Here is a 71,301-nt window from a genome sequence, read left to right as displayed (position 1 = left end):
TTATTACCCTAACCTCCTCCCATGGATAATTCATCACCCTTACCTTCCAACCACATTCTCTTTCTGTCTTACTCAGCCTTGATTCCTCACATCTGCACGTCCTTTCACGGTCATAATGACACACTGCTCAAGTTGAATTAATTACTTTGTAAAACCCATTCCAGTTTTCACTCTTTAAGGAATAGGTTGTCATTTTGGAGGATACCCACCTTTGCGGCCCTGGTGAGAGTTAGCAACTTAGCTTAGAGGACCAATGCCGCTCTTCTGTCTGTCATTCAGACTTGAAGCTAGAGTCTAGAGTCTTAGCTTAACTTAGCATAAAGATCAATAATAGCTGGCCTGGTTTTCTCCAAAGATAAATATACTCTGAGTGTGTTTCTAGTCAAGACACTTTCATCTGTTACCACGTGGAAGGTCAAAGATTCATGAGAAATTTTCAGTTGAGTCACCAGCATGCTCACTTTTAACTCAGGGAAATAGTGAAGAAACTTAAAGCCATGCAATAATTATTTGTTTTTATTTCAGTATGAACATACACAAGCCTAACCTCTTCACAAAATATACTGGGTCAGAAAACCCACCAGATAATGAAGTCGAAGCATCCCAGTGCAATTAAATATCTCTTCTGACTATCAACTACAATACAAATATTGTGAGGTCAAATAATCCCACCACCAGCTTGTGTGTGTGTGTGTGTGTGTGTGTGTGTGTGTGTGTGTGTGTGTGTGTGTGTGTGTGTTGTATTTTGTTTTCTTTTTTTAATATGTTTAACAAATACTTAGCTAACCATGGTTAGGACCCCTGTCAGTCACGTGACCAGGCGGAGTCTCTGGTTTGTACCAGCTGCTTCCTCACCTTTGCTGTGCCGGTTTTATAGTGACAAGAATGTAAATCATGCACTTAAAAAAATGTTGTCCTGTGTTGTCCTTTAAGCAACACCTCTTTACTCTCCTGCGTGTTGGATGCACCTTGTATTTCATTGTATATTTATTCGTGCGCTTTTCAAAGTTTGTAACCTTGAAAACACGCTTTCTTTGGCGAGGGGAGGGAGGCTTTTATATTTTTGTGTTAGACATGTTGCTGACAAGTATGTTGCACGCCCTCTCACCTGCATGTGATCTTGATGGAAATCTCTGGTTTTTTGTTCACGCATACGCGCGCACACACTTTGCACTTCCCGACTTTGAAAACTGCCAATAGAGCAACAGCAGGCTGTTTCAGCACTCTGGACAGTTCCTCCACAGAGACCCGCGGGGATGTTTGAACCGGAGGCTCTCCTCAGCAACACCACCACTCCCACCCAAGTAAGACTGGGGACACCAAGGCTGAGTCCAGCACTGAGATTTGCCACTTCCAGATCCTGATTGTGTGTGCGCGCACGCACAGATGACTCCACTGGAGTCACACAACCCTTCCCCCACATACGCATATCATCCACCCAGAGCTATTCTATCTGTATGGAAATTTGGGCTCCACAGCTGGAATCCCACAAAGCACTGTCATCTACTAATAGTTATTATCGCTTTGGCCTGCTCCCTCACAAAAACCCTGCAATACAAGCACATCGCATCTTTATGGTAATGCCCTACAATAACAGCCCCAAGCTATGGTGCATAGACCTTTGTTATCATTACGATAATTCCCATTCTCACTTGACTCCTCATTACACTATTGAAACTGCTCGGGGTTGGATATAGACAAATTCCTGTATCTTCCTTTATTACACTGTAGCATACAGTGATAGTGCACAGAACTTAGGGTCCCTAAATACTCAAGCAGTCCCTATAATGGCAATTTAAGAGTTGTTCTTATGAATTAGCAGCAGAGAGATCTGTTTGCTATAGCATTAAGGCGCTTTTGAACTTGGTTCTTGTTGGGGATGAACAGCGTGGAGTTTAAATGCAGATTGGATTATGTTTGACAAAACTCTGTTTATTTTTATTATACTGTAGAAAAGAAATAGCAAAATTATTTTGAGGTCCTTTTTTCTTTGTCAACTGCTTTCTTCAAGGTCAATTTTACTTCACACATTAAAAAAACTTCTATGGTCTTCTATGGTTAAAAATGAATTAATGCATATTAGGTTGTTTCCAATGTAATTTAACACATATTTGCTACAGTGTTAATATCTAGAATATATTAGTATATTACTGTCTTTTTGTCAGCATTATTTTTCGGTACTGGTGGTAAATATAGCTTTACATATCTGATCTCAAAGTTAAGTTAAATGCTGCTACGACCGTTTGATTTCTTTGTGTATTTTTTATTTTTCTTCCTTGGATTTTTCTATTTCATTTTATTTTATTACTTTTTTGTCCAGCGTCGACCAAAATCTTCATTCGCTGCCATCAGGATCGTGAACTCTGTGCTCTGAACTCTGCATCTTCAATCATGAAGCTCATTGCCTTTAGTGACTGCTTTAGCTGCATGCTCGATCTAATTATATTACACATATTAGTATGGGCAAAATGCATCTTTGAATCAGTGTGATGTTTGCTCTCTGATGGGTGCAGAGTTCATCATGAGAAAAAAAGGATTTGAATTTGCCAGGTTTCTCTCTCTCTCTCTCTCTCTCTCTCTCTCTCTCTCTCTCTCTCTCTCTCTCTCTTGGCCTGTTTTTTCCAAAACAGACGAGTCTGTGATTTACGACACACGCCTTCTACGATGCGCTTCAGGTCAGCTCTATATTGCAAGCAAGGCTCAGAGAGATATGGCAGCTTGTGTCCTTGCATCTCTCCATGAATGCCCGCACAAGGCCTCTGGATTGCACAAAAAAGTAATTGCGGAGTGATGGGCACAGCTTGTCCCGTGCAGCCTGTGTCCCACACTTGAAGGCTCTCCTCGGAGCACCCTCATTGTCACATAGCCTTTTAGCACCTTTGTTCCTTCCTTCCCTCAGGACCTCACAGCTCACCATTGGCAGATGAGTCCCTGTCTGTGACAAAAGGGTCCCTGCGCTCAGCCTCATTTGATGCTGTGATGAACTCCCCCCCCCCCCCCCCCCCCCCCCCCTCACTCACACTCAGCACACACACACTGCACACCTCCTCCTGCGAGAAGAAATGTTCCGTTTAGCGGTGGAGGATGTGGGGGTCAGGACCCAGGGGTGGGCTTTTAGGAGACAAATAAACATCAGAGCAGGAGAGGGGTGATGACTTGTTTACACATTAGCGAGCATTTAGCAAGTCTCACTGTTTTCAGCGCGTCTCTCCGGTGGCCTCTCAAACAGCTGATCTTTCTCTTTTGTTGTCCTTCCAGCTCACGATCAACACCGGTGGAATCATGTTGAACAGTCTCAACTTGATCTTGATGCGTACCTGATCAGTCCTGGATCACGTGTCTTTTATCCATGAATTACTGCGCATCGCCCTCTCAGAGAGAGCAAAACCGGGAAGATCCAGAATAATTAGCCTGCAGCACTTTTGCCAGTGATTGTCATCAAACAGTCTCTTGCACATTTTGCGCTGCTCTTACCCTTCCAGTGTTTTTTTTTAACCTAATCAGGCAAACACACACATACACGCATTTGAACACACTAACTCACAAACTGCATCTTTCTAATACCATCTAATGAGGTGATGACCAACCACTTGTTATAATTGCTTCAGTCTCCTTTTAATTTTCAAGCTTATTAATCATATGTAGAGTTATTTAAGAATGCATAAATTAATCTTAGATTAAAAAGCCTATCAAAGCTTCAAAACAATTAAAGAGTAAGGTAAGATTTCCCCTGGGCTGGCACTTTTATTTTAATAGAGTGTTCAGGTGATTATCATACTTTGATGCAGCACTGTGATTAATGCAGACACACTTTTAAACGAGCTGTTCTGGCTTGCACACATAAAAAGGTAGAATAAGCACGAACCTGACGATGACCTCACTGACTTTTTTTTTTTTTTTTTTTGGAGGGTGGGCTACTTTTCCCATTTCCTCGCCTGTAGGTGTGGTTGAAAATCGCTTTTTACACACCACTTCCTGAGGAGAGGGAGTCCTGCGAAATAAGTCTGTAGCATTAACAGGAGGTCGTTGTCAGTCTTTTGAATACTTGAAAGCATGCTCATTTGGAGTGGTTCAGTCTGTCAACACAACTTTTGATTCATCTGAATGTAACACCGGCTGTTAACGGGGTTTACTCTGCTGCTTCAGTGATCAACGGATATTGCCATTCAATCTGAATCTGGTTACTCATTTGAGATGAACAACACCATCGCATTCTCCTTTTTAGCAAAAATAAAAGAATATTTTTTTATCATACAATGTGGACATTAATCCCATTAATTTGCATTCGGCGAATATAAATGTTTCTACTTCCACATTTAACGCTGACTGGACAGAAATCTGCATTAAATTCATAATTCTGATATCAGTAATATGCATTTTTATTAGCATTTTGCAACTGTTTTATTATTATTATTATTATTATTATTATTATTATTATTATCATTATTATTATTATTATTATTATTATTATTATTATTATTATTATTCGCGTGGTATCACATGGTACACCTCTCAGAATAAGTGAACAATTACAGATACGTTGTTATTACCGCTCTGCCCCACTGGGGTCGATGGGGCCAACGGGATCGTGTCCTGTTACCTTCATTAATATTACATGACTGCCTGTCGCAGCACTTGTGCCAGATGAAAACAATTAATCCAAACCTTTATTGGCTTTTAAAGGGTAAATGTTGGTCGTTTATGGCACGAGGCTTCACAGTTTTCTTCTCGTGGATGCCTTTCTTTCAAAAAAGAGGGAAGGACCCAAGCGAGAGATCACCAAAGTGACCTTATAGAGCAGCTGGTGATTGTCACAGCGCGCGTTTAGGCCGGGGAGCTGGTAAACGGCGTGTCCGTGGGAACACAGCACATGATGAAGGCCTGAGCGCCGTATTCATAGGCGGACGCGCACAACAATGTGTTGGGGGGTCCCTGCTGTTTTTAGTGGAATGCCTGATCCCACTGCAGCCTCCTCCGTGCATAATGCCAAATAACCCTGAGAAGGAGCAAAAAATAATGAAACGCATGTAACCGACACCACATCATGACGGAATTATGATAAAATATTATATATTTTTTTAATTTAAATGTATTTTTATCATATTTAAAATATAAGAAAGCCGATTGCTTTAAAAAACAACAACAACAACAACAACGATTTATTCATTTATTTAATGTATCTTTTCTAAACACTTTACCCAATAAACCTCCAGGCTGCTTTGAGACTAAGCACTCAGATCAGCTCATCTTCATTGGTCATGAATCCATAGTTAATTCAGACTGCCTGCATGTGTGAGTGGGAGTGTCTTGCCATAAGTTTTGCCGTCACTTGATTGCGATCGTTGTAGTGGAGTGGGGGGGCTGTACCACAGTCTGCCTGCCATGTGGACTCTGCTGCTGCTGGTGGCGCAACACAAACCATCCGCACACACTGAGAGGGGAGCAGAGAGGCGGGAGGGAGGCGGTGCTGCACGGACAACTGCGTCCCACTCCTAAAGCAAACATCTTCAAGTCCTCCAGCGCGGAGTTGTCATTGCTCCGACATTCACTTGATCACAGCTTTGTCGTTCACGGCGGAGGGGAGCTGCGCGAGCGTCTGAGGTGAGTTTGGGAACAGACTTTGGGCAGCAGATGCACTGAGTGTTTTTGGGGTGTTCCTTATTATTTACGCGCAGTCTCTTTGATATAATCGTGTTCATACACTGAAGAGGTTTAAGATATTAAAGCAAATATAATTCCGTGAACTTTAAGCGTGGAATAGCTTATATGATTTCTCTGCAATGTCCTAAACACGAGTGTCTGCTTTAAAGACTAATTTCTAAAAATAAAGCATCAGCTTCGTGTGTCTTAAATTAAAAACGAAGGCCTGCAAATGACTTGTCCTCGACCTAAAAACGCTGCAGTGAAAGCTAATTATAAAGCTGGAGTTTTGGCGTTCGTTTAACTCACGTGTTCATATCAAACCTTGCTTTTCTTTTTTTTTTCCCTGCAGCTTCTAGGCCTCCAAGGATGGACTCGATACCTGCGGGGCGAGACTCCACTTCCTCGCCAAACTCCAAACAAGAACTTTCCTACCCGAGCACTAACTTGAAGCCCAACCAGGTCGGAGAGACTGTGCTGTACGGAATACCGATCGTGTCTTTGGTAATAGACGGCCAGGAGAGACTGTGCCTCGCACAAATATCCAACACCTTATTGAAGAATTATAGCTATAACGAGATACACAACAGGCGTGTCGCGCTGGGGATCACTTGCGTCCAATGCACCCCTGTCCAGCTGGAGATCCTGCGGAGAGCAGGGGCGATGCCCATCTCCTCCAGGCGCTGCGGGATGATCACTAAACGCGAGGCAGAGAGACTTTGTAAGTCCTTCCTAGGAGCTCACTCGCCCCCCAAACTTCCAGAGAATTTTGCCTTTGATGTGTCCCACGAGTGCGCCTGGGGGAGTCGAGGCAGCTTCATCCCGGCCAGATACAACAGCTCCAGGGCCAAGTGCATTAAGTGCTCCTATTGCAACATGTACTTCTCCCCGAATAAATTCATATTTCACTCCCACCGCACGCCGGAGTCCAAGTACACGCAGCCAGACGCAGCTAATTTCAATTCTTGGCGGCGGCATCTAAAACTAACAGATAAAGGCAGTGCCATGGAGATTTTACACGCGTGGGAAGACGTGAAGGCCATGTTCAACGGGGGGAGTCGCAAGAGGACGCTGCCAGGCAGTGGGTCCGGGTCTAGCTCTCCTTTGAAATCACACGAGCCCAGCCGTCCACAAAGCTCCCCGGAGATCCCCGCAAAGATCCTAAGCTGCGAGGGCAGCCGGGGTGCTATGACGAGCACGCGCAGCTACCCGGTCATCCCGGTGCCCAGCAAGGGCTTCGGGATAATGCAAAAGATCCCACCGCCCCTCTTCCCTCACCCATACGGGTTCCCGGCTTTCGGCCTGTGTCAGAAGAAAGAAGACGGCATGATGGGCGAGCAAAGCAAAGGCGGCCTCCCGGGTGTGCTGTGGCCTGCCACCAAGGACAGCGCCTACCACTCCTTCCCCATGTTCTGGCCCGCGGCCGGCGCGCTGCCCATGCCCCCATATCCCCAAACCCAGCACAAGCCCCCTCCAGAGCTGCTGTGTCCGCCCAGGCAGACTGACATGGACATGTCCGAGCACAGTGACCGCAGCACCAACACATCGAAAGACAGCGCGGTCGATAATGACCGATGCTCCAGCACTCAGTCTCTGCGCAACGAAGAAGACAAGTCAGGGGACGAGGGGAGGCCGGCGGAGGGGGTGCCGCTCCAGCCCCGGAAAATCAGCTACGTGTCGGCGTTCAGACCTGTCATCAAAGACGCTGACTGCATCGCCAAGCTGTACGGCAACAGAAGCGCGTACAACGGCTGTCGCACCGGTTACTTATCGCCCGACTTTTTAAGCGAGAGCTCGAGCTACCGCTCTGTGTCCCCGTGCGTAGACAGTGAGGGCGAGCCAGACGTGGACGTGGAGACAAACAAAACGCAGGACGAGGAAGAGGAGGAGGGCTCCCGGCCTCTGTCTTCGGTGTGTCCTCGGACTCCCCTAGCTTTGACACACACCGTTTCACCACACGATTCTGACTCTAAAGGCCTGCAGGAGAGCAGCCTGGTCGATTCCCAGAAAACGAGCCTGCACGTGGCCCAGTCCTCTGAAAGAGAACTGCAGACCAAGCAGTTATCAGAGAGCCACATAGCTGCACCTTTCACCGAAGTGAGTGACTTCAAACACGGGCGATAATTCAGAGCTGTAATTTTCCCCTGAAGATCGGGTTCTGTTCTTTTTGCCTGTATGTGTACGTTTCAGCAGAGAAATGTGTGCTTGTGGGGGAATTTCTGTCTATGTTAAAACAGTGTAACACAACAAAAGGCATTTCCACATCACTTAGGAGGGGGAATAAAATCTTTTATCGTTTCTCTAATAAAATATCTATACATTAATTAAAGGTTTTCATTATTCATTTTTTTTATGTTTTACTCCATTACAAATTTTTTTTTTCACCAAACTTCAAAGAAGTGGTAATTCTTTTTCCTTTAGGTTTACACACCAGAGAGGAGTGAGCTGCAACAAAGGAGCAGTCCGTATCAATTCAGAGCTGCGAATTACCCGCCTGGAGTAGGCCTACTTACAACAAACGGTTAGACTTTTATTTTCCTGCCTTTGTTTAAAAAAAAATGAAAAATGAAAAAAAAAGGGAGGGAAAAAATTATATCGACTTATTTTGTCTTAAGATGAGAGTGCAAGTAAAGAAGAGCCGTCTTCCACAGTGGAGGAGATCGAAACGAAATCTTTTAACGAACAAAGCAGCGAGGAGCACCAGCGAGAGCCGGATGAAGGTAAGTTACACCGAGGTCAGAAAAAAGGGATTTCAAACAAAACAAAACAAAAAAGCTCAGTAGATGTGGGACTACATTTTTGCCGAAGAACTTAATTTATATTATGTGTACTCAGGCGAGGACGCGCCACCCAGAGCTCTACCAACACAAAGGGACATACAAAGTCTGGCAAAAGGTAAGCTATCTACTGCTTCTATTATTATTATTATTATTATTATTATTATTATTATTATTATTATTATTATTATTATTATTATTTACATTTGACGTAGCCTACATTATTGAGTTTTTCTCCATCACATACATTTATAAATATAAAAAAAAAGCTCATGAGAGGTTGTAGATTAGCGGGCCTAAATTTTATAAATCAAGCAAAACTTGAGTCAGTTTCAACGTCCTGTCGCTCATCTGCACCTTCAGAGTCTTTGTATTTTCGAGGTGGAGTGACCTTTAATTAAAAAATTAGAAAAACTGAAGTTAAAGTTAATAAGACAACACCTCAGACTTTCCACTTTCATCTTTTGTTACATAAATGTGGGGTTTGGCGGGGGTGTCGTCTGCAGTCCAGGAAGACCTGCTCTGAATTTTCAGTGCAGATGATGATAATGATGTGCTCATCACTGTCATTAAAAATAGCAGAAGTGTCCTACATGGAAGCTGATGGGAAAGCCCTCATCTTTTCTCCTTCAACACCCGGCGTTTTTGTTTGATTTTGATTTGTTTCTTTTTCTGTGTTTATTTATTTGTTTATTTTTGCAGAAGAGCTACAAAAGCAGCTCTTGGAGCAGGTGGAGCTGAGGAAAAAGCTGGAACGTGAATTTCAACATTTAAAAGGTAAGCTAATCTCTGCCACGGTGCATGTAAAGGCAAATGTTCCTCCTCTCTGTGACTGAGGCCAAAACATAAGCCTTAATATATCAAATCCACCTCAGCAGTAGTTCCCATGTGCTGCAGCGGAACTAAATAACTGCTGCTTTTAATCTGATCTACCTTTGCCCCTTTTTCATATTGATATACTGAATATATGTTTTTTTTTTTTAAATATATGTGGACAGCAGAAAAAAAAGGGTAACTTTAAAAAGTCAGTGTTTGATTTTTATGAAACACTAACTGAAAAATATCTATAATAATATAATCATATATAAAACGGTTCCCCATCCACCACAATGAAAAATGTTACAGAACATTCCCATCTGCAGTCCATACATTAAGACCATCTGGATATGACACTAACAGCTTCACACTGGCAATGTAAAGATCATGATTTTGAAAATGAAACTAACCATGTCCTCAAGAAGCAGCTGCATTCAGGTGATTAATCAGGTGAATATCAGGTGAGATATGAGCAAATATTTTTTTTGTAACTTAAAATAATTTTATCCACCTTTTCTTACAAACAAATAAATACCTTTTTTCTGAAACATATTATATAGCAATATGAATATTTGGCAGACTCATATAAAAATTGAGAATTGATGTAATACCCAAAATATGTGCACTGGTTGCAGTACAGGTAAAGATGAATAGAAATTAAGATAAACCTGCAAGAATGGAAACTAAACGATGTCACATACAGGTAGTTAAGTGATGATGAAGGCTTCCATATATAAAACTATTTGTTTTTCAAAATTTTTGGAAAGAAATTAAACCTATATGTGGCCCATTTAGCATATATATATATATATATATATTAAAATTATTATTAAAAATCTAGGGACAAGACAGTAAAACTTGTTAATGTTAACCCTGTAATATCATTAATATTGGAAACTTTTTTTTAAAAAAAATTTTGATACCTAGCATAATCATCCTATTACTATATCTGAAAGTAAGACTGTTATGAATATAAGAGTGGTGAAGAAACATTATCAAACAAAAACCTGAGCAGATGTTATGATGTAACATATTTAAAGGGTATTCCGTTTATATTTCTCCTAATATAAACATGTCCTTGCAAATGCTTTTTTTAACTTTCATCAGTGGCATCAATATTTTAATTATAGGTCGGATTTATTTTCATTTAAATGCTATAAATAAAAAAAATTATTGTCATAAGAAAATGTTTTTGTTTCCAGCTGAAGGCATGCCCGGGTGTTTGCTACCGTTGATGCCCTTGGTTTGTAGCTTTAGCTTGAGAAGAGCGCCCTCTACTGATCAGCTGCCCGACAAGTTTAATACATGCATCTGTTGTGAATGGCATCAGCCTCTTAAAAGCCTTAATTTATAAGAAACTATTGCCTCTCTCTAAACAAACATTCCACTTTGTTTGTTTATGCTGTGGAGGTTACATGATTGTTTAAAATGACAAAGATCAGAGGTGCAAACATTTCCTACATGGTTCTGTCAGTAACTTTGGGGACAGCGGTGGCTAAAATGAAGGGTTTTTTTTTCTGTCTGTGAAATAATTGTGGTTGGTTTACTGACTCAGATCTTTCATTTGCTTCTCAGATAATTTTCAGGATCAAATGAAAAGGGAACTTTCCTACAGGGAGGAGATGGTCCAGCAGCTTCACATAGTCAGAGGTGAGAAAAATAAAGCAAAGGCAGCGCACACAACAGCGTTTCAAGATGTTTCTAACTGTGGGATTTACAGATATTTTATAGCTTATTTTTCATGTAAAATCACCGGCGACAGTCTATGTGCTCAATTAGGTTTATTTTACTGTTTTCATATATAACGGACAAGCCTGATTTTTCACATGATCTCTGTTTTTGGCATCGGGGGTGCAAAGTGGTGAACAGTATCATAACGTAACTTTATATCAACAGATATTAGTGGCCAGCTCTTGCCTCTTGCGTGCACACTTACCCCAGTGAATTGCTCCAGAAAGAGAAGGTCGAAGGGTAATTGTGGATGGACAGGCTATTTGAGTGGATGGTCCACAGCCTCTTTAAACGCTTCCAAACTACTTGTTTTGAGCAACTCCTACTCATATCATGAATCGATCATATCATCATTTAACTGTAAACGTGCAGTTGTGTTTAACTTGTCTTATGTAGGTCTAAATGTTTAAACAGCAGCAGCCTCTGTAATCCCCAGCAGGATGATTTACGCTCACATGCGCGTGCACTATTGATTGTTTGATCTCCTTCTTCATAGAAGCTCACGACGCTTTACACCATTTCTCCTGTAAGATGTTGACTCCTCGCCACTGCACCGGATCCTGCTCCTTCAAATCGCCTCTGCTACCACCGTGAATCAGACACAGGGGCGCGAGGACGCAGCCACAGCTTCTGTTAAAAACCACACCACGGGAGATTTAAAAACCACCACGGACACTCTGAGCCAAGCTGAAAGTAGTCTAAAGTGTAATTACCTGTAATATTTAAAAAAAAAAAAAAAGTTAAAAAAAAAAGTGGATCTCCACCCTCAGCGTTTATGTATCTCGCATACAGTGATTTGTTTTATTGAAATTATCCCATCGATTATTATAATTTGTGGCAAAGTGCAATGACAATGTATGTTTGTTGTAAAGGTGGGTTATTATTTCTTCTTCTTCATTTTTTCCTCCCCCTATCAACAATAGCAGCTTTGATTAGACTGTTCATTGCTCCTTATCCTCTCAGTATTGTAAATAAGTCTACTAATTTTAATGTGTTCTTCCATGCAGGCCAGTAGCTTACCTTGGATGTTATGCACTTTAAACGAGTGGTGGGAATTACAGTAAAAAACAAAGCAAAACAAAATACAAAAAAGCCTCCGCGTTGAAATACAGCATATTTATTTCTGTAGCGGTCAAACTATGCCTATTTGCTGTTGGAAATTTGAAAAACACAGAAATTAGTAGGCTGAATTAGTGCATCTGCGACCTTGTAAGCAGTGACATATCCTATTAAGAATAGTCTATTCCTCCATGTAATATTTGTTTTTGTCGCTAATGAATAAATCATTTTATTTAAAGAAGTGTGATTTATTTCCCCCCATATTTACATTTCTTTTTACCTTTTTGATTCCCACAACTTTTTTCTCTTTTTTTTTCCTGCAAGTAATCAATCAACACAGGATCTCGTGAGCCAGTGGACTCCTAATTTAGCAAAACCCACTTATGTGAGTGCACCTTTCACCTTTGTGAATGAATGAATGAAGCTATATGCTGTAAGCGTTATTTAAATAACTGTTTGTGGAGGGGGAAATAATGCCATATCCATGAGAAAACAGCTTTCTACACGCGGAAAACAAGCAACCCGAGGCTATTTTGAGTGTGGAATATTCGTCTAGGTAATCGACGACTGAGACCTAGATCCAACTTCCCAGAGCCCAAGGAAACAACTTGAAATGATCAGGTGTTTAGTTTATATATATATATATATATATATATATATATATATATATATATATATATATATATATATAAAGTGATAAGACAAGGAAAAAGTGGCGGATTCCCAAGTTAAGATTGCCAATATTAATTACGTCTAAATGACTTAATTATAAGGATCAAATATTTCCATTGTCAGTTGACAAATTAAATAAAAGATTTACAAATTATAGCACGAATAAAGGGAAGGAACACTGCGTCTTAAGCCTAATCGCGACCCTGTTTTATCTTTACGTACTGCAGAGCAAAACGCATCAAGCCAACTAAGATCTGAAGGTGCGCCCTGCTTTTGTTCAAAGTAGTCTGTAATACCTCGGAGACGCCCTGTGGTCGTTTGTGTGCCAGCAGCGCCCCCTGCTGTGCACTGTGGAGAATGAAAACTGACTTTTTATGTTTCTTGAGGATGGCTGTTGCGCCTGCGCAACCAGTGTAACAAGATGGCGGAGAGTGCGGAACTGAAGGTAAAGCGAGTACATACGTTAGCTTGATAAATAAACGTTTCACACACTGAGATTTCAATTTCAGGTGTTAGCGCCGTTGACACTTAACAGTAGACACCCGAAGAGTGTTGTTATGAAGGCATATGATAAGAAAACAGCAGAGCAGAAACGACTAGATAGACAGTTAGCTGACGAGCTAGCTCGGTAGCACTAGCTTTGTTATTGTTGCACACTCTGCGTTAGGCTCTGTCTGTGGTTCACCTGCACTTATATAAGGTCGGATGTGGGCTTTAGCAAGAGATGAAGCTAATATTCCTGTCAGCGTGTGAAACCCACTGGCATTGTAATGTTAGCCTCCTAGCCTTAACAGTAGTTCGCCGTGCGAACCGCAGTGTGTGTTAAAGATGGGCTCTGTCTATTCCCTGGAATCCTAGTGCAGGTTAACTTGGATTGGCTATACTTTTGACATCTAGTCCAACAAATTACAGACACTGTCCACACTCCTGTTTTAGTGTAATCCAACGCGATTTGTTTTCAAACACAAGTTAACACAATGAAAAGTCTTGTTTTGTTTCAGTGAGGTCACACCAGCATCATGCGGGCGGTGTTAGTTAGTTTTTACTTATTAAACCACAGCGGTGTGTCCCCACTTTCTAATTTAATATTGTTAATGGATTATTATTTCACTGTGGATAATTACACTACATGCAAAAGGCTTTCATTTTGATCTTCACTTCAAATGAACTAATATCTGCGATACTCACACGTTGCATTGCCAAAGGTGATCATATCAACTGTACTGTAGCAATCATTGAGGTTGATCAGTAAGTGTTACTTTTGTACAGCATAAAATGCATTTGAGATGAGCTCACTAAAGATTTAAATCTATCTGTAATTTCTAAGAGTACCGCTTTTGAGTTAAGAGTTGGATTTGCGCCATACTGCAGTACACTTCTTTAATCTGGCTTCATCATTATGTAGGGAATGTGTTATAAAGGTGTTTTCATGCGTGATTCTGATTTGCACTGCTGGTGTTGCAGTTAAAAGAACACAGATTCTAACACTAATTAGTCATTTGGTATTTAAAACCACCAAGACTGTCTTTATTAGTGGTATATACTATACTGAGAGAGAGAGCTCTCTGTGATCCCTTATTCTTGAATATGGCAGGCACCACCCTGTTATGGGAGTGTGTTACAGAAAAAAGAAATGCCATTGTAGTCATCTCCAAACTATGTTTTAAGTTTTCTCCGGGGCGATCGTGGCTCAAGAGTTGGGAGTTCGCCTTGTAATCGGAAGGTTGCCGGTTCGAGCCCCGGCTCGGACAGTCTCGGTCGTTGTGTCCTTGGGCAAGACACTTCACCCGTTGCCTACTGGTGGTGGTCAGAGGGCCCGGTGGCGCCAGTGTCCGGCAGCCTCGCCTCTGTCAGTGCGCCCCAGGGTGGCTGTGGCTACAATGTAGCTTGCCATCACCAGTGTGTGAATGGGTGGATGGATGACTGGATATGTAAAGCGCTTTGGGGTCCTTAGGGACTAGTAAAAGCGCTATATAAATACAGGCCATTTACCATTTTCTCAAGCCAGCTTTAATAAGTACATATTATGCAACTTCACAGTATAATTTGCACCTCTAAGGCGTCATGAGAATATTTTCCATTGCTTAAATATTTATCCCGGGTAGGTCACTGATTGATTGTCAGAGGAGATTACCAAAATATTTGCATATGGACTATATGATTGCAGCCTGTCCTTTTAATGCTGACGTTGCTTTATTTGTCTGCAACGCAGTCATCCACAAAGATATTACAGCATGTAGTCAGCACAAGAATATGAGTGGAGGCTTTACAGTAGAATGTAAGATAGTAGAAACTATTTAAAATTGACTTTTATTCTCTCTGTGTCTCAGAGGCTGTCATGCAGGCTAGTGTTGTTGCTTTGCTTCACTGCATTTCACTCTAAAATATTTGTTTTGTTTTTAAACAAACATAAAAGAAACTCACGTCCTGCTAAATCCTTGAAAAAAATAAAACCACCATATAGTTTAATGCAGTCTGTTGCAGCGTTGCCACCTTCATTGTCAAACATTACCAGAGTTAGATTATCTTGGACAATGTCTCAAAAAGTTTCTGTAGTGGATTCCATTATTTTGTACAGCTGACCATGTCCACATCCTGTTTTACCACGAGCAACATGTGCTGATGTGTTATGAATTAAAAGTACAAAGACGTTGCATTTAGAAATGTGCATTTCTGCATCTAACCAAAAGCCTGTCTCTTCCATAGTCATCTCAGAGGGGCTATGTTTACAGACAAATATTAATGACTCAGTGAAAATGTTGTGTGTGGACATTGCAAGATAGCAAAGGATTTAAAAGCATTATTTATTTATTTAAAAATAAGAAGAAGAAGAAGAAGAAGAAATTATTTAACCGTTGTATTTAATTGACAAAATAGTTTTTTGTTTCTTTATGACAGATTAGAAATTTTTGTTTTTAAGTTGTTATAGATCTTCTTTTCCTCACTCTTCATTTTTCACCAGCAAATGGTAATGAGCCTTCGTGTTTCTGAGCTCCAAGTGTTGTTGGGATATGCGGGACGGAATAAGCATGGGCGCAAACATGAACTTTTGACCAAAGCTCTCCACCTACTCAAGGCTGGTTGCAGTCCCGCAGTGCAGATGAAGATCAAAGAGCTCTACAGGCGGCGCTTTCCAACCAAAATGGTTTCGCCAGTGGACCTAGCTCTTCCCGGTGTTCACGCTGCAGCCAGCTTGCCCACTGGCCTTGCCCAACTGGGGTTTGACAGCCACGGTTCCCCATCACCGCTGCTGCCTGTTTCCTTACTCGGGCCTAAGCACGAGCTGAGTCTGCCTCATCTTTCCTCCGCTCTGCACCCTGTACACCCTGATGTCAAGCTCCAGAGATTGTCATTCTACGATGTGCTGGATGAGCTGATAAAGCCAACCAGCCTGGGTGAGTCCACAACTTCCTGTTCAGCTTTGTTTAGTGATAGCACCTCTCCATTGCGTGCATCCCATGAAAGCACCGGGTAAAAGTTCAGCATCTGTTGACCTCAGTCGTTTCTGTAGGTTTCCCCACTGACTCTGTGTTTCTGGTTTCTTTTTCATAGCTTCAGACAACAGTCAGCGGTTCCAGGAAGCATGTTATGCCTTTGCATTAACACCGCAGCAAGTTCAGCAGATCAGCAGCTCCATGTAAGTGAGAAAGCTTCTTGGTACATTCGGCAAGTTAAATAAATGAGAAGGCAAATAACTGTCACTTTTAAAGCTTTATCGCTAATTAACCTTTTATAATTAAATATCGGAGAAAACCGAGTCATTCATGTGTTGTGTGTTAAATATTTCTTCTTTTTGAATTCTTCAGGGACATATCCGGGACCAAATGTGACTTTGCTGTTCAAGTCCAGTTAAGGTATGACTAAGATAGCCTTTTCTTTTGAGCATCTGTTTTAATCGGTGTGATGTGGCGGTGTGAGTAATGGGTCTGTTTTTAGCTGCTCTCCATTTTGAATCAGCCAGAAATAGTAATGTCACATGAACAAAAGTTTAGAGAAAAAAAGAGCAACTGTGCACACATCCAGACTAACTTTTCTTTTAAGTGACAGAACAGAAAAAGGTTTGAAAACTAAGTGGCTACAAGTAATAAGTGAACCCTTAAAACACTGATACACAAGCAACATTTTGATCCTCAAGCGTGCCAAAGAACAAAAAGCCTAAGAGAGCTCATGCAGCTGGAAACTTGTTTCTAAATGTTTTAATCCTGAACAAAAGTTACGACAGTTTTGTTTGTTTTAAGCATGCTGCTAGTGTTTTTCTTTTCAAATTTAAGAAATGAAAGCCTCAACCTGCTAATTATGATTTTAGTTATCGTTAATGATAAGTGACAATGATGAGATCCTGCCATCCATGCTCTTCTGCTTATCGTTATCAGGGTCATGGGGGGGGGGGCTGGAGGGCTGGAGCCCATCCCAGCTACGCAAAGATAAGAATTGAGTTGAATTACATTGAGGTCAAATTTTCAAATGAACAGTGAAGGATACAAGGCATGTTTTTCTCTTGGGGGCTCAGGCTTTTGTTTATATTCACAACGGACATGAGGGATTACAAAAATAATCAAAGAAAAGTACAAGCATATTTGGATGTGGACACATTGTTACCACACTAAACAGTAAAGGGGAAGTTTGCTTTAAAGAACACATAATTTATCCAGTCTAGCCTGTAGGATTTCCCAAGCCAGCATATATATGACAGAGAATACTTAATGACATTAAAAACTGGTGAATGACATCCGTTAAGAAGTGCTCTCCTGTATCATAGATGGAGATGGCTGTACTTGACACAACCGAAAACCTAAAATAAGCAAGAAAGAAAGAAAGCCAGCCTTTTTGTCAAAGTGGTAACTGAACAGAAACAAATTGTGTTTGCCATTTTTTCCTCAACATCTGAACTTATCCTCGATGCAATTTGTTTTCTCTTATTTTCAGATTTTGCTTATCGGAGACAAGCTGTCCCCAGGAGGACCATTTCCCCCCAAATCTGTGCGTGAAGGTGAATGGAAAGCCTTGTAATCTTCCGGTGAGTCCTTGGTGTTTGTTTTGTTTTTGTTTGCTTGTCATAGAGCATTTCCAGTGTTTAATAATGTGACTGTGAGTTATTAAATTTGTTGTGTTCCTTATAGGGATATCTTCCTCCCACCAAAAATGGAGTTGAACCAAAAAGGCCCAGTCGCCCCATTAACATAACGTCTCTTGTCCGGCTGTCTACTACAGTCCCCAACACAATTGTGGTGTCATGGACTTCAGAAATTGGCAGGGTAAACACACTGGATTCTCATTTTTTTATGTTTAAACAAATGGTCTGCGGAGTTGTGAGGAGAACATGAACCATCAGCATGACCTGGTTTGCTTATTATTTCCTCTTTTTTTCAGTGTTTTTCCATGGCTGTGTATTTGGTCAGACAGCAGTCGTCAGCGGTGTTGTTGCAAAGACTACGGGCCAAAGGAATCAGGAACCCTGACCACTCCAGGGCTCTGAGTAAGTCACGATATTAATTGGGAAGTACAAAGAACTGGATCTGCCCCATGATTTGTGAGAATGACATTTAAGAAACAGAAATTTCATACAGTAACTCTGCTACAGTTTTCTAACTGGTCTGACCACAGAGTCGAAACAAAGGTAAAGGTACTTTTCTTTGCATTCCTCATATGTTCTCTGGAAAAGTCCCTCTGTTTGTTTATGTGAACAAAGGCCAACGGTGGAGCTTACATTTTCTGCTTCACAATTTTGTAGTCCTTACTGTATGTGGGACTCTACAATACTATCAGAGTAATTCCCCTGAATTTGCTTGTTTCAGTTTGGTTTTTAATGTTTAAAGTGTTTAGTTTTTACTTTAGCTTTGTTTGTTTTTTTATATTTGCAATATGAAATAATTTGTCAGTAGCAAGGTCACAATTGTTCCTTTAACACAGACACACTGGGAACAATGTTTGGTCTCAATAAATCTATGCAACAACATTGTGCTTCAGTTCAGTTCAGTTTTACTTCTGTAGCACCAAATCACAGCAACAGTCGCCTCAAGGCATTTTGTATTCTAAGGTGAAGACTCTATTGTAATATAATGTTTTAAGAGCTTTTCTTTTATGTTTTTTTTTTTTTTAAGTTTTTCAATACATGTTAACTTTTTTCCACTTTTTTAGTTTTGTTATGTTTTTTTAGTTCAACAAACTATAATAACCTTAAAACATTGTTACACAAGCAACATTTTGAACCTTAAGTGTGTCAAAGAACAAATTCCATTAAACATTAAAAAGTTGTGACTCTAGCACTTTGTTTTGCTTACAGTCAAAGAGAAGTTGACGGCCGATCCAGAGAGTGAGATTGCTACCACAAGTCTAAGAGTTTCTCTCCTGTGTCCTGTAAGTACCATTCATCACTATCCTCCTTGCTTCTTAGTTGCTTCTTAGCCTGCTGTTAGAGCAACAAGAAATACGTTTACAGTTTTAGTGACCTGAGGTTTACGGTATTTGGATGTAAAGTGGTTGGGGACTGTTGCTTTTGTTCTGTGCTATTATATAGTATAAAACTGATCACTGTGTCAGTCAATGAAAGCGACATTTATCGAATTATCTTTCTTTTCTTTTCTTTTTTAGTTGGGGAAGATGAGGCTGACAATCCCCTGCCGAGCAATGACATGCTCACACCTCCAGTGCTTCGATGCTACTCTTTATATTCAAATGAATGAGAAGAAGCCAACATGGGTTTGTCCAGTCTGTGACAAGAAGGCACCATATGAGCACCTAATTATTGACGGGTGAGCACGTCTTTTTTTTTATTTTATTTTTTTAATGTTGGGTATGGTTCCATGCCCATCCGTTTAGTATGATGTAGTCAGAAATGCTCTCCTTCCTCTACTTTGTAGAAATGTTAATCCAGTCGTCTTCTGACCAGAAAGGGTGGAGCAGGTTTCTTTAACATTGGCAAAAAAGGGATGCGCTGAATGCCTTTTTAATTTGATTAAACCCACTTGTTCTGGGTGGATGTTGCTGATCAGACAGCTTTAGCAAAAACGGATGCAGTCATCTGGTTATGAAGTTAAAGTTGGCTTAACTTTAACATCCTGCATTCCTGATTTTTATCAGGATAATCCTGCAGCTTGTCTGACAGTTGTCAAGATAAATAATAATAAAACTGCATGCTGCATAAATAGCGTGTAGCTTTATAAGCAATTAAACTCAGTTAAACTTCTTGTTTTAACTTGAAACAGACTTTCTTTGGTTTGTGTTTTATTGTCTCCTGACTATCTTGAACACAGCTGTTTCTGGACTGGATTCCTGGACAGGAATTGCCAATAATACAAATCCTTGTTTATGTTTATTTAGTATCAGTTGCTCAATCTGCTCATGATGAATCACAGCTGTATTGTAATTCTGAAGTTTGACTTTTAAGTGACTCACAAGTACTTAAGATTATTGTAATAGAATTGGAATGGCTTGTTTTTCTAGGTTGTTCATGGAAATCTTGAATAGCTGCTCTGACTGTGATGAAATCCAGTTCAAAGAAGATGGAAGCTGGGCCCCTATGAGGTCAAAGAAAGAAGTGCAGGAGGTTTCTGCTTCCTACAACGGTGTAGACAGCGGTATGTCAGTTGATTTTAATCTTTAAATCTAATCTTCCCCATGATCTGGGAACGCAGACTGACATTGCTGTTTCCTTGTAGATCTGTCTGGAACCGATGCGCATGAGCACAAACGGTCTTCTTATGACAACTGCAAGAAAGTAGATGTGATCGATCTGACACTGGATAGCTCCTCAGAAGATGAGCTAGATGACGAGCCGCCTCCTAAAAGAGCCTGTCCCTCGCTGTCACCCGTCTCTCCACCTGCAAGCAAAGGGTAAGTCATGAAACTGCAAAGGAAGTGAGATGACTGTAAAAAATGTGTTCAACTCTGTCTGCTTTTGTCTCTAAACATATGATGTTATTTCCTCCCAGAGTACTAAACCTGCACAGCCAGGCCTCACCTGTGAGCAGAGCTCCCAGCATGCCACCTGTGGAGACCAGTTACATTCCTCCCCCACCACCTCTCATCCAGGACTACCGCCACTACTATCACACAGCCAGTGACCTGCCAGGTAGCCCCGTCAATTTCCCTAAAGGAAATGAATTTTATCTCACTGCCATCATAGCGTGTATGTGTTAAATTCTGTCATCTGACTACCAGCATGAGTGTGCCTCCTGATAGACAGAACTAGGGATAATGTTGATGTCTTACAGTGTCGCCATGTCATAGGGAGATAACTTCACAGTGATTATTGTAAGTCATTAAGTGTACATTAGTCACGTAGGTTTGCGCAAGGGTGAGACAGTAGAAACAAAAACCTGTTCGTTTGGTTGGTTGTTTTTTTTTTTTGTTCTGTTTTGTTTTCGCGCAGTGGTCAGTTGAAATTTTGTAACACTTTTCTTTTTTTTCTTTTTTTTTAAAAGCATGCTGAGAATGATAAGACTTTGGTTTTTGTTACAAAATTTTCCTTATCAGGACACATTTATTGTTGTACTGAATAATTTGGCTCTCTAATCAGATAATTTATCAAATGTACCAGTGTAATTAACTGGGGAAGGTGTTTTTACTTTAAATTTTTACTTTAAATGCTACTTTTCCAAAAAAAAAACAAACCCAAAAAAACTTTTTCTCAGAACTTTTTTTTTTTTTTTTTTACACACTGAGTGAAAAGGAAACTGAAAAAATGGAGAACATGGACGCTTTTTGGGAGGGATTAATAAAATAAAAAGATATTCAAATTACCTCCGTAAAAATATTTGGCTCTAATGTGTCGATTAAATTGAAAGAAAGGTTTTTGTTGTGTGAAATATTCCATATACTGGAGACCTGGGGAATTTTCATTGTAATACATCGGTTGTAAATTATTCACTTGTAATGACTTCATGCCTCTGAACGCAGCTTGTAAAGTCGTTTCTTTTTCTTACAGATCAAAATTTCTTCTCCTTCCTTCAAGGCGACAATCAGGTACAGTTACTCATTCTCATCCAGCGACCACAAACCCGCCTAAATAGATTGTAAAAGAGTGATATATTTTCAGTAAGACAAATCTTTAGATCTGTACATTGAATTAAATAAATTTACAGATGTTTTTTATCCAGTGATAGCTGTGCAAATCAAAACTAAGCTTTATTCATACATTTAGTGCTGTACATACAGCAACCTCACTTTTTCTCACATACTTAAGTTACTAAAGTGCTGTTTGAATTATTATCTCGCTAACAAATAACACTTGCAGGTAGGGCTGGGCCATATTATACCGTTCACGGTAATACCGGTATAATGTTAGGCAACGATAGGAAAATGAAATATCGCGATAGAATGGGAGTAAAACGCGCATGCGCAGTGCCTTTGTTTTCATACGCACATGGCCGATTGTTGAGTGAAACAGATGAACCAGAATTGGTTTGTAAAAATGGTGCAACTTCAGTGATGTGGAACTGGTTTGGTGTTTGTCCGTCAGATACACAACAAAGCACATTTTTTTGCAGAACATGCAAGCCGAGGTCGTTATTGTTGTATTTGTCGGACTAAGATGCTCTTAAATCTGGGAGTAATCTGGGTCCTAAACTCAGTATACTTCAGGTCAAACAAACACTGCAGCATCACTGAGAGTTAACTGTCTAAATTCTTTCATCTTTAATAAAACGATCAGCATTGCTGCTTTACCAGGTGTAACAATTCAGTTTAACTTCCAGGCATCCATGAAAACAAAATTTATTACATTTAACGGAGTTAGAAGTTAGCAGGAAGCTAGCGGAAGTTAGCTCGCTAGTTTCGCTAGTTACCTAAGCATGATATAGCATGTTCTGACTGAGAGATTTCTGAAAAAAATCAAACGTACAGCTCTGCTATCACTTCCAACATAAATGAAGACAGGAAACTAAACAGCAGTGACGTTTGTAGGGTTACTGAAGTTGGGCTAGCTGGTATATAATGATGTGCTACGTGATCGCTAGCGACACAGCTATGTTAGCATAACATAAACAGTGAAGCTGGAGGATGAACACTAAGGTTCCTCATGGTTAGAGACAAATGCAATCGCATGGCAGGATGCTGTAAACGGACCAAACGTCAGTCAGGAGAACAACTGAGATAATCCATCCACAATACAAGGCTAGTCATTAATATACTGCAACAACATGGGAATAGAGCAGCTGCCAGAGAATTCAACATCAATGAATCAATGGTACAGAAGTGGAGGAAGCAAGAAGAATGAGTTTAATAAAGTTTGATTTATCTAACTGCTTTGTTTAGCTCAATGTGCCTTATAATCCCGTGCACCTTATGGTCCAAAAAATATGTACTGCACACTACAGTTTAATGTTGCAAAGCACCTCTTTTTAACTTCAGTGGATATTATATATGGTTATGCTCAGGATATGTCAGCCCATTTCTACTGGAAATGCCTTTTGGTTAAACTTTCAGCAAGGAATTTGCATTTGCACTGTTACATTTTTATAAAGCTTTAATGTACATAAAAACCAGCTTCTTGTTTAAGTGAAAATTAATGGAAGGTTGTCTTTTTGCGCTAGTAATGTTGTGGAGTTGTATTTTGTCTCACATCAATTATATCGTCAGTTATATCGTTATCGCAAATTTTCAAATGTATATCGTGATAAATATTTTTGGCCATATCGCCCTGCTCTACTTGCAGGTGTACGCTGAGGTCCGTGTCAAATCTGAGGTCATTTGGAAAACTGATTCTCAGATTTCTGCTAAAACTAGTTTTCTGTTATCCTCTTACAACAACTGGTGTCTTCATGTGAGGCGTTTAGTGATTGTCTTTGTAGATTGTTACTAATGAAAGTAACTTGGTTTGCATCCCTCTTTCCAAATTGCACGACTCTCTGCCCGCACATCACTCACACACAGCGCCATTCAACACCACAGGAAAACATGCCAGTGACATTTGGGAACAACCTTAAACTTAATATTCACTAAAACAACTTAATTTGCCATTTTGCTTCTATCTTTAGCAGCTGTTAGTTGAACTACTGTTTATTATATTAAAGCATGCATGCAGTCAGACAGGCACAGGTCTTAGTAGTTTGTCTTAAAACTAAAACTTGGTCATCTGTTTTTGCTTTTTGGTTTGTTTTATTCTCCCCATTCTTCAGTGTCATGAAGTTTTGTAAATATAGCACTAGGCTTTAACATATTTCTTCACAGTATGCTTGACTGTTGTCACTCTTCTTTGTCCTGTTAGCATTACAATATGGTGATGGCTGCTGCAGCAGCTGCGTCGGCTTCAGCCTCAGAGGATCATGACCTGCTCCTCAACCGTTTCCTGCCCTACAGCTCCCCTCAGCTCTTACATGAACAGCCAGGCACCCCGGGGAGCAGCACATTGGCTGCCACCAACGGAGGCAGCAACAGCGGCAGCACCAGTAGTTTGGTGTCTTCGAGCAGTCTGCGGGACCGCGACAAAGACCGGGATCGGGACAGAGACAGGGACAGCCATTCCATTTCAGGATTATCAAGGTCCTCAGTGGAAGCAGCAGCAGCTGCAGCGGCCATTTATGGCTCCATATCTGACATTATCTCTCTTGACTAGATCCACTCAGAACTGAAAGACAAGGGAGACCTCGAGAGCAGGAGTTCTTTGTAAATAAAGAAGAGGAAGATGAAAGAATACAGTGCTATGTACAGAGAGGAAAATCTATTTTCAATTTTACTTATCATATGTATATAAACTTAGGACGCTTCCTGTCCGGTGAGTTACTTCAGTTGATATTTTTCTGTGAATACTGAAGACTTTTTCACACCTCTTCATGTGGTCCTTTGATTAAATTGTACCTTTTGTACCTGTTTTTACGGTTTTGTTTCGATAATTCATGTCAATGGCATTATTTCAGTATACATGCACAGAACGCAGTGGGGGTCACAACCTTATGGAGCGTAATATTCAGAATATAAAGCAAAAGGGCATTGTTATAGATGTACAAAAGGCAAGTCTCAGCAAAACAGGAAAATGGGTAACACTTTCTTTATTTTCTAAATGGCTTTATTTCTGTTGACATGCTGTGGGCAGCAGAAAGATCGGCCATTTTTTGCCATCACTGTAGAATTTTTTTCAGTAGAACATTCATGCTGTGGTCATTATTTTAAATAATTATTTATGATGTAAGTTATGTAGGATGTGTGCTGTTTTTTTTTTTTGTTTTTTTTTTAAAGAAGCATTCCCTATGCCTCTAGGAACTGTTGCCACTAGAAATGCAGGAGTAAATGCTAGATCCTTCTATTGTCGTAAGTGCTCTCTTTTCCTCCTCACTTCTTTAACTCAAATCAAACATGAGCGATGTTAAATTGTTCAAACTGTACCTGGATGACATAAATTGGGAGAAGTCAGTATTGTTAAGACAACACTTTTATTTTAATTTTATTTTGTTGTTGTTGTGTGAATGAAGGGCACAGGTCCAGCAAGAACCACTATCGGACCTTTTATATAAGTCTTAGATTTGCAGTATTGTGTAATTTTTTTTCTCTCAAAGTGTAGTTGTTTTACTTTGCATATTATATTCTTAAAAACATGCACAAAAAAAACACAATTGATGAGTTGATACCGATAAATTTCTGCTCCACCGTCAATGGGAGACTAGTTTCTGGTCCGCGTGAGGTGAAATGCTATATTTGAAAGGTGTAAAACTGTTCACTGAGTGCAATTGGATTAAATACATTTCACTGGGTTTGATTTTAGCACTTGTTGCTTTTTGTTTTTTAATTTACAGAGAGCCTGTTTGGAGCAGTGAAGCATTACAATGTGCAATTGAGTAGTTTTCAGCTTTATGTGTGTCTACAAATTACCTGAAAGCTCACCTGTTTGAGTGAATCACAACACCCTTTTTTTTGGCCCAAAACTCAAAATCATCTATGTTACTTTGGACTCCTCCCTTTCCTTTATTTTGTTTGACTTGTGCTTACAGTTAGAATTATTTATTATCATATATATTTTTCAGCATTTGTTTGATTAATGAACATGCATTGCTGTCATTGTATGTGATCATTTCTTTTGTAATTATATATAATTAATGCTATTTAAAGATGTCATTGTTGCTTGACATGCATTGTAACATTTTCTGTTTGTCTGTTTTGCTATCAGATGATGTCAATAACTCAATAGAAGCTTTGATCGTTTTGAACGGCTGCGAGGTCTACTGTGCTGTTTGATATTTGTAAGAATTAAAACCAATACAAGGAAGTGCATGTTTTGTAGATGGCGTGAGGACAGCTCCGTTTGCTTCTCTGGTAGCTTTTGAGAGCATTCAGTATAGCAACAAAATCACTCGGTTGAATGTCGCCAGCAAAAAAATGTACCGTCTCTGAGGAGCGGCGTGGCACTTAAAAGAAATCTGCATTGTTTATGAAATTGTTTTTCAGTATCAAGGTCTTAGGTTACAAAAGGATAAAGCTACGTAATATCATTGGTGGTTATTATTAGAAGAAGAAAGAAAAGCAACATTGTACACATTTGCTTGTTAGTCGTTTTCTTGATTTTGGAGGAGTGGAAATGGCCTCGGGGTATCCCTGTGTTTTAATGGTTAATTTAAACTAGGAGTGATGGCATATTCAAAAAATACAAAATAACTGAAATGATATTTATGTACTTACAAACCAAACTAAACTAAAATATTAATGCATACATATACAGGAAATGTCACTTTTTAAGTCTTTCTCAATTTGGTTGAGTATGTAAACCTGACAAAGTGCCGCAGGCTTTCTGCATTTGTTTATTCAGTCAGCATGGTCGAAGTCCACTTCCCTGCTGTGTTTACCATACAAAATACGTTATTTACCCTGTATTTAGAACTTTTTTTTCATGCAGTTGAAATGGACAGGTTGCCAGTCTGTGGCAGAGACTCAGACGAGCATTCATGTTCACATTCACACCGATAGTCATTTTGAAATCAGTATTATAGGACTGTGGGAAGAAGTCAAGGTACCCCATAAGGAACCCGTGCAGGCACAGGGAGAACATGTAAACCTCACTCAGTCATGCCCAACTGGGGGCTTTTTGCTATGAGGTGATTACCATGCAGTCCTTAAAAATACATCTGCCAGATGACACTCTGCCAGACAGATAATTTGAATTATAGACGATAGTAGCATGAGATATAAATTATTTCCTGTATCTGTCTTTGTGGTAGTGGAGCTGAATCAGTCTGTTACATAAGGTGGACCTCAGTGATATTCCTGTCCATCACAGCTTTAAAAGTTTCCTGTTTGCAACCAATCACAGAGCCACAGAAGCAGATGATTTCTTCATCTCAACAAAATCATTTACTAGTCAACAGTCAAACATGGTGGTGGTAGTTTGGTGGTCTGGGGCTGCTTTGCTGCTTCAGGATGACTTGCTGTAATTGATGGAACTGTGAATTCTGCTCTCTTCTAGAAAATCGTGAAGGAGAATGTCTGGCCATCTTTCCGTGCCCTGAAGCTCAAGCACACTTGATTTATGCAGCAGGACAACAATCCAAAACACATCTGCAAGTCTACCTTTGAATGTGCTGTGCTGGCCTAGTCAAAGTCCAGACTGAAATCCAAATCAGATACTTTGACATAACCTTACACAGGTTGCTCAAAAATGCTTAATTAAAACAGTTTTGCAAAGAAAAGTGAGCCAAAATTCCTTCCAAGTGATATGAAAGATCTATTGCCAGTTACCACAAATGCTTGATTGCAGTTTCTGCTGCCAAGGGGCACACAACTAGTTATCAGGTGTAGGGGACAATTTTAACACAGCACCAGTTGGTTTGGCTATCTTTTTCTTTTTTACATTAATAAATGAAATTATCATTTACAATTTGTGTTTTGTATGTATTTTGTCTTATATTATGCTGGAGAGTAGTGACAATCTAATTTGTTAACTAATGCCATTGTGCAGTAACTTGCAGGTAGTGCAGTTACATACACATTTGCATTGTTTTTATTTATTTTCTATCTATTTATTTATTTATTCATTGCAATTTTTAATAACTATTGAAATTATAATTTTTGGGAGTATAAGAAAAAATATATGTTTTTAAACTTTTTTTTCTACCCTGGTCTCTGGTTTCTGTAAAAGAAATTAACTGGTGAACATTGTATACAGAATCCAGACACTAAACATGGCATACCTTGTTGACATTTTACCTCCTTTTTAAAATTATATTTAGTTATTTATTTACTGCGTTGGTTCAAATTTTATGTTAATTGTCATTTCATGATCAATATTATTATTTATTTTTACAGTATTGATATTATATTGAACTTCTGAAAACCTGCTTTTGGCAGTTATCCCCCACTTAAAAAAAAAAAATAATAATAATATTGAAAAAAACCCAAAAACTAACAGAAACCTGCCAACCCACTCTGAAACTTTTACTTAACGTAAACAAACACCAAATAAAAATAATATATATATAAAATCACCAGTCTTTGGAGCATCTGTTCATCATATGACACTAATTAATAGCACACTTGCGTTCGAGCCAAACCACAGGTCTGTCTCAGAGGACATGGGCACAACCAGCTGTTTTTAGCTTAAAGCCGTTTCATGACTTGTTGTCTAGCCTGCATTTTATTTTTTTAACAGACACCGATGCTTCAAAAGTCCAGCAGAAGGCAGAAACGTGTAAGGTAAATGTGAAAAGAAATCCTGTTTTGCATTCATTGCTGATTTGGAGTGTGGATGTGGGTTTAGTCGGGGCATTAAAGCGTCATCGCGTCGGTCATGACGTTTTTAGAAAGCGGCGCCGCTGCAGACTGGAATGGGAGCTGGCGATTTTTCCCATATTTTGATAGTTTAATCCGTGAATGGCGCCGAAACAGGACCCGAAACCTAAATTTCAAGAAGGTAACAGTTTGTTTCCTTCTTTTTCTGTTAGGCTTGTACCAGCAGCGAGTGCTGGAGTCGCCGAAAAGCTTCAAAGTGTCAGCTAGTTACTGATCGTAACAAACAGCTAGCCGTATTAGCTCTCATTGTTGTTACTGTGAACACTAAATGGGACTCGGGAGTTTTTATTCGCCGCTTTGGTGGTTTATTTCGTCCTGTCATTACTACACAAACCAATTTCAGAAGTAAGAAGCTATATAAACTGTGTTTTCGAGATCTTTTATTGAACTGAAGGTTATATTTTCATTCATGCAGCGTTAGCTTCTCATTGACTGTTAGCTGAGTCCTAGCTAGCTTTTTTTGTACACGGCGTGTTAGCACCGCCTGCTGCTGACTTGGCGCTCATTTGTTGAATTATATACAAGTGGTTAAGTTATTAAATTAACTAGCAGGACTACGTTAAATTTATTTAGTAAAAGTCTTCCTTTTTATTATCAGTGACCAGAATGTTCTCTTGACAGTTAGTCATATTAGTGAGATAATAGTCGAGTTTTCATGTAAACTTCCCTAAATATGCAGTTGTGGTCAATGTTTATATGTAGTCGTTATGTGCATGTAATGCCATGGTATTTTTTTCCACCCTGGAAAACGAATGAGTATACATCATTAATGACTTTAACAACCAAGAACGTGGTACACAAAGTATACATACAGGCTCAAATGTATACATACATTCACTTAAAGCTTTTAAGTAGTGCTTAAGGTTCTACAGTGTCTTTTTAAATGACAAGACCAAGGCGCATTAAGTTCTTGTTGGTGATCATGACTGACTACAACTGGTAGTTTTTATTTTTTATTTATTTTTGTCTGGGGAAAACATTTGTTTGACAGCATTAATTGGGCTGACCAATACCAAAAAAATATGATCTTCTCGATCTATAAAGAAAAGGAAAATATTTAAATTAAGTGAATGTCTCTATTTAAAAACAAACAAAAAATTCATGATGTGATATTATAGTATATAGTATATCAGAAATCTGTTCACTATTTTTATTACAAATTATATCAGTAAGGAAGCTGACTAAATATTCACTGATAATTTATGGCAAAGGGGTGGGATTAAATAAGTGTATACTTCTTCCCACTCCCTTTCAACATGTAAATTAATCAGAATGTTTTTTTGTATGTAATTTGTATAGTATTTTTTTCTCTTATTTCTTTTCTAAATGTACTTGTGTATTGTTCACATGTTGAAATAAATTACCAATCAATCAATACTTTGAACAATGGGACTTTGATGGACCAGTTGGAGAAGTCTAAGTAACTAGGTAAAGATCTAAGAAGAAGATTATAATTTTATTCAAGTTGAAAAGTTGAACAACCCACAAACCACCAAGTCTCAAGCCTGCCATGAACTGGAAACCGCTGCAATACCACCATCACTGTGGTTTCACTGAGTTTTACATTGCTACGGACTAACAGGGTGCCGACCAAGAATAAGCCCCAGCTCCAAAATCAGCACCTTCAAGATCAACTGAAATTTGCAGTTGGCCACATGAACAAGTCAAATGTCTTCTGGAGAAGTTTTATGATCAGATAACTCCATCCCTAGTAAAAAGTTGTACCGTATGTCTTGGCCAGGAATCCAACAAATTTATATTGCCTCTACCAAGTCTGCTAAGAAGAGGGGTCAGATATCCAGTCAGAAGCTTGTTGATGACTACCAAAAGCATCTGGTTGAGATGGAGCTTGCTAAGAGACACAATCAAATATTAGGAGTGTATGTATACTCTTGAGCCTGTGTGGTTAGGACAACATCTAAAATAAATTCAAGTGTGTGTTCGTACTATCCTGGTGGGGATCAAAATCTGACATATACTATACTGGTGGGGAGTTTCTGCACCGTGGGGACCAAAATCCAGGTCCCTACGGGGTTGAAAGCAATTTTCACACTCAAAACGTGGTTTTAGTGCCAGGGTTACAATTAGGTTATGGTTAGGGTCAGGGTTAGGCATTCATTTTTGATGGTTAGGGTAAGCGGCTAGGGAAAGCATTATGTCAATGGGATGTCCCCACGAGGATAGCAAACCAGACGTGTGTGTGTGTGTGTGGGGGGGGGGGTTCTTTCTTCTCTCCTGTCAATGCCTTACTCACGTCCTTATTTTGTTATCTTTTCAGGTGAAAGAGTGCTGTGTTTTCATGGGCCATTGCTCTACGAAGCTAAGGTAAGCTGCCTTAATTAAGCGTGTCTCTCATTCAGTCGTCTTCTTTGTGTCTGTGTTTGACAATGAGTCATCCCTCTCTTTGCAGTGTGTTAAGATAAACATCAAGGACAAACAAATCAAATACTTTATTCATTACAGTGGGTGGAATAAGAAGTAAGTTTTTGGTTCCAATAAATCCCGATTAACGTTTGTACAGGAACTGTTTAACAAGTGCTTACATTCTTTTGATGTTGTGTCTTCCAGCTGGGACGAATGGGTTCCTGAAAGCAGGGTGCTTAAGTATGTGGATAGTAATCTGCAGAAACAGAGAGAGCTTCAGAGGGCCAATCAGTACGTCAATACTCTTTTTCTATTCACTATCGACTTTGAACTGACTGTGAGTTCCTTATGACTGTTGGAGCAAGTTAGGCAAAATCCTTCATCCAATTTCAGTAGCACACAATGTGTGCCATGTTTTAAACGTATTGGGACACAACAGAGTTTTAGTCTAGCTCACAATGGGCCTCTATGGAGTCACTATACAAGTGAAGCACATTCAGTCTTAATAGAATATTTTCCTGTAATTTTATTTACACATTAATCTGTTATTTTTATGCTCGAGTAAATGTCCCACTTAGAACCCCCCCCTTTATTTGTGTACTAAATCCCTTTATGCAAGTGCCAACACTAATGTGTCATGCCTATTCATAGTACTACAAAAACTGTGTTGGGTCACGTGCTACAGTGATTTTTAAATCTTGTGAAAGTGTAGTGAGTGTGGTACAAATTAATTATTCCTGAATATCTGAACTTGTTTTAATACAGAGACCATTATGTAGAAGGAAAAATGAGGGGTCAAGCGCCAAATAAGAAGATACCTGCTGCATCGCAGAAAAACGATGTGTGAGTTTTTGTTTTGTTTTCCTCTGTAACATAAGCTGCCAAACTGCTTTTCATATTAACACTTCACACTTAATTAGCTCTTCTTTGTTTGTAGGAAAACCAAAAAGAACAAACAGAAGAGTAAGTACATCACATTGTCTTACAATGTTAGAATTTATAAATGCGATTCTTAAAATTGACTCATTATAAGGCAAGAGTGGCAGTTAATTAAAGCTGTGTCTGTGCAGCTCCTGGAGCAGGAGAAGGGACTAGTTCAGGGGGAGATCCAACCCATCCTCCACGCAAGAAAAGAGCTCGTGTTGACCCAACTGTGGAAAGCGTAAGTTCAGAATTTTGTTTCTGTTGGTAATGTCAAATAATACCAGACTGTGCGAAAATGAACAGGCTTAATGTGCCAATACACCTGCTGCAGTGGTCGCTTTGCTCACTGCCACGCCATCACACAGATGCAGCCATTTATGCCTGCAGTTAAGGCGCAAGAAGTTTGTAGTATTCTCCTAAATGATAGGTGTCGCCACTCAGACACTATCTTGTCATATGCGCTGATGGGGAGAAGTCAAACCGGGAAACCAAAGCTTTGTCAAAAGTGTTTTGTTTTTGTTTTATTTGCAAAGTTCCTTTGACAAGCTCAGCCGAGCACAACGCACCAAGTCGCAAAAATCAAGAGGTGCACGACCGACCAACATGGCACAAGATGTGAAGTGAAAATTATCAAGAGACTACACAAGCGACGCGGCAACCATAAAAAAGCCCTAAGGCTGCTTTGTTTTCTCCTCATGTGGTTTATGAGAACAAAGTAATCGCACTTGGGTGCAGACCAGAGCAACCGCACTGAAACCCTTTGGGGGAGCTGATCTTTCTTTGGTTTCAAACAAACTTCAGAGCGGTTTGTTTATGGTTGTTTATAGGTTTGAGTGGAACACCTTGCTATAGCCGAGAATGCTTTGCATTCTGGAGTGTTGCAGCGTGTATAAACTGTGAAATATTAACCAGATAAAATACAAATGTTAGGACTAAATTTTCCATGTTATCCACTATTCCAGACCACAGCACCTGTTTCCTGTATTTACTTTTGTTGCTCTCACTCCAGACTCGAGTAAGCATACCGAACATTGTTGCATCGTTTTTAGTGACGCATTTTGGCTCACTTGGAGTTTGATTGGCATCTTCTGTGTGAAAAGAGACGAAACCATGGGAAAAAGCTACAAGTTTACAAATTCATGAACTGCATCAGACCAGAGTTAACAAACTATAGGTGTAAAAACGCCTTAATTCACTGCAGTTGCAGCAGTGTAGCAGGAACTACATTTGAAACCACTGTTTATGAAATGTTTCTGAGGCTTGGTTTCCATTTAGGTGTGTAAACATGATTGTTAAAAGTTTTCTTTTAATTAACTTTTTCTTTTTTTTCCCCCCGCACTCCTGTTTACTCAGGAGGAAACTTTCATAAATCGAGTGGAGGTCAAAGTGAAAATCCCGGAGGAGCTGAAACCCTGGCTTGTGGACGACTGGGACTTGATTACACGGCAAAAGCAGGTTAGTAAGCACTGACCTTAAACTCAAGTTTCACTTCACAGCATTTTATACATTGTATTTGTCTACAACATTTCCAAAGTTATTTCTTTCTATTTTGTTTTTCTTCAGCTTTTCCACCTACCTGCCAAAAAAAATGTTGACGCAGTCCTTGAAGATTATGCAAACTACAAGAAATCAAGAGGAAACTCAGACAGCAAGTAAAAACTTCTACTTTTCATCTTCTCAAGCAAAACTGTTTATGGTGCAAGCAATGCAGAGAGAGAAAATGTTTTATTTAAAATGTTTCTAGGACATGGTGAACAAATACTAAGAGTAAAGATTTGACTTTTCTGTTTTCTCTTCACTGATCAGGGAGTTTGCTGTAAACGAGGTGGTTGCTGGTGTCCGTGAATATTTCAATGTTATGCTGGGGACACAACTTCTCTACAAATTCGAGAGGCCTCAGTACGCAGACATCCTTGCCAACCACCCAGATACACCAATGTCTCAGATCTATGGGGCTCCTCACCTACTCAGACTCTTTGGTAAAAGCACTTACACATCATCATGTTTGGTGAAAGAACTAGACAATGAAAACTGTGTAGAAGAGCTAAAGATTGTCCTGTTTTCTTATCAAATTATTCATATAAAGCCATTAGCAAATGTATATTATAAAACTATCAGATGTGTGTTGTAGGTCTTAATGCACAAAAATGATTGAACATGTTTTTGTCTAAGCTTTAACATATTAAACACTGAGCTGTTTCTACCATAAAACTCCAAAGATGCAAAGATGCTTTTTTTAAAAAAGATTATCTGCCTTTTCACTTGTGTTGAAAGAGCTGACTGTAAAATCTCTTGATGATTCAGTTGTTACTGGAAATTAACTCTTTGATCTGGGGGAGGTATTATTTCCACTGTAACCACAGTTTGAAGGCACAGCCAAAAGTTTTTCAACTTCATCATCTCTCAACTTGGACTAAGCCCAAAATAACTCCCTATTGGCATTGTCATAATTAAGGTTATAAAAGGTCAGATTCTTTTCTGGATTCGGTCCATCTTTTATGGATGCTTTGTGAAGATAAGATTGGGCCTAGACAGGTGTTTAGTGTCAGGGCAGTGCCCGAGAAATCAGAAAAATATATGCCAGCATCAATCATAAAAAGGAATTGATAGCTTGGAGGCTGTTTATACCCCATCTAGGGCTGGCATGGACAAAACACGAAAGGCATCTCTTTCCCAAGTTCCAAGGAGCCACAAAAGCCACTTGTTAAGTTGGTGAATTAACTCTGGGGTGAGCTGAGGCCAGAACATCAAGCAAATCTGTCCACAGATTCAAAATGGAGATAATCCAACCAAAAGAAACAAAAGGCAAAACGCAGCAATTCAATACCCAACTGACATAAGTATGAGAACTGTTCAAAATTGAATGCAGCCCACCCTTAGTTATTCACACTTGAACACAAACACATTGCAAGAGCTACATGTGTGTGGCAGGTTGAAGCTTGCAGCCCCCCCCCCCCCCCCCCCCCCCCCGACCCTCAGAAAATCGGGGGCTTGATAGAAAAATAGCTGCAACTCCTAAATGATTTATACGTCTTGATAAACAGTTATAACTGAGAGTCTACACTTTAAAATAAATTAAGATATGACTAAAGTCTCCTGTGGCAGTGTACAGAGACAAAACTGCGAGAGGTTTGTGATTGGCCAAAAGCCTATGGCCCTGACTGCGATGCCATGTTTATTACAGGGTATGTTGTCCCAGTTAATTTCTTGTCATAACAAAGCATCATAAATAAAGTCAAATGACATAAGCTCGGTAAAACATTTGTTGAGAGAAGTGTTGCACACACACCTCCTTTAGATGGTGTTGATTTTTGCTTAAGCAGTAGTAGTGTAGCGGTGTTGACCTTCTCTGTCTAGTCCCGACTTTATCCTTTTGTGTGTGTGTGTATTAAACACACACACATATATATGCAAGCATCAACATTTAAAAATAAGGGCTGCTTTAAATTGAAAGTGTGCGGGTGAGGCATGGTTTTGCAATGAGCTGTTATAAATGAAACTGAGGTCAGTGGTCACATGACTTATAAAAGGCTGTCATTGTTTGGTTTTGAAAGTGAGAATCGGAGCCATGCTGGCGTACACGCCCCTGGATGAGAAGAGCCTTGCACTGCTGCTCAGTTACCTACAGGACTTCCTCAAGTGAGTATTCAGGAATCTTAACGAGGCTCATGATGATTATCAAAGCTCAGCAGAGATGAGTAAAATGTTTCTTCATTTCAGGTATCTTGTAAAAAACTCTGCATCGCTCTTCAATGCAAGCGACTATGAAGTTGCCCCTCCAGAGTACCACCGCAAGGCAGTGTAAGGTTTTTTTATTTTCGGATCAGAAGGCTTTGTGTGTTGACGTTTGGAGACATTCTTCCCAGTTGAAAGGATGTTTTCACAAAACGCCTTTGGAGAGCGGATTGTGAGAGATCTGTTGACGATGTAGAGGAGAATTGGAGCAAGATGTCACACTAATCCCTGGACAAATCCATTTTCTTTCATGTGGAAAGCTGCTGATTATGCTGTTCCTGTACTGGTATGTTTTTGAGTACCACTTTGTAGTTTTTTTTTGTTTTGTTTTTTTTTTTGTTTGGGTTTTTTTCTCTCTTTAGAGAGAAGAATTTCACGTTCCCTGTTTTAATTCAGATGCTGGCTTAATTTGTCATGTAGGCTGTCACCATTTTTCTAATAAAACCATTCTCCAGATGTTTGTCCTTACATTTACATTTTGTTTAAAGACGTGTTTACGTGAAGATCCTTTGTTTTGTTTTTTAAATGTAGTGCTTTATGGGAGCGTTACAAAAATCAAAATGAAGATGTGATTAGTTGTTTACAACCAAGGTACAGATTTCTTTTCATATATTTTGTTGAAATATATGAAACCCGTTAAGACAAGTCAGTTGTATAATATGCTGTAAATATTTTTAATAGATTAAATATTATTTTGCACTTTTCGCTCAAGTTTAATTTTACTTGAATTTCACTCTTTTACCCAGCGTCATAGTTAATGAGCAAGGACCAATAACAAAGCTTTTCTTTTATGCAATGAATGTACGCTAGGACTTTTTTTTTTTTTCCCTTAATGCCTTTTTAGGAAATGTGTACTTAATAGAAGATATTGGGGTTTTTTTTTTTAAAAGATCCGTAATACAAATGGAGGTTTTAAGTGCAAACATTAGTGCTTGACAACTTATTTTCTCCATCTTTTGATTCTGCTCTCATTTAGTTTTCATTCATTTCAAGTATTTTATGTAAACATGTAAATTACTCAACACTGAAACACAGTGAGCTTTTAAATGCACAACTTGTACATTTAGTCATTTTAAAGACCAAATTTTTAATTAGTACATGGTGTTTAAAAAAATAAAAAAATAATTTTTAGAAAAGTATTATGTCTGAGGTCTGCAGAGCCAAATCAGAAAGATTAAAGTTGCATCTACTTCTGTCATGTGAATGAGCCATTACTTGGCTTATCTAACAGTGTATGTGGGGCATTTGATGGTGTAACAAATGCAGCAGTGCCATTGCACTGAAATATTTAAAACCATATCTAAATATTTTAACGGCTATTTTGTGCCTGTTGTAATCTACAACATTTACTGTTAAAATACATTTATATAAAATATATGCTATAGAAAACAAGCTTTATACTGTTGTCACATTTGGCATTTGGTTGTCATTTTATCCTCTTGGCTACAATTTCCCATAATCAGATCATCTCAAACTGGTTTCTTGAACATGACAAAGTGTTCACTGTATTCAAATGGCCTCCACAGATCTCAGTTCATCTGTGGGATGTGGTTGAATGGGATATTGACATCATGGATGTGCAGCCCTCAAATCTGCAACGGTGTGATGCTAATATGTCAATATGGACTAAAATTTGGTATCTAGCCTGAAGATGGAGTTGAACACATGAGGTTTAGTCTTTTAAAAAGATCACCCTCTAAACTTTAGTGCTGTTCTTGGATAAATCACACCACATTGCACCCAAAGTCTGCACTAAATAACTGAAATAACTCCACTGACCATAACAGTTCTTCCAAGTGAATTATTTGAACTTAAACATTTGGATACCCAGAAATCTTTACACTCCATGAAGGAAGGGGGGAAAAAACGGATGCATTGTGTCATTACAACCAATTGCTGTTAATACTTTTTGTTCAAAGTTGAAATTACTCAACTTTATTTAGAAGAACATATGTACTTTACAAAATGACCTCTATTACATTTACAGAGGCATTGTGACAGGGCTGGTGTAGAAAATCAATTGTGCCTGAATTTCAGCTCAGTTTCAGGGTCCTGGTTTTGTGCACGCTGTCTCATTGTCATGACTCATTGTTGAGCTATCAGCAAGGTTAGTAGCAACACCTGTGCTTTTCTTATGATCAATCAAAACGCCTACTGTGAAAATATTTGTCTTCAGCTAGGATTAACAACGATTTAATTAGTCTTTTAAATCATCCTGTCTCGGTCTGTGCTGTTTAGACAGGGATATTTGAGTGTCAGCCACACCAGGCCTGTTCTGCTTTATTTCAGCTAAGTGCCAGATCAGGGCCGCAGCCAAGATTCCTTCTTTCCTGCAGAAATTAAATGTAACTGATGACTTACTTAGTATGAACTGGACAGATGGTCTTAATTTAAACACCTAAAAGGCTGTTCTCCGTGAAGCCTTTAATGCTCCACTTAAAGAATCATTTCAAACAAAGTGGGGTAATGTAGACACCTGTCTTTTTCCTCTCATGCTGGTTAAGATGATTCTCCTGCTCTGATGATCTGAACAAAGGGAGCAAACCCAACTCTTTTACTGCCAGCGGTGGAATAACATCTGTGTGATGGAAAGCATGTGCTGCGCTCAGGCCTAAGAACAGTTTCTGGCCACTTGAGGGACAATTTATAGGGCCGCAAATTTTCAAGCCTGTCTTAAAACAACAATCAGGGACCCGTGTGCAAATAAAGCCTTACTATATGAACCCCGAAACACGCTTTCATGCTGTAATCATTTCACCTTGTTGAGGTAAGAAATATAATAATCTATCCACATCCAGAGAGCCTTCCTCCACTCACCTCTCTCCACTGTTCAGCACAGTCCCCTCCAGCTGGCTAGTCTTCCACTGTTGTGACTGAGTCGACATGAAAAAGAGAAGCTAAATATTAGTTTCAGGCTGATTTGTGGTTTCATCTGTCAGCTGCTTGCAGTTGTTATGGCAAGAACGATGCCGAGCGTTTCAAGAAGAATTTCTTTAATCCAATTTCCCCCGGCCTCAACCAGAACCATATGTGTTTTCACTGCAGTGCGCTCTGAGATCACAGCGCCCTGATGGCTTTTAACAGCCCATCAGGAAGACTGACATGAAACTAAGACTTCTCTGCAGATCCGTTCAGGGAGACACCTCAGCGCCTGCTTCTTGCTTTGGCGTCATTTACTGCTGTGATTAACGCGTCACGCTCCCAGACAGAGGTCGGGTCACCGAGAGGTTTCCTCTGGTGTGAGAGCTTTCATTTGACCCAGGTGACAAGTAGCCTTAGTGCTGTCATTATCTGACAGATGAGAGAGACATGTGCGCAATGTGGCCTTCACCAAAATGGGAAAGATTTAAGTCTGAGTGATGTTTTTTTTTTTTTTTTTTCCTTCACGTCTGCTCTGATCTGCCAAGTAAAAGAGACACTTCAGAAAGGTCTGCAGAAACCACTTGGATCAGAGATCACAAAACGGCCCGAGTTCACTGCCCTTTGGGAATGATCAGAGTCAGGATTTACCAGAGTATTCCAGCAACGACTTGTGGTTGTGTTTTATATATTAAAGCAAATTAGCCTTTCCTCTTGTGGAAAAGTTTTTACTTTTACTCGTCCGCATTTTTCGTTGCTATATTAAAAATATAATATAAAAGTTTCAGCTCAACCAAAACACTATTTATATTTACCTCATATACTCACATTTTTGCTCCAGATCCTCTGGAAGAGCCCGTTCTGCACTCTTAAGTGCAATTTGCCCGTCAGCTGCCTCTGCTATTTGTATTAAAATGTTCAGTGGTGAGGATGTGGGTTTGTATTTCAACGCTTGCTCACTCGAGAATCTCACCAATATTGTTTTGATAGTAAACAAACATTTGTCTTCTGTCTTGAAAAGATCATTATGTTGTCAGTGGAAAAGATGCAGGTCGAAATCCTGATCTAATCTATTTAACTACAAAATCCCCCCATTTTTTGTGCCCACCAAACAAGCTCACTGTAATGTTTCGTGAGAGCCACCAGATGGCAGGATTTCACAGGATAAGTGCAAAGCCAGACAAGACCTGAACGGTCCAAATCAAGATATTCTAGTTTGCGGTATACTTATCAGCTTTGCTGGTTGGTTTGCTTTTTTCTCCCAAATAAAGTTTTCTCTATCAGAAGCACATGTGAGGCAATCACTCCAGAGAAAGATTAAGTTACTGTAGAAATGTAATGCCAATAAAAAAAAAAAGAAGACTGTCATCCAGTCGTCTTCTGTCCAAACTGTCTGTCTGCAGTCCAAATTGTAAATTCGAGACAAACTCCTGCAGTGATGGCAGAGAACCCCCTATTATTAGAAAACAAATGTTATCAGTTTAACTGACTGATGAAAGGCATTTGTGCTCGATTACTCCCTCAGAACGCATCCATCTGTTTCAGGCTCTCTGAGGTGAAAGACTGTCAGTGTTTAATGTGGTTGTGAATGTTTCCCCAGACTAGGATTTAGTGGTAGACTAATTACACAATGGGCAGGCAGCCTCAGCAGCACACTGCTGCCAGAGTCTTGTGTGACTGTATGTCATTAGTATTGGAACAGAGCGTTTGCCACAAAGGGCTGCGGTCACTCTGAGCCATTAAAACATGAAAGACGCCTATCCCACTCTTCTGGAGAAGGAATTTGCAAGACATAAACAGCCTGTAAAATGGAAAACTACATCTGTGTCCATTTGTTTTCCTGAAAGGCGGCCAGATTTGGTAATTCGTACTGAGATTCTTTCCAATAACAGAGCGCAGTCCAAATAAAGGATAAGGACTATTTGATCCATCTGTTTTCAATGTGGCATAGTAGTGGTTTTGTGCACAGGATCTCGATCCAGTGGGAGAGTAAGGAACTGTGAGGGCTTCAGAGTATGTTGGTGCCTTTGCTCAATTTGCACTCAGAGGTTTAGTACATGTGTGATGTTTCTCAAGTGAAACACGAGCCACCCCAGTGCATTGCTGGAGAGTAACCCATTTACTCGACTACTGTATTTGGGTCTATTTACACTGTTGTATTACTGCTTATACAGGCCTAAAGTGAACATACCAGCATTTTTCCAGGGAGTCAAGAACTTGCATAATACTTTGCAGAATCCGAGGAATGTCATCGTTACATTTGAAATTTTCCATTTCCATAAAAAAAGAAGAAGAAAAAGAGAAAGTTTGGGGCCTGTAATAGCTGTATTTATTTTGTTAAACAGTAACTGTATTGTCTCTTTTAACCACATCATAGTCATTTTGTTATGCTCTAAATTTAACTGACAGCTGTATGAGGATAGGTTTTCTCTCTCTGGCAATCAGTCCTTGTTATTGCAAGGGAACCCTTGATTTTTGTATTTCCAAATCCTGCGAGTTGTGTTGCCTATTGAATGCCTTCTAGGTGATGTATTTTGGGAACATGCTGGAGAGATTATCTATCCTGGCTTGCCCTGGAGAAACCTCTGTATTCAAACAAAGAAAAAAGGAGATGGTAGGCAGAGAGAGGGAAGTTTGGGATAGCTACGCTGCCCCGCGATCCATACCCAGATAAGGAAAGGATGGATGCACAATCACTGGAACTGATTTTCAATTTCCAGAGCAGCAGATCATGACCATACCGGTTTGTGGGCCCTCTTCTTACTGATTGTTCAATCACTAACTTTTTGCTGTTGTTGTTTGCTTAACTATTTGCTTTTCCCAGAGTTTTCTGGAGTAAATTATTGCTTAGTTTTACTGGTCTACCGCCATGCCAACAATTTTGTAAAAACTTTGATCATTGTTAAGATGCTTACAATCAGAGTCACACCTGTAAAATCGGGCTATATTTTGTGCTCTTGCTTGAACCCCAACTGACCATAAATGCACAAAATCTGATAGTAATCCATCAAAGGCAGCGTGAAAATCACAGGAAAGTTAGTGAACTTCTATTCATCCTTTTGTTAATCTTCTTTTAGACCTCCTCAGATTAACCACATGACTCCTCAAGGCGCCGATCTTTGCCCTCAGATTGGAAACCCGTGAACAGTACTCACTGAAGTGTGAAAGCGTTGAGAGGAAAATGTAAATGAGCCCTTCAGCGAAACAGTTAAACGTTAATTTAACCTGCAGGGACTTCACTATATTAGACATTACCTTGCCAGAAAATTCAATCTTTCTTTTGATGTTGAGCAGGGGTGTAAAAAGACTGTGAACTGGCAGCTCTGAATATCTAAAAAAGATAAGCCGGTGTCTCTCTCCCTCATTAGGCTGAATGCTGAGCTAAAACAGCTTTTCATGTCACCTTAGTAAACAGTTTAATGTGCACCTCTTTCATCTGCTATTCCCCCCCCCCGCAGCTTTGATCCACGCCTCAGTGTCTGGGTACGATTGCACCTCTTCACTGTAGATTTGTCTCTATGCTAATTGAGATTTTTTTCATGAGCTTGTTCTGAAAACACCCACTGAGATAATAAATGAAAGGCCGGAGTGTCGTTTAACCTCTGACTCCTCTCGAGATTGAGATGGAATATCCTGATCGTTCATTGTTCTTTCATTTTATTTTTTCAGTCAGATCACATCAGGAATGTGTGCACCTTCAACATATTTTAGCAAATCACCATAAAACAAATCATAGGGAGATTTAATTAAAAACAAATACGGCGTATTGTGATGACTAACAGGACGGTTTAATAGTTTAAAGTTTCTCTGTGAGGATGAGGTGCTGTGTTTTAGTGCTGTAACCTTCTTCTATAGATTGTCACTTGAAACAGTAGGGGGGCAATTAGTGGCAAATCTAGTCAGCTCATGACCTTCTGAGCGGCCTTCTTCTTTAGTGATGAGTGAAAATGAGAGAACCACTTTCACGTGACATTTCATTCATTGCACAGTGTCAGGGATCGAACCATCGGCGCTCCAAACTGCTCCACTTTCCTGAGCCGCAGCCATAACCGAGATAAAATTCGAATTAAAAGTCAGCTGCATAAAACTATTTACTGTGAAATCAAAATCAGGTGGTAAAGCGGTCATATTTGTAACCTGCAGAGGGCAAGCTTGGCTGAGAAATAAGCATCAGAGCTGAGAGCCACACTCAGCAGCCACTTTATTAAGCACCCCCAGCTAACGTATTTCTGTATATTTAACATAGTCCTGCATCAATTTGTGTCTTTTTTTCTCTGATGTCAGCCTCTTTGCAGTGTTTACTTTTTGATTAAAGTGTTTCAAGTATTTTATTTTGATATTTTTTTTACACCTCATTCATCTGATGGTAGATTAGATCTTAGAATTAACAACACCAGCTGTAGCCTCAAAAATTAACTACAAAGGTGAAACAGCAGATCTCTAGGACATTTTTTAACACAGCTGAGCATTATTAGATTCATGAAGGTTGAATTGACAACAGAACAGCTGCTTTGTATTGGTTTTTTTTAATCTAGAATCTCAAACTATCTGGCATTCAAGTGTATGATGTACTTTGTGGTCCACTGCTAACAAGGTAACAAGATCCAGCTTTCTCAGGATTCAGCTTCAAGAATCAGGATTTATATTCAATAAATCAACACATAATCTTATTAGACTGTGGTAAAATAGAAGGCTTATGTTTTATATTTTAAAAATAGTTGCTTTTCTGAATGCATTTCTCAACAGGAGATGTGATGACGTATTTTAGGTTTGCAGGAATCTAACAGCGATATCTCATTAGGAGGCCTGTACCGAGACAGTTACATCTCCTCCGACTGTGCTGCTGGTCAGTTCTAAGCTGAGTGATTTTTCCTGACCCTGACGTGCCACAGCAGTGCCCTCGGTGCTCAAACTATCCATGTTGCTTGTTGACAGCAGCTCCTCTTTGGGGCTGCCGGAGATTGGCCCGAGGCTGACCTCCCGTCAGTCTGCTGGAGGAAAGCAGGAGACTAGTTTGGACTGGGAAGACAGGGTGAAGCCTAGAGGAATAATAAGGAGGGGAGGGGAGAGCCCGACACACAGACAGTGCACTGCGCATACACACATTTGACAGAGTTGATCTGAGGTTTTTCTAGGCTTTCCTCCCACACATTTCCACCGCGTGAGTCAAAGGGCAAACTGTTAATTTATTAAATTACTACTTTCTTTTTTGCTTCCAGGTATGTTTTCAAAAGCTATAATTAACTGTCAGGTGTATAATGACACAAATATTTTGATGGTTGTTATTCATTTTGTAAGTTGATCTAATGGTGCATGAGCTGTCTTCATGTCTAACTGGGTTTGTTGACTGCAGGAACAGGACAGCACTGTGTTATTATGATTTGAGAGGAAATGTTAGGTTTCATCTGCGCTCATAAATAGTCTATCATCACAGAGCAGCACATAGTGGGGAAAAATTAGTGCATATTTTTGTGCTGTAGATCAAAGAAAAAAATGGCACAGAATCAATTAATGATTAATATGCCATCTGTTGGTGGTGGCGTTTTGAATATCAATATGACTCCCCTCGGATGTTTAATCACCTGATACCATTGTGTTGGAACACAACAACGGAGCTGTTGAAAGTGCCGTAGTGTCAGAGAGCCCAAATGTTTTGATCCACCTCCACGATATCATAAGATATTCATCGCTCCAGTGGAGAAACACGTCTTCGGGGCCCCGACAGCAGAGCACACATGCAGATATCTGCTGTGCGTGCAGGGCTGCTGTAGAGATCCCACCCAAGGCAAGGCCCCATTCGCTCTCCAGCACGGAGGATGTTGTCGATATGGCCTTGACAGCGCGTTCTAACCCTGAGGCCCAAAGAGGGACAGGAAACAGTTGGCTCTTGATCGACTGAAGTGGTGCCTGGGACTTTCCCACACGCCTCGGGATGCTCCTCGTTGAGCCTGGTCTGTGGTTGGAGCGTGTGTCTGCACCACTTCACACCAGGGAGAAGAGGGAGGGGAGGGAGAGGAGTGGGGCACACTCAGCCTTACTGTAGAAGTTGGAGAAAACTTTTCAGAGGGGATTCATCGCCCCTTAGCTGAGAGAACAGCATAAATTATTTGCGCTGGCAGATGTTCACAGACCCAAATATGCATGAATTTGTAGAGCTGGCAGGCTTCCCTCAGTCAAACGTACTAGTTTTCACGATGCGTGCAGGAGCAGTTGTTATTCTGGCTGTTTTACAGAGAGCATTAATCTGAGCTGTCAGCACCACCAACCACTTTGGTGGAAATTATTTCACTCCTTAATAAGGGAACTCTGGTGCTGTATTACATATGGCGGTCAGGGTAACATTCTTGGTGGGTCTGTCATCATGTAGCTGCTCTCCAACAGTGAGCCTTCTGTGTTGGGCCTGCAGCACACTCTCTAACCCAGAGATGAAAAGAATACTAACTGGGAATTAAACGGAATAACTACCTCTCACATTCTCTCTCGTGGCGAAGATGAAGAAAACCTCCTGCTAGGAAGAACGAGAAACTCAATATTAGTACTATATTGACCTATTACTGAGCTTCTCTTATTATTTATTATGTATTATATGTTTTTTTAATGTAATGTGACATAATACATTATATAAACCCAATTTAAACAAATTTAAAAAGTTGGGGCGCTGTCTAAAATGGGGGCGATCGTGGCTCAAGAGTTGGCACTTCGTCTCGCAATCGGAAGGTTGCCGGTACGAGCCCCGGATCCGTCAGTCTCGGTCGTCGTGTCCTTGGGCAAGACACTTCAAGTCATGCAGTTTGCGGTTTAGCATTGTCTTGCTGAAATATGCAAGGCCTTTCTTGAAAAAGATGTCATCTGGATGCGAGCATATATGCAAAGATAGAATTTCGTATTTCGTTCAGAACTGATGGTGCCCTCCCAAATGTGCGAGCTGTCAATTTCGAAGGCACAAATGCATACGATCAGGAATGCAGGCTTTTAAACAGAGTGCCGATAACAAGCCGGATGGTCCCTCTCCCGCTTCCAAAAATATTTAAACAGTTTTTATTTGTCTGACCACAGACGTTTTCCACTTTGCTTCAGTCCATTTCAAATGGTTCATACACAGCTTCTTGTTGGTGTGATAGAGCTTCAGCCTTGTTTATGGATGACACGGTGAACTGTGTTCACAGACAGTGATCTCTGAAAGTGTTCCTGAGTCCATGCAGTGATTTTCATGACCGACATCACGTCTGTTTTAATGCAGTGCTGCCTGAAGGCCCGGAGGTCCGAAGGTTAGGATTTTCAGCCTTGCTCCTTGTGCACACAGATTTCTCCAGATTCTCAGAATATTTTAATGATATTGTGGACTGTAGATGGTGAGATTGTCAAAGTCTGGACAATCCTACATTGAGGATCATTATTCTGAAATTGTTCCGTAATTCGTGGATGACATTTTTTGCAGATTTCTGAACCTCCTTTACTTCCGAGAAGCTCTGCCTGTCTAAGAAGCTCTTTTTTATTCCTAGTCCCGACCTGTTTCTGGTTACTTAGCCTCCCAGCTTTTTATTTTTTATTTTTTTTACTGTTTATAATTGTTAAAAATAAATTGTATGCTTCTCATTTCTTTCTCCTCTCTTATGTCATCTCTTAAGCAGCTCAGGTTTTAGCTGAAATGTACAGGCCCCTTTTCAGCCAAATGCATAAATCTGAGTACATATTTTTCTTATTTATTGTAAAAACAAAGTAAACCCCGGATGCCTCCCAGGCCAAAAAAACTTTAGTCCCGATGATTTATTTTTATTTTTTACTGCTGATCATTTTAGCATTACAACCTTCACAAATGTGCTATTTCTGCAGGACTGCTGTAATTACATAAGACCACAAATGTGCTCACTACATATGGGCATAATGAAAAATAGATTAGGGAAATGCATATTGTGGTGCCTTCTGTGGTCGGTTATCCTGGCCACTCTAAGCACTCTGGTCATTATATGGGTTCTAATGTAGCATTTTGCCGCACATGGAAAGCCAACGTTTGCAAATGATCATGTTTCTATTTTCCAGCACCTTTTATAGGCATGCAGTCATCAACTAAAACCGTGTGACACCTGAATGTGAAGCACAAAACATTAGACATTGTATAATCAAGCTTTCATCGGCGTTCCAAGAAGTAAATAACAATAATAAAGGTGGGTGAGACAACCTGTAACTGTCACGCTGTATCTAACTGTGGAGAGAGAAGTGACTTAGAGCCTTTCCAACAGGAGGGCTTTGGCAGACTGCCACTTAGTGTGGTCCCCCTGAGGGCCCTTACTCATGAATCAGAGAAAATGGGAATTACACATATTAAAGAGGGTAAACGTCAGTAATCACAGCGCTGGGAAGGATGCTTGAGGACTCATCAGGCCCACTGCTGCTTTTTTAGAGACACTTGTTTCAAGGAGCCACTGTGTTTAGTGGCTGGCAGCAACACTGCGACAGGCTAAATTACAGATTTCACCTAGAATATTCACCGTCAGCACACCTGCATCTACTCCCAAGCCTCCACGAGTCTCCGTCTCCACGCTGATGGTGCACACCACAATAACGCCGTCTGACTGCTCCCCCACTCCCCGAGTCACGCAGCAGGCAGGTCGAGTTACAGCCTGTCATGTTCGTTATTGTCTTCTGTGCATTGGTATTTCCAGCATTTTTGTCCGACATCGACTGCCTTGTGGTCTCTGATAGAGATGGGCTTGGTAGTTTTGACACGGAAAAGTTTGTTTGTTTGTCTGTCTGGTCAGCAGAGGTCACGCAGCAGTATGTTTGTTTGGCGGGTCAATTGAGTCTACTAACAGAGGAGGCCAGTGAGGAGAAGTGATGGAGGGAGAAGTGCTCATTAGTGGCCCTTTCCTCCTATGTGTTCCTCCTCTGGTGGAGATGGGAAGACCACCAGGCCCTTTACCCTGACTCCCAGATAAGATGTCTGGAGTCGCTCCACATGACTTAGTGTTGTTGGTACTTTGACAGAAAACAACCCTCAAGGGAAACTCAGGCAACCATAAATATTTAGGCACCAAAGAGGTTTATGGAGTTTGTTGTAAAAGGATTTATAGCAGCCTGGGAGGCAATGCATCAGTGTCTGAGGGCCTTAAGCATCCAGTGTTTACAGGACCCCGTATGAATCCTCCCAAAACTCTCAGCCAAGCCTGGAGAATTGGACCAAATAAGCACTCCAGCACCAGGAATGCAAACACCACAACTCCTCCAAATGAGTTTCAGAAAACAGGTGTGAGCGCAGCAAAAAAAGAAAAGAAACGAAAAATGAGCTACAGATGATTATTCACAAACAAGTCAAGTTACTGGCCTTATATGGATCGACTTGGAAATATTGGTTCTGTGCCTTGTGAGGATTTGATGCAATTATTCGCTGTGTAAACTGAGACCAACAGCTAGAAAGGCCATCAATAAGCTTGTAAAAAATACATTTGGGGTTATGAATAGTTCAGGATCTGATTTACCTAGTTCAGCTGTGTATTGTTTAATGTAATATCGGCACTTGCTGTCTGTGTCAGATAGGAATTTCACCCCTGGACAGAGCCGAGCTTGTTGCTTCCCAATTTTGCCATCTTTAAGCTGAGCAGAACGATTCGAAAGATCTGAGCTGTGTTCAACAGGGAAGCTAAAAAAATGGTTATTTTTTGCAATAACTCATTTTTGGGACAAACTTGTATGCTTTAACCATCCAGCAGACACTGAGCAATGTTAGCATCCGTTTAGTCGCCTGCTTCCCCCCCCCCCCCCCCCCCCCCCCCCCCACCCCCCAATACACTCTTTTTGGTCACTTGTGAGGCAAATGTTTGTGTCTTTAGCTGCTTACCCTTTCTGTCTGTCCATTATTTGGTGCTAAGCAGTCAACACTCACTGAGTTTTATAATGGTTTTCCAATAGAAATTTCACAAATGTAGAGAAATTGTAGAGATATTTTGTGGACTTTTCACAAAGCTTTGCACCAGGAGGCCCTGTGGTGCATGGAGAATGTTATGAAAGTGAGAGTGTCTTGAGTGCTTACAGTCTTGCCTTACCACACCAACGTCAGCCAAGGATCTGCATAACTTGGATCTAAAGTTTGACTCCCCCGATTCAGACTTTTTGAGAAAGGGAGCAGAAATCAAAACAGTTACATTGTGGGCTGTAAGGCTGAAATTTGAACATATGCAAACTTTTCAGACATGTGGGAAGTTTGGTGATTGCTCTCTCTCTTTAGTGTAAGTGACACCTTTCACATACTGGTTGAAGTGTCCCCTGTTAAAGCCACTTAAATCACTGGAGAGCTGTTTGTTATTCAAATTCAGCCTCAGCATGCCATGGTATGACGTGTTACACAAAAAGCCTTTATGGATATACGCTCTTATAATAATGGCTCGTTGAACCAGGCGTAAATAAACAACCGTGGCAGGTAGCTGATTGGCTGGACTGCTGCATGATGGAGAGGAGGACACCGCCACGGCCCTTCTGAGGGTGTTCGACTCTGACACTGAGGATTTCTTTGGTTTTGAAAGTGACAACGAAGGAGAGAAGAAGAGTGGATGACGAAGCCATCATGAGCCTGTTTGTATCCGACACTGGAGAAGAGGACTTTGGTGGTTTTAGTGCGGAAGAAGAGAAAGATGGTGGTGAATGACTGACTTTTCTTCTTGTTAAAGCTGTGTCACTGCACCTGAGCCTAAAAGGTAGGCCGAATCTATTTTTCTGGTGTGCTGTAGGTTATTGTTATGTACTACATGTGCAAATATGTACCCATAACTTGTTTTTCAAAATATTAATAAAAGTGATGTCTCCAAACAGCCATCTCTTTCCTGACAATTCCCTTTGTGCATATTCTCTTACATATGATAAGTCAACATTGAAACACCTGCGGCTTTTGGTCAGGTGCGGCTAATGTATGTACAAAACAGGATTTTCCCCTGATTTTAGCTTGTGCGGCTAATATTTAGGTGCGCTTTATAGTCCGGGAAATACGTTAGTTATTGTTTCCTCTGTGGCAAACTATTGTTGCACTAAAACAACTGCACTCTCTAAACAAATCACTTGTAGCAGCAGGCTGTCTGGGCAGCCTCCACCGCAACTCTTCCTTTACATTCACTCTCCTCATCAATGTTGCATGAGGGTGTTATCTGCATCCCTCTCATCTCTCCCTTCCTCCCCAGGTTTTTATCTGACCAAGCTCTTTCATCTCTATCCTTAAGGGGAAGCCGGACATCTCGGTCCACTATCCACGCCACCCCTGTCTCTGCTGGCCTAGCTGCTCCTCTCTTCATCCTCCCATGCTGCCCTTTACTACCTCCCCGCAGGGTCACAGGGCTGCTTTGTCCCAGATTGCTGGAGGATCAGGATTCCTCATTATCCCTTTAACTGTACATTTATCTGACAAGACAGAAGAGAGAGAGCGACCCCCGGCATCATTAAGCTTTAATAGACAGCCAAGAAATGAGGGAGAAGCCATAAAAGCAGGAGCCGAACCAGAGTTTCTCTTTAATGTCTCTGATCGTCCTGACAGGATTATTAATCAGGAACTAAAGGAATTTAAAACCTTTGCTCTTGGCTTCCTCACTTAGAGTCTTTAGCTTGCACCATTACATAGCAACCCAGGGTCAGGAGGTCTGTAGCTAATTGGTTCTACAGGGTTTTGAATAACAATGAGCTGAGCCCAATTACTGAACTACAGAGAGGCGGAGATGAGAAGAGAGGGAGGGGGACCCGGTGGAACAGGCACAAGGATGCAGGGAGGAGGCGGAGGAGGAGATGAGGTGGGGGGGAGGCTTTTTCACGGCTGCTGTCTCCCTCCTCCTTAGAGTGGGGATATTAATGAGATCAGTAAATGAATGCTGGCATAGAGGGGATGTGCTGCTGTAGAAAAACAGCCGCCCTGCCCCTGCAGGACAGCAGCAGCAGCAGTTCCTCATTCACTATTCCATTTGACTCGCACGAAATGTGTGCGCCACGTTCTTTTTGTCCCAGATTTTTCCCCCTTCTTTGCATCACATGTTCGTTTATTAGTGATGTATTTTCCTTTCTTTCCTCTGACACAGGGGATCTGTTTCTGTGGTCTTTTGATAGCTCGGCCGTATAGCAGTCTGCCTTGTTGAGCCTTTAATGTTGTCTTCGGGGGTTTGTATTCAGCGGTGGCTAATGCAGTTAGTCCCAGCAGTTTAGAGGCAGTTTGGTAGTAAATTCACAGTCACTCCGAGGCATAACAGCTGCCGATTGTTCCTTATTTTTGTGACCCCTTCTGCTTTGGTCCACATCAAGACTTGTTTTTCACCCTCTTGCTTACCCATCATAACGTGCTGCTGCTGCTGCTGCATATCCAGTGGGTAGATTAAGCCGAGCTGTATCCACACAATGTCTCTCCACTCTAGTGTGTCATGGCCCGTCTTGCCTTGCTTGTGCTGATGAAACTAGTTTGGATGGAAGCATTATCAGATTTAGAGAGCTAATTTGCTGCAGCGGCAAAAGGACCGTTCATCCTGTTCAAGGGATGCTTTTTTCACTTTGGTGGTGCTCCGTATTTTTTATTTTATTTTTTTTTTAGCCCTTGAAACATTGCATCAGTGCTGAGCTGTAAGACTTTTAAATTGATCTCTGCTTAAATAATCTCTTTCAAATTCATGAATTCACATCGAGCAATCCCCTCTTCTGAGCATTCATCACTTTCAATAAACCCCCGAGAAGCTGTCATTATGCCTCCACCTCCTCATCGTGCTCTAAACTGCTGTTCAAGGGCTGCAATTTGGAAATGTGATTTAAATATTGCTTGAAATGGATAGCTCGTATTTACCTAAGCCCCCCCCCCCTTCACGGTGCCAGAGTCTGTCATGCGATGAAAGCCAGAGGATGTCAACTGCACTTCCTGTGCATGAGTTGTAGACATTAATTGCTGCTAGCACAAAGTTTAGCCCCGACCTTTCCAGATCACAAGGCAAACAGAATTCTCTGTGGGCCTGCTTTTCCGCACGCTTTTGTCACTCCTTCTTCATGGCTGGATTTCTCCGAGATGAGAAAGGATTGTCTTTGCTTACACTTTTAATCGGCTATAGAGCGCTGAAATACTCCAGCTGGAATGAGAAGGAGATAAAGGCCTTCTTAACTCCGGGCTGCAAATGAACTACAAATCCTTGAGCTGGATTGCTGTTCATTCTTCAGTTATGTAAGCCCCAAATCAGTTTTTTTCCCCCTGTTCCCACTCAATGGTGTCACTGTGTATATACAAATAAATTCTTGACAGACAAGCCTTATAATCTCGTTCAACTTTCAAGTACAAGCATTAATAAGAGCACGAGTCAATTTTTCCCAGGGTTTAAAAGTAATCAGCACGCTCGCTGCGTGATGATCAACTCATGATGGCTTTGAATATTCATCACCAGTGATTGATTGGCTTCATATAGGTTTGTGCGAGGCTGTCTTACAAATACGCCTTTGAAATTCCTCCTCGGCAGCGTGCTTGGATGTGGATTACGCGTCGAATCTCATCTCTTTAAAAATGGTTGCGAGTGCCATTCATTCCAAACAATCCTTCTGAGCCCGTAATATATTCTGAACTCTCGAATCTGCATATTTGCGTACTGTAACCGAGTTGCAGCTGTGGTCTCAGAAGAGTTTATCATTATTTCACATTTATTTTGTCTCCCTAATTACCTAATTAATTCTGTTGTTTTGATTGTGGTGTTTACCGTTTGTTTTGTGGAGGCGTAATCCTGTTCTATTTGTCTGTTTGAAGAAGGAGCAGTCTCGCTGAATTATTCATGCTGCACTCCAGCGACAGCACAGCCGTTTAAATGATGAAGGCATTTATGAAATCCTCTCTCTCTCTCTCTTTTTCACACACACTTTCTCCCTTTCTCACTCTAGCCTCTCTCTCTCTCTCTCTCCCTTTTTCTCTCTTTCTCTCAGAGAGGGCCTGAGGCGATGGAGTGTAAGGAGGGGAGAGGATTTCACAAGGCGATGAGGTGATGGAAAAACATGTCCCTCTAATGTGTCTCACCGATCTCAGAGAGGGCCGGACCCCAAAGCCACGTCTAACCTGACGCTATCATTTGACCTTTTATCTCCACTTCTCACAGGAAACAGTGCTACGCCCTGCTCATTGTTCAAGCCTCTATGAGTGTGTGTGTGTGTGTGATTTTCTGACCGAGCCAAACCCCCACTGAGCAGAAATGTGGACACTTGAGCCGACACAGGCGCTCTGAAGTGCTGCTGAGGTGTCAAAACGTTCACTGATTGGATATCACTGTGTCATGTGGTGGCTCGGTGTCCACTTCACACCTTCAGCTGTGACTTCTTTCAGTGTTGACGAGACTCGATAGAGCACAAGTCAGCTGAGGCTGTGGATCTATTCAAGGTTTACTGACATCTGGTTTGATTTTTCCCCCCTTTTTTAAGAAAATGCTTTGTCTCCGCTCTCAGTGTGGTCTTAATGGTGTTCCCACTCAAAGAGTATTGGAGGAGGAGGAGAGAGAAGAGGAGGGGGGTGATGGGGCTCTCTGGAGATTGTCTGTTTGCTGTGTTTACTGCCAAACCCTTAAGGACTTACAGGCACTTTCATCAGCACTCAGCAGTACATAATACACACCTCCCCGCCTGTGTTCGCTCAGCTTCTAATGTCTTATTTCACTCTCACACACTCTTATGCGTTTCTGAAAAACTATATATGACACCTTTGAGTCCCAGGGGTCACTTATGTCCGTCTGTAAGGCCTGATTACCATCTTCTAGTGGCAGCACACCATTATACATTTACATGAAAAAGATCTTACACCAGACATCATTTGTTTGAGCTTCCTTTCAGGGTTTCCCTGTGGGGCGGCATTGTCCTTAAAATGCACAAATCTCAGATAGTAGCTCTGGTTTTCAGGAGGCCTGTTTCTTTTGACGATTGCAAGCTTGATGGACGTTATCAGCCGCCATGTGACTCCAGGTTCAAACAAAAGCCTTGAGCAAATAGTATGTATGATTTTATTAAAAATCTTTCCTAATGTGTTGTTTTCTCTCTGTGGGCCTGTGGATTTTGCATGCTATTTGATCTGCCCTAAACATACATCTTTAATCTTAGCTGCAGGCTGTGTGAGAGGTAGTGCATGTCACTGCCTCTCCACTGAGTCTGCGGGCCTGCTTTTAAACCACTGCAGTCCCTCTGGGAGGCCTGCAGAGGGCAGCATGCTAAACACAGCATCCTCTCCTACAGCAGTTCCTTTGCACCTGCACCACCCCCTCCTCCTACTCCTCCACAACTATCTCTATTAAGGTACATCTTCATTAGCTCACAAGAGGAAATAAAAAAAGAGAAGAAGAAGAAAGAATAATAATAATAATAAAAAAACAGGCTGAGAATGAAACCATCATGGGCCCGCGGGGTGTTCTACTGTTTGTACTGACACAGAGGACGAGTTATGCTAATTGAGAGTTCTTTGCATAATTAGGCAGAAAAAACTTTATCATTATTATTAGTGGAGAATAGCCAGACAGAGGGTAATTTCAAGTTTCCCAGCAGGGTGCTGGCAGAGAACAGAAACAAAAAGGACACACTCTCAATGTTATTCCTGCTGTCTTTTGATGCAGGGAGCATAATTCATCTAAGATACTTAGCCTGAGTACGCTTTAATGATGATGACTTTTCCCAATGTGATTTTTCAAAGTGTTTTAATGTATTGTCTTCATAGTGGATGTGTTTGCTGTGGTAAATTCGAGGACTGCATATTAAGTTATCCACCTAAATGAGATATTTTTTTCTTTCGTGTTTAATGAGCCTTCACTTTTTGCCATTTTTTTTTTTGCAGACATCTTCATTCTGCTTTTGTGTGTGTGCGAGTGCGTTGTGGTTTGTGGCACATGTTTGGTCCTGTGTTGAGACTGGGAATGTGTGATACCACTGAGAGGTGATGCGGCTAGCCGCTCAGCTACACAGGGCTGTGAGTAAGTGGGCCGTGGTTATAACAGGCACACAGGGCAGTCACAACAGAGTGCTGAATCTATTAGTTCCTCAGCAGGATTTCAGCAGGTCATTAGGGTTCAGTAAGATCCTGTGATATCCTGTTATGCACTTTACCTCTTCACTTAAGTTTGATGATGCTACAGCCAGTGTGTGTAGGAAGATGTCTTTTCCCTAGGAGCGCGGGGCCTGTGCTTGCTTGAAGATGGTGAACGATAGTTTATGCCGCAGTAAGTATTCCTTTCAAAGGCTTTACAAGGCACTGGGGATTAAGAGACTGTACCACACTCATCTCATTTGTGTCAGAGCCGAGAAAAGGGAGCACTCTAAACACACACTGCACCAATAAGCCGTATAGGATAGAGTGGAGATGAGGGCTCTCAGAAACATTGCACCTGCCCCAGTTGTTCTCCACCAACATGGCCGTCTGTGCACTGCCTGCTTCACAAATTCAGGGAACATTCCCTCGCTTCAAAGGTTCCCCTGCATTTTTTCATCTCTGTGCACCAGCCCACGGCCAAAACCACAGATTAATATTTCAAAACATGTTTCTTGCTTGCACCCCGACTCCCCCCTCTTCCCATCTCCCCGCTTCTCTCTATACCTCCCCTCCCTCCTTTGCCTCAATGATGCCCCCCCCCCCCCAATCTCCACCCACCCACACCCCCAGCATCATCTCTCACACATGCAGCCCATTCCCTGTTCACCACTTATTCTCCTCTCGCCCCCGCCCCAACCCCAACCTGCCTGCCTCCCCGCCTGCTTGCTCGCCAAAATGTGTGATATTTTTCCATATCTCAAGTTTTGCTGCTCCACTGCTCTCTTCAATCCAATCACCAGTGCAGTATGTTTTATGGATTAATAAGAAATGATCTTGGAAGGTCCAGTCAAGGCAGCTGAGGAGCCAAAAGCAGAAGGATGAAGTGATGAAACAGAGGGGGAGAGGGGCAGGGTGCCGTCTGCAGTCGAATTTTAATGAGTACCAAGGGGAATATCCAATTTTTTTTTTTTTAATGGGGTATCCTTCTGGTGCTTTGCTCTAAATCACTGTCACACAAACAAGGTATTTCCCATCATGCCTCTGATTTGGCTTGGTAACTGTGTCATCCCGTGGCAGAGACACCTCACCGACGCACCTGCTCCGCAATCCTAATTGAACAGATGATCTGCCAATTTGTCATGTTTATCTTCAGAGGCGTTCTGGCGTCAGTGCCCCTGCTCTGCTCAGCCCCCTCAGAACACAGTGCAGATGTTAGCAGAGCCTTTTTTTATGACAGATCTTGTAGTCATTACTGAATAATTCATTGCAACATTAATGTCTTTAGATAGCATCTCCAGCATCTTGCTCTGCCTTTTTGGCTCCCTCTCTCTCTTCATTCTCCAGCTCCTCACAAGGGAAAACTTTATTATTCTCTCCACTGACAGCAAAGTATATGGATAAAAGATAATTGCCTGGCTTGACTCAGCCATTGATATGAAAATAGAATTGAAATTATTCACCGTGTTTTAAAGGTTAGTTGAAGGTTATTATTCAGGGAAAGGTGTTCTGGAAAGGAGTGTCTATGCGCAGCCCAGTGGCAGACCTGACAAGACATTTCTGAAAGGCTAATATGCTATGCATGCTGCAAAGGCCATGCAGTGAATAAACAGAAAGGGTCTCCTGAGATCTTAACACAGGAGAAGTCAATTATTTATGAGCAAATTATAGCTCACTCTGTGCATAAATATGATACGCTCCAAAAAAAAAAAAGAATGAAAAAAAAGATGTGGGCTTGATTGTGAGCACACCCCACTTTCTTTTATTCACTATATTGTTTGTCCTTTCATTCGCGCTTCCCTGCATGGTGGAATGTAATATGAACACTCTAATGAAGAGCGAGAGGGTTTTCTCAACCAGTTTAATGTATTCGATCCGTTGCATGCTTATAGGCTTGTTATGGTTCAGATGGACTTTGAACATGGGCTTAATAAATCACCTCCGCCAGCAGTCGTCTGATGTTTCTGCTTAACAGCTGCTCTGATGTCTGTGGTTGGCCCAGCACTACTTACGCCACTCTCTATTACCATGGCAACTGTGGGGACGTATGCAGGTAGCATGCTGTAAGCTGGAAGAAGTCATGGTGTGCTTTTTGATAGCAGCCATAGAGGAGCAGACAGCCGCCTGCCTGTCTGTCTGTCTGTCAGCAGGCGGCTGGTCCGCTGCACATGTGAGCTAATATCTAGTCAGGTTTGTCTTTTAAAGATTCCTTTATGCATTTTAAAGCTTTGTTTTTCTTTGTTCCCTGACTTGAATGAGTGAGGTGTAATGATATTATTTGGTTTGTTTTCAATTCACACTTAAAAATCCGTTTTAGAGTATTTATGAGCAGATTTCCTCTCGTATATCTTTATTTATAGGCAGGAGCGTAAAAGCAAAGTAAGGCTAAACAAATCAGTTTTCACACACTGACTTGAAGTCAGATTGGAGTCTGACTTCCATGTAAAGGCATCAAAGAGAAGTGAGACGAGAGGCAGAAATGAGCACTTCTTCTAGGAAGATGCTGTGGTTCACACCTCCTCTTCACCTGTTTCCTCAGCCTCTCGTTCGATCCTTTTTCTGTTCATCGAGCTTCGCTGACTTCATTCAAAGATGCAGGTGTGATCACTCACCCATTCACTGTTAGTTAAGACCACCTCTTCTGATCCCAAAATAGACAGTTCCAGTTCCTTCCATAAAAAAACACCTTGCTTTTTAAATATTTCATATAAACTTTCGATTTGTCAAAGTCATTCAGATACTTGATTTATTTGTTTTTTTTAAAGAAATGCATAAGTATGAATAGAAAGCGCTCTCTAGGCTCAGTATTGCAGAATTGTGGCTTCCCATTTCTCAGTTTTGTTTTTGACATCAGCTACTGTGCTGCAAGTACGGATGGGAATTGATCAGAATTGATTAATTCTCTTATGAATTGTCATTGGGTTGTCATTGGCTCCATTTTGAGAGTCACTACCATTACTAAGCAGAAATAAAGAGAAATAAAGAGAGATTTGTGCAAATTAATTGCATGTTGTGGATCAAACATAGCAGCCTAATGGGGTTGTTTCTGTCCTGGATGCAGTTTTTCACTTTACCATTTATCTCGTGCTTTTGTGCAATAAAAAAAGTCCACATTCATGCTCTAGACTACATTGTTATTTTCCTCCTCTGACATGCAAACTGAAATCAGCCAATTGCAAGTGCAAGAACTGATAAGCACAATCGATAAGCAGGCAGACTAACAATTCCAAGAAAAAATGACTGCTGGGAACCAGTTTTCTACAAGAGCCGGTTCTTGATTCCCATTCCTAACTGTAAGGCTTGGTTATTCGATTGTGGGCTAAAACATTCAGCACTGCTGCTGCGCTTTCATGCAAGTGTTTCCACTGGATCATACAGGGGCAGATTTAGGCCTCCACTGCTGATGACAGACGGCATCATGTCGATATCTGTCTGCTCTTCTGTGTCAGGCCTCGAATAAAGATCATTGACACCGTATCTCTCTCCCTCCCTCCCACCTTCCTTCCTTCAGCCCTGTCTTGCACTGTGGAAAGAAATTGGATCCTCTTCTTAAAGCTAAGCACTTCAGGATGAAGTTTTTCTGAAGCCAAAACTGCTTGTGTGATTACAGACAGATCGATACCTTGTGGTGTCTCCAGCCAGCTCACCCTGCTGGCACAGGAAATGATGCGATCCATGCAGCTCTGACATTGACAGGCCCTAGGGAGGCAACAGCTTCACTTACTAGAAAAATGCTCTCCATTAGCTCGGCTGGGTGGCTTTGCCCTGTCATTGTTATGCTAGCGAGACTGTGACATTTATGTTATGTGGATGGCAAATGCCTTTCTCATCATCTGCTCACAGCACAATTTAAATTTTCATCAACTTTGATGGACAGCTCCTGAAGAATTATCATCAAGAAAATGAAATCTTTCCTGACCCTAAATGCCACCGCTGCTGCCACTCCTTGACGGTGTCCCACAGTGCTGCTGACAAAGGCTGTAGACAGTCACACAGTGTCTCCCTTCAAGCTGCTGCCCTTTAGCTCTTGTGTTACTGATCAGAGGTTAAACCTCACGGCTTTTCTCATAGTCGTGGAGAGGCCTGGTGAGAGGCCACGTCCTTTCTCAGACCTCAACAACACCCAGACCCCATGCCCTCCCCTCTGCCCAGGAAGTGGTACTCATATCCATGTCAGAGAATAGTGGTACTTTAGAGCAGAATGTGTGTGTGTGTGTGGGTGTGGGTGTGGGTGTGTGCGTGTGTTTACGGCTGAGCCAGCATCTCTTAAACCCAAGCACTTGTATTGACCCACCTCCCATCTCTCTCCCTCTCATCCCCCACGGTTTCCTTGTTTGAAACAATATAGCCTGCCTGTTGTTATTGATTCAGAAGATTGGATCCTGGTAAGTGCTCCTTCGAGTCTGGTGTTATATTAAGCAATTGTTCCAACAGCAGATGACAGGGCTGAGAAAGTTTTGGCTGACTCTAATAGGCTTGGTATTACGTGTGTGTTAATTGATTGGATAGCAGAAGGGGCAGGGGGGGGGGGGGGGCTGACTGTGAGAATTCAGGGCTAAGCAGCTGATAGTTGGACACTAATTCGGAACATTCGAACAGTGTGACAAAATCGCTGTGGTCCAAACAGTTACATACACTCGCTTAACGACACAGGCCGCTCTCTTGTTTTGATGAAAGCACATGATAATAACATGACCGTACACAAAAAGAAAAGTTTAGAACTTGTCTAAGGGGCAGATCAATCCATACCCTCAATCTTTTTTTTCTTCTTCTTGGCATTAGTGAAGCCTAACTTCATCCGGTCGGCCATGCTGGGTGTATTTGCCAAAGCGCCTGAGCTGCACAGCCAGTATCCAGACATTGTCAGCAACACAGGGGTAGTATTGCATGGAAGGTTGTTTTATGGAAGCCACCCGAAGTAAACGCTCCATTCATCCTGTCTGTCTGCACTGGCCTCCATTTCCTCTTCTGTCACACGCATGGTTAAGACCAGCTTGAAGCATTTATCACAGAGCCAGAACATGGGGTGGGGTAGGTGGTGTGCTGGTGGAGATCAAGCAAAGGGAAACCGAGCCCACCTTGCTCTTTGTTTGTCTAACATCCAAACATCTCTCACTTGTCAGGGAAACGTCAGCAGTGAAATCCCCCCTCAGTTCTGCTGTCAGAGCTGCACAGCGATTCAGCATCAGTCTGATGTCTCTGGAAGTGATGATATTATTTTGACAGTCGTAATGCATTATGCATCTAATTCCATTAGCTGTGAGTGGTCATCGTTTGTTTTCAATGAATTTAGTGTGCGTGTGTGTGTGCACTTGGGTGTGTATGTGTGTGTGCGCGTGCACACATCTTTATTTTGGTCAAGTGAATCCCATTAGATTCCATTTCCAATAACAGCATGTTCTACTGTGGTTGCATTTCAGTAGAGAGGTAATTTGCTAATGGCATGGCCCTTATTAGAAAGCAATTATTATTAATTACCAGTGGGTGATACAAGAGCTGATTTAGTCTTTAAAGCCCACTGTTTTTCTGGCAGTGTGGCCAGTGTGTGAGTGTGTGTGTGTGCACATATTTGTGTGTCTGTCTTTCTCGGAGATGATTGCCAGCCCCACGCCATCGCCCTCACCTCCCACTGGCCTGCTGCCAAGCAGCGACATTGTCATTATCAGTGTGCCAGAGGGCTGGGTAAATGTCATTATTGTAGCTTGTGGATTCCTCCAGGGAATCAGCAGCTACCCGTTTAATTTCTCTAACAGCCCGGGAAATATTTGTTGCATCACCAGCCTGGTTCATGGCAAACATCTATCGCTGCTATGCAATTAACGACATAGATCATTTACATAGTCACAGAGCTAATTTTCATAATGTTCCCTTTATTATCAGAGGAAGAAATTAACCCAGGAATTTATTTACACACCCACTGCAAATGGTAACAGTGTGCTAATTGGCTGTTAGATGATTAATAAGCTTATAGCACATGCTAATGAATGGTGCACTCACTGTTTCAGAGGTGCTCCAGCACTGTGCTTGTGTTTTGGCAGCTTAATTAGACAGATAATTATGTACTTGTTGCTTTCACTTTCAAGCAAATACCATCAAACATTTTAAAAGATTAAAATGGCTTGCACGGGTATGCTTGTGTTGGTTCTGCTTTGTTTTAAATGGCCACGAAACACCGGGGCTCTGATTTGTTAGCATCCAGTGGGGTCTTTAAAGGATCTAAATGTATGTATTTGGGGAATGTAGGCCTTCATTAGGTGGATAAATCAGAAATAAATAATGAATAAATTATTGAATATGACAACTACATTGAGTAAAAAAAAGCAAATTCACTAAAAACACATGATGTTTGGTAACATCAAACATTCAAATTCCTGAAACTTTATCATCGTTAGTAATATAGTGATCATTTGATGTTCATGGTGCTGTTGCTCTTAAAAGACTATGTCCACTCTTAAGTAACTCTTAATTTCATGAAACAACAACAACATCTGACGAGAAAGGCGAGTTTGCCTCATTATTGCAGTGTCACCGTGTTTAAAATGCTACTGGTTGGGTAGGAGGACAGAAAGAGAGCCCTTTTTTTTCTACTTCTCAAAACATAAAGCAGCTCTTTGTTGATAATCACTGCAGTTTGTAGCCGTCCTTACACAAGGCCCCAATCTGGAGCAGCTTCACAGAGAATGCAGTTTTGTGGTTGTGTTCTGTTTGCTCCCTATAGGATAAAAGTCAGTGGTTGGCTGTGGTGTTAAATCCTCTAGGGAAACTGGATATGAATATTTGATGTAAATCCTCCTTTTTATCAACTGACATGACTCAAAGCAGGGGTCCTCATTGATCTGGTGTTATAAATACAGATTCAAAGAACTCTCCCCAAACAACTCCCTGATTAAAGCTGTGTTTATACGTTCTGTTCATGACTGAGTGAGATTCACACGCAAGCCCAGAAGAATGCCCGTGTAGTAGGAGCAAAGCTGTGAACAGGCTGTCTTTAATGTGGCTCCCACTGGCTGTTGTGAACACCGAGTCTCTGGATCTGCTTCAACTCATTAGCTCCCAAACTTGGACTGAATCTAATATGTCATGCTCATGAATCAAATCCACAGAGAGATGAGCAGATACAACAGAAATACAAACTGAGACACGTTTTCCCGATGTATGGTTCAACAGATTTGTTTCCTGTGGATCTCTGTGGCATTTTTTTCTTTTTTGTTAACATGCTAGTTTTCATATGGCAGAAGATATATTGTGCAAATGAGTTTCTCTTTCATCCATAAAGCGAAAAGACACGCTTCTATCGCGCACACTCCAGCTTAATATGCATCTAATTACATTGTACATGTTGTCTGCTTTCTCTGATAGTCCCATTTGACCTTGACTCAGACTTCTACTGGAATCTCAATCCTGAATGCTGATTAAAGAAACTTGAATAGCCCCTGTTCCATTCTGCAAAGACAGATGAATTTCGAAACTGCACGCCAATAGTATTTCAATAGGCTCTTGGCCTTCTGTCAAACGTCCATTTGTGAGTTTAAATGACTGGTGAATTTCATCTTAATTACAACGAAGTTAAACCAAGCCCAGAGTTCATTCTCATTTTGTTCACTTTGCCAATTATGGATGTAGCTGGCAACGCTGTGGCTTCCACCTCTCATTTCTCAAACTCGTATTGTCCCTGGAGCAGAGAAGATTGGTACGTGCCCGACGTCCCGCCGCTGTGCTCAAAGTGAAGCAGATGAGATTACTCTGTGTGCATGAAGACGGTTTCACCTAATATCAACTATGAGCCTGCCCCATGCATACTAATCATATGGATATGCTCTTTGATATGAACCGGCTCTCACCTTCATTAGTGTATAAAATGAAACATACTTTTTTTCACATATTTGATATTCTGGGGAAGCGAGAGACTTCTGAGACTGATAACTGTGACAAAGACTCGCTATCTTCTCCTGCTCGGTTCAGTCTGCACTGAAGAAAAACCTCACTATAGAGCACATTAATACCCGGGAAACCAGGACAGAGAGGTATTTTTGCTTGCATTCAGCTGCTTTAAGAGGGACGGCTAATTCATGTTTTCCCATATCAGATTAAATTTGCTTTCTTCATGCATGTGCTAAAGATAATCTGTTCCAGAGCTCAGAGTTATGATTATCCTGGTGGCAAGGACAGAAACATAGAGAGGCTATAGCAGCCCTAAGTAATTAAATTAGCCCTGAATGGCTAATTGGATCAATTTGGAAGGCAGACACTGTCAAGGATAAGAGTAATCATCTATGCAGCAGCAATCTTTTATTGCTCAGCCACGTCTTGTAAAAAGACAAGGTGTGATCCAGAAGGTTAATGTAATTACTGTCCAATTCTCTCACTCACTGTGCACAATAATGCTAATTAATCTAAGATCTCTGGACTATAATGAAGCGCGACAAGCCAGGTAATGCTGATTATAGTTTTAAGGACATGACTGAATGTTCTCTGTTATTTCCTTGTCCTAGAGTCTGTGATGATGCTGTAATTAGAGCACTCATTTCTCGCACTTTTACAAGACTATTGCCTTCACTGAGAATTTGATCTACTGCAAGAGGAGTATATTTGGTTCTCACCTGGATGGCATTTAGTATGATAGTCATGCATTTCCCCCCAATAAAGCAGTGATTTACATTTCATCCAAGGCAAGCTCCCCCGGCTCAGCGAGGTGTAAAGCAATGTAATGAGAGAAAGACTTGGCTTATGAGCAGAGCATTCATATTCATTAGCAGCTGACATTAACATATGATGCCCGTGACTGATCTGTGATGCATGTTTTATGAATGCAGTTAATGGCACGCTGACAGCACGGTGAGCCATAAAGGACCAGAGCAATCCACCAAATGAAAGCCACAGAGCAGCGGGACGATTATTGATTCTCCCCTGTGTCCTATTGATCTCTGACGTTTTCATCTGGCACAGAGCTGCTAATCTGCTGTGTATCAGAGAGACACCCACAGTGCAGCCCATTGACTCTGCTATCAATAGCCACAAAGCTGGATATCATTAAATCCTCATCACTTTGTTTCCCCCGGCCAGCCGCCACAGACGACTGAGCACTCTGCGTGACCTCTGAAAAACCACTGTCCACTGGCTTGTTTATGGCCTCAGCTTCTGGTGCCTGGCATTTACTGCCTCCTTTTTAATAGGCCAGTGTAACAGCTTTGTTGTACACAGAGCTGATATTGACCACTGCCGAATAGTGTGTGACTGGTTTATCCCATCAAGTGAGTACATACAGGGCTTCAAGGTAGCCCACAGTTAATGGAAAATAAACTCTAGCTTTGTCTGCAAACAAGGACAATATGTGGCTAAAAGCTATCAAGGCAAGTGTTAAAAGCAGCTTACAAGCTTACTGAAAACAAACACTGGGTAAATTTACACATTTATAATCCCATACAGCAATTAAAACAGCTGGGTAATGTCTTTAAACTGTTCTCCCAAGAAAATCAGCAGCGTCAGTTCTCTGACCCAAAATGACACATTTGCTTTTTCAGTTATCAACATTGGGAGCAAAAGAGTAAATCTGGTGACATTGCTATAGGTTCAAAGTAGTCCACATGGGAATGGGTAAATTATACCTGACTGACTGTAAATATAAGAAAGACGCAGCCACCTGAGAGCACCTATTAGTTTGTGGGTTCTCCTTTTAAAGTTTGGCATTTTGGCATCATGAGCAGAAATTAAGGATAATGTAGACTCATCCTGTAGGTATTCCTGGGTCTCAAAGCAAACCCTACTTTATTGTCTGTTTTACGCCATTATAATGTGAACATCATGTTGTTTTAAATAAGACTTTAAAGTAACCACCAAAGCCATAAAATCACCAGGAAAGTGTTTACCGAGGTTATAAATAAAGCAAGAAGTTCAGTCACTTTTTCACTCACATGCCAATGGATGCATATATGACTCCAATAATTATGTGTGTGCTACTGCTGTTTAATTTAGAGGCCTCATTAGTATGTGAAAATAACTCTTATTATGTCACAATGATGTCATTAGGGTCAGTAATTTCTCCCAAACTCTCCCTGGATTAGCCCTTTAGCTACTAAGAACAAAAGAGGAAAGACATTCCTAAAGAGGAAAATAATGACTCTCTCTTGTTTATGCCTCTTCCCAGAGGATGAATAATGTGATAAGTCGGAGCGTGATAATATGCTCATCATTGTTTCCACCTTGCACTGTGACAAAGTACCAAGTAATCAGCAGGACAACACCAATGAAAAACATTGCAGAGATGATGGTACAGGAGGAGCCACTCTCCCACAGAAAATGGGGCCGCAGTGGGACAAGGACGGGTGACAACGGGATCAATGATGCTCAGGGTGTGGGGGTGACAAGGACAGGTGCCGGGGAGCACCCTACCAGGGGCCATTAGAGACGGAGCCTGCCTGCTGAGAGCAGACAGCGTGATAAACAGCTTCAGCTCTGATAATACTCTGGCTGATCAATAGCCTGTCTACCTGCTCTCCCTGAGGGACAAGCTGGAGCAGCAGCCATGACAGCTGACCCTCAGGTCGTGTGTGTGTGTGTGTGTGTGTGTGTGTGTGTGTGTGTGTGTGTGTGTGTGTGTGTGTGTGTGTGTGTGTGTGTGTGTGTGTGTGTGCGCGTACCAGGTCCCATGATCACATATGCACAGGGTAGGTGAATGGAGCAAACTATCACCGAATCAGACGGAGCATCACATTGGCCTCTTGACCTTTCCGCCTAACCTTATCTTCACAGTGTAATAGAATCAACCAAGCATATCCAATTAGTATCTACGTGTCCTTCAGTGAAGCTCTAATGGTTTATTCATGGTAGTACATAGGAGACATTTTCACATTCTCCCCTGCCATTCTCACACAGAGTACTTTGTTCCAACTATACTCCTCTTTTCTTTGGAGAGTTCATCCTAATAAGGGAGTGCACACAGGTAACAGTTACTGTCAGGTATTAGAACTACACCTGTACTGATAAGCTGAAGCATTCAGTTGAAGTGTTTTATGATTTTAGTACATTTGTTTTAGGCAAAAATGCCATTCATCCACCAAAAGTGGCAGGTTTTGCCACTTTTCATTGTCTTTAATGATTGCAAAATGAAAATTTTGCTTATTGTACTGCTGACTAAAACGAGAAAACAAAAGTTGAAGGTGCTGTCTGGGTTCTGTGAAACTGTAACGGATATTTTTTAATACAATTTTCTGATATTTTATAGACAAGAGGAAAGGCCTGGAGCCCTAATTATAACTGACACATGTGTGACATGTAGAAGCACTGATGACAACATTGTCATTGACATTATGTCGATAGCATTGCTGTGTTGGCAATGCTAGATGGTAATTTCTGCACCTGTGAAAATGAATGAGTCTCCGTAGGTTTACAGTTGCTGTAAATTACTGATATTTATTTTGTGCAGCTTTGACATTCTAAATATTGCACTTTTACTCCACATATTTGCTCAACTGTCGTCAGTTTTTATACAAACTATTTTTTCTGGCTTGTCTAATGCTTCTATTGTCACAATGAAAAGAGCCATAAATCCCTTACAAGTGTCATGAAAAAAAATCCACCTGTTTTGGATAAAAGTAACTAAATGAAAGCAGAAAGAAGAGGAAGTAATAGTGTTTGGGCAAGTAGTTGCTGTGCTGCATCAGTGGGTGGATGTGGAAAAACAACAAGAAGTGAGACCCGCGCGCACATACCCACACACTTGCACACACATGCACACATACTGTGTTGTCACTCACTGAGGCAAGACCACATATCTGCTCTGAAGTCCTTTCTTCTCAACGTGCCTGTGTTATCGCACAGCTACAGTTGTGGCTTCAATGGCGGTGAGACATCCTGACTTGGAAAGTGAGACTCCATATCTTGAGCAACCCCACAAGCCATAAACCACAGGCAGCAGCTTCTGCAGCCCAGCTTGCTGTGACTTCAAACACTAACAAGCTGGAATAACATTTTGCTTGGGGTGGCTTCCCTTGACAGCTCCCAGCTGCTGGCAATCTGATGGAAGTAAGACAAGATTTATTACAGGCCTTGTCGCATTTGGATAAAACCTAACCACATCGTATAGAAACTGTGGGATCACAGAATGTGTCATTACAGCTTCTTTCTCTGAAGATCCGCACAAGATCCAGGCTGGAATCAATCCACTGGAAAATCAATTTCTGTGTCTGAGCTTGCATCCCGCTGTCAGTGGTTCTTGAAAGCGATGTGTGGAATTGAATTGACATTTTAGGTTAGCAGCGAAGCGGCTTCAATTTAAGCGACACGCCAAAATCAGAATAAAATACTAAAATGAAATAACAATCATCATCATAGGAAGAAGAAGCTGAAAAACCGTCATCCCACATAGTTTCAGCTCTCATGGTTTGTTGAGGTCTGTTTTTCCTGCGTGTTATTTCACAACAGGAAATGTGAAGTGAAGATGAGCCGGCAGTCTCAACCCCCGGGAGTATGGAATTACAAAGTGTGCATATGTGGGAGTCTGCATTTGAAAAATTCACACAGTGCTAGAGGACAGCGGTGAATTGTGCCTGCTGAATCACCCACTTAGCAATGACTATCAAATACACAAAAGCAACACTTACTTTACTTGACAAGTCTCAGCATGTAGTGCTGTCACAGTTCACAGTGTTACTTCATACCTGTGAGACAAGGAAGTGAAAGCACAAGTGAGCAATGCAGTTTCACCATTAAAAAGAAAAAAAAAACAAGAAGTGGGTGGAAAGTATATGAGTAGATTTGCACTTACAAAAGGAGTTTGTGAGCTGTCAGCACTGCTGTTGAAAGGTCAAGTACTCTGTGTCTGTGAGAGAGACAGTATGCTGTGTCTGCATATGGTAAGACATCAGCTCCGTGAGGCTGCAGAACAAATCTATCACAGATGCTCCGACAGACGAGCTGCTCAGAGCCGATAGGTGACACGTCGCTATAACCCAGCTCCTATCTTGCCATATTGTTTTCTAAACTGCTTTGCCTCCTCTCACCTTGACTTCGGTGTGAATTTCAGTACCGCAGTGGCTCAAATTACGTTAGAAGCTGCGGGAGCTGCACACGTCTAGCTTACACAGAGCACAGCTTGCTTGACTTTAATGAAATTATAATTAGGCGGTTTGTTTAAAACAAAACAATATGAGCAGGACGTCACAGGATACGTGCTGTTTGTGCTCCTGAGAAATGGACACGGGAAGACGCTGAGGCCACCCACCTCGACTTCAATATGAGGCAGGCGGGCTGTGGCCGCAAAAGCAACGAGCCCTCTCTAACCAGATAAATCTCTGCTTTCATGAACCACATGAGAGGGGCCTACATCTGCAGAACATTTCAGACTACATTTGGACTCGGTGCAACATACAATTTAAACATCAGAGAGCTGTGAAGAGGTGGAAATTAGGGATTTGGGTTTGTATGATGGAAATTTCTGTGGTTACAAAAACAGGATGAGTGAAGGGTGGCTATTCATCTGAGCTGGGTGGATTAAACAGAACACCTGTCTGCCTCAGCGGCTTGCCTTTCCTCTGCATGTCTGTCTGTCTGACTGGCTTTGTGTGTGTGTGTGTGTGTGTGTGTGTGTGTGTGTGTGTTGGGGTGCAACAATCTTGAGAAGCTCTGTAGACATATTGTGATGCATGATTTTTAGACAGAGCGCATCTTCGTCATCAATAATGCTCACCTATGCAGAGTTTGCTGTTGGTGAATCATCATCCGTGTGCCTCCCAGATGGGCTAAATGAAGTTAAGAAATGGAAGTTGATGTTGGCGATTGTTTGGTTTTTTCCTGCCCTTTCCCCACATTATTTTGATTTATAACAGCAAGTCAGATTGCATTGCACTAAAAATAACAAAGGAGCAGAAGAAGCACTCGTGGTTCTGTGATTGTATTGATTCTGATAGCTGGCCGTTGTGTTTGTGTGGCTTGGGGCGTATTTTATTGAGGGCAGTGAAATAACAGAGGAGATGGGCTGGAAGTTTTCTATGTATACCAATCAGAATTTATAAATTGCTCCATTACCTTTATTTCCCTTGGTTACTCTGGGAACATTAGCAATCATTCTCTCATGGGCTTGGCTCATAAAACTAATAATCTGGTGATTTAGTGCCTCGTGGCACAGTGCACCCAGTCTAGCCCACTCTAATCCATTCATCTTGCCACCTATTAGTTTTATTTTGGAGGGACAAATTGCTTTCTGAGAGAAAATGGGTCAATAGGTGTCCTCTATTAGAAATTGCTAACAATGTAACTGCTTTTTTTCTTTTTCTCTGTCCATGTGTTTGCTATAGTGAGGCTGATTATCATTCTATTTGCATACTGGGAGGTTGCCTCAATTATCTTTCTTGGGCTGCATGACAAATTGCAAATAGCCAAGGTTATATATGCAGTACTTAATTTATTCTGCATTCGCTTCTGCGAAAGTGTATGTGTGTGTGTGTTTGTCTGCGTGTGGGAAGTGGGCTTGATTCGCTGTGTTTGTGGGGCTCAAAAACAAGGCCCTCGCTACACATGCATTTACATGTGTACAGCTGGCCGTGCTGCAATATGAAATCAGCATTTTTCTATTTCTTTTGTGATGATAGAGATGGATGTCAGTGCTGTGAGCTGAAAAGACTTCTGCTGCATGGTGGCTCCATCCCACTGTCCCATTAGTTTCTCCCCAGGGAGAGAAAGACCTGGAATCTGGGGAGACAGACCCAGATTAGCTCACAAATCACTGCCCTGGGGACCATTGCAAAGCAGTGACTTCATCATTCTGAGACTTTTTGTCCTGTGATCTGGCTGACGATGCATTCCAGCAACAGTCGCTTTCAGCTGATATGAGTTGGCAGCAGACTGTGGTACAACACAGTCCACCCAAAACTGCCAGGGTTATTCAGCATCTATATGACTGCAGTAAGTTTGTCATTCCAGTTACTTGTTCTGTTTGTTTTACATGCGAACCAGCAAAGTTAAAGTTTACTTTCTAAACTGCACTTGCAGTGAAGTACACGCTGAAACATTAGCTACTAGTTATTCTTGTTTGTAATTGAAAGTAACACTAATTCTTATGCTGCCTTAGTACAAATCCTGCAGTGCTGTTTCTGCTACTTGGTGGCTGCCACTGGCTGTGAAGTAGTTGTTTGTGAGGCCCAGTGTGGAGCTGGGTCTGTAATAAGGTCTGTGGGTCCCTCCCTCCATCTCTCCCTCAGAGGTCTGTGGTCACACAGCTGGCCCCATCTGGCCAACCGCTGCAACCTCACCACTTCCCCTCTCTGGGTGGGATGACAGTCGCAGGGAGCAGAGAGAAAAGAAGGATGGGGGGTGGTGAGGGGGGTTGCCCTTCCATTGGTCGTCCCCAGATGCGGCCTGTCTGTCTGGCTGACTGGAATTTGCTGTACATACAGTATACGAATAGAGAGGCTTTTAGACAAACAGGGAGGGTGTGTTTATGTATCCTAAAATGAACCCCTCACAGTCACATGGCACCTTTGTGGTCTCTGGACCGCAGCAGCCCGTCCCACGTCAGCGGTGTGTTCTTCCTCCGTCAGGACACACACCTCCACACAGCTGTAATACAGACGTTTATGAAAAGTGAGGCATGCTGTCCACTAATATCATTATCACAGCACACAGTGTGCAGCTGACAGTGAAAACAAATGCTACAGGGTGAACTTCTGCACTAAATAGAAGTTGACAGTTTTAATTCTGGTTCCTCTAGGGACTTGCTTTAACTGGCTGAGAGGAGTCATCTCCCACAGTACACCCTGGTCTTACTTTGTTAGTCCATGAAGGGTGGAGGGGATGCATTTGTCGCATGAGGGGAGTCATCGTGGTCCCCTGGCGGCTGGCCTCTGTCCCCAGCAGGCTCTGCTGATGTAATCTGCCAGACTAAAACTTACATTTGCACAGGATGCACAGATGAGATAAGAGGCCCCAAGGCCGACTTATCTGCTGCTATCAGAGGAGAGGAGCCGAGCCAACTTTCCTTCTCCTTCTCCCCCTGTGTCCTACAGCCCTGTTGCTCTGTCAGACTGCAGCAGATTTGTGTAATGACATCAGAGGGAGACTGAGGCCTGGCGACAGTGGCCCAAAGGCGCCCGGATCATAAACCTAATTGGTGGCTGTCGCAAGTTAACTACATAGCAAATTTCCACATTCTCCCGGCGCTGCTTTATTATTTGAATTGCTGCAAGCTGGGAATAGCTGTCTTAAACAGCTTGTATCATTTGTAAGCAGCTTTTGTATAGAGGTACTTAAGCCTATATAAGTGTTTTGGTAGAGGAATGTCACTATACCTTTATTTGAGTCATAGCCTTTACTTAGCTTGCCTTTTATTATGGAGGTTTGGGGAGCACGAGGGCAGGTAAGTAGGACACAATGGGGGAAACATAATGTGCACATTTCTGAAGAATCTTTAGCCTCTTTGCCTAAGGAGCCATTATAATGATGTGTAGGCTGTCTCGGTTACAAAGTCATAGCCACTGCACGCAACCATAGTATCTCTGCCGGAGGCGCACACACACTACACTACCACATTCAAAATACCGTGTTTGGCCCAGCCAATCGGCTGGCTCCAGAGGCCAGGGTTAAGCGGCTTCCCGACCTCAAAGCAGTAGGTCAGTGTGGAGAAAAAACATCACACAAGAGCCACAATTGCAGCCCTCAAACATGAAAAGTCTCTTTTTATTTTTGACAGGCTTCCCACTTTTAATGGCCGGGTCTACGTGCTGCATAAACAAACAGTGGAGCTTGGTCTGCACAAGCAGCCAACAGCGGTGGCTTTGGTGGTGAGCTGGATTACAGGCTACGATGGAGCTGTGGTTAAGATGGCACACACTGAGCTCTACTTCGACTCTGCGACAGTCAATCGAGCTTCTCTCCCACTTTCTAACAGCTCAGTGGTGACTGCAACATTTCCAGATGTCAGAGTTGTGGCTTCTGCGCTAGCCTGTCCACACTGCAAGGTTCTCTTAGGTGTAAAGTATTTCCTGCATCTGCAGTTGATTATAAACAGCAGTGAATTCATTTCTTCAGACACTTTAGAGACTA

At 41.4% G+C, this 71,301-nt stretch overlaps 3 protein-coding genes across 5 annotated transcripts; all 3 read left to right on the top strand.

Moving 5' to 3' along the window:
- The first annotated feature begins 5,290 nt into the window (after window positions 1-5,290).
- On the top strand, window positions 5,291-12,229 carry skor1b (SKI family transcriptional corepressor 1b). 2 transcript variants are annotated; one of them, XM_026175806.1, is made up of 8 exons: window positions 5,291-5,601; window positions 5,993-7,737; window positions 8,062-8,161; window positions 8,256-8,360; window positions 8,476-8,535; window positions 9,120-9,194; window positions 10,809-10,883; window positions 11,464-12,229. In XM_026175806.1, the coding sequence occupies exons 2-8, from the start codon at window positions 6,010-6,012 to the stop codon at window positions 11,556-11,558; spliced, it is 2,238 nt and encodes a 745-aa protein (XP_026031591.1). In that variant the 5' UTR covers window positions 5,291-5,601; window positions 5,993-6,009; the 3' UTR covers window positions 11,559-12,229. The 2 variants fall into 2 exon arrangements, with proteins under 2 accessions (XP_026031591.1, XP_026031590.1); XM_026175805.1 differs by having other exon boundaries at window positions 11,461-12,229.
- Window positions 12,230-13,106: 877 nt separating this feature from the next.
- Window positions 13,107-25,893, top strand: pias1b (protein inhibitor of activated STAT, 1b). 2 transcript variants are annotated; one of them, XM_026175802.1, is made up of 14 exons: window positions 13,107-13,140; window positions 15,658-16,090; window positions 16,248-16,332; window positions 16,502-16,549; window positions 17,622-17,712; window positions 17,816-17,950; window positions 18,066-18,171; window positions 18,979-19,052; window positions 19,287-19,447; window positions 20,139-20,272; window positions 20,354-20,528; window positions 20,627-20,766; window positions 21,622-21,659; window positions 23,902-25,893. In XM_026175802.1, the coding sequence occupies exons 1-14, from the start codon at window positions 13,117-13,119 to the stop codon at window positions 24,247-24,249; spliced, it is 1,992 nt and encodes a 663-aa protein (XP_026031587.1). In that variant the 5' UTR covers window positions 13,107-13,116; the 3' UTR covers window positions 24,250-25,893. The 2 variants fall into 2 exon arrangements, with proteins under 2 accessions (XP_026031587.1, XP_026031588.1); XM_026175803.1 differs by having other exon boundaries at window positions 13,116-13,140; window positions 15,772-16,090.
- Window positions 25,894-28,386: 2,493 nt separating this feature from the next.
- Window positions 28,387-35,885, top strand: morf4l1 (mortality factor 4 like 1). Its single transcript, XM_026175801.1, has 12 exons — window positions 28,387-28,527; window positions 30,685-30,731; window positions 30,817-30,884; window positions 30,975-31,061; window positions 31,536-31,613; window positions 31,708-31,733; window positions 31,841-31,932; window positions 33,048-33,149; window positions 33,258-33,346; window positions 33,501-33,673; window positions 35,249-35,333; window positions 35,415-35,885. Exons 1-12 carry the CDS (start codon window positions 28,488-28,490, stop codon window positions 35,497-35,499), a joined length of 972 nt encoding a protein of 323 aa, XP_026031586.1. The 5' UTR covers window positions 28,387-28,487; the 3' UTR covers window positions 35,500-35,885.
- The last annotated feature ends 35,416 nt before the right edge of the window (window positions 35,886-71,301 follow it).

This window comes from Astatotilapia calliptera, chromosome 7, assembly GCF_900246225.1.
Source record: "Astatotilapia calliptera chromosome 7, fAstCal1.2, whole genome shotgun sequence".
NCBI classification, from domain to species: domain Eukaryota; kingdom Metazoa; phylum Chordata; class Actinopteri; order Cichliformes; family Cichlidae; genus Astatotilapia; species Astatotilapia calliptera.
The sequence above is the reverse complement of the archived record's forward strand: the minus strand, read 5'-3'. Positions and strand labels throughout refer to the sequence as shown.

Coding starts and splice junctions, on each gene's coding strand:
- skor1b (XM_026175805.1), top strand. CDS start 6,010: ATGGACTCGATACCTGCGGGGCGAGACTCCACTTCCTCGCCAAACTCC. Junction 7,738..8,061: donor TAGCTGCACCTTTCACCGAA/GTGAGTGACTTC, acceptor TTTTTCCTTTAG/GTTTACACACCAGAGAGGAG. Junction 8,162..8,255: donor AGGCCTACTTACAACAAACG/GTTAGACTTTTA, acceptor TTTTGTCTTAAG/ATGAGAGTGCAAGTAAAGAA.
- pias1b (XM_026175802.1), top strand. CDS start 13,117: ATGGCGGAGAGTGCGGAACTGAAG. Junction 20,273..20,353: donor CTACAACGGTGTAGACAGCG/GTATGTCAGTTG, acceptor GTTTCCTTGTAG/ATCTGTCTGGAACCGATGCG. Junction 20,529..20,626: donor TCTCCACCTGCAAGCAAAGG/GTAAGTCATGAA, acceptor ATTTCCTCCCAG/AGTACTAAACCTGCACAGCC.
- morf4l1 (XM_026175801.1), top strand. CDS start 28,488: ATGGCGCCGAAACAGGACCCGAAACCTAAATTTCAAGAAG. Junction 31,614..31,707: donor GCATCGCAGAAAAACGATGT/GTGAGTTTTTGT, acceptor CTTTGTTTGTAG/GAAAACCAAAAAGAACAAAC. Junction 33,347..33,500: donor AGAGGAAACTCAGACAGCAA/GTAAAAACTTCT, acceptor TTCACTGATCAG/GGAGTTTGCTGTAAACGAGG.